Below are 58,539 nucleotides of genomic sequence, written 5' to 3'. Positions count from 1 at the left end.
TTCTAGTGAAACAGTCCAAAGTGCTTTTAATAGCAATACCTTGAATTCATGTCCCTAACATGCAATCTATAAAAGCTCTGGACACTGCAGATTGATAACGTATTCGTTGCTTTGGAGCCTTTAGAAGAAGGGACCGTGAAAGGAATACACATATATTTCATTTAAAGGGTTTAAAAGCCTTTGGCCATGGCTGGGGAGGGGGGGTAGGAACGGAGCGGAGGCGGAACGGTCGGGGCGGCGCGGCAGTTTCCGGGAAGCGCTGGGGTGCGCGGCGCCGCCCGGAGTGAAGCCGCGTTGCACACAGGCGGGAGAGCATGGAGCCGGCGGCCGGGCCGGGCCGGGGGAACATTTACCCGGCCCCGGGCGGTGAGCGGGGCACCGACCCGGGCCAGGGCTCCTCCGCGGCCGGGCGGGCCCCGGGGGCACAGGACAGCTGGTCGGGGGTGGCTGGCGGCAACTGGATCACGACTCACCCCACGGTAGGCCGGGCCAGGGGTCTCTTGGTCTCTCGGGGGTCCCGCTCTCCCGCCAGGACCCCGCAGGATTCCCCCCTCGCGGCTCTTGAGGTGCATGTGGGGTCCCCCCAGGAGGGTTCTGGGGGAAGATGCCAATATAATCTATTATATTGGGTGTATCGAGGGGGACTCCGGCCCGTGGGGTAGTTGGGGAATGCCACTGCTGGCAGGGATGGAGGTTATAAATCATGGAATCCCGGCTGGGAAATGTAAATGCTTTAAACTTCGACTCCATCTTAATTTTTACCACACCGAAAATATGGAGGTGTTTAATTTGGCCATCGTCTTATATTCATGTGCTGCAGCAAAAATAGGTAAAATTATTTACCCCAAAATAGGTAAAATTCCACAAAGCTAGAGCTGTTCCAGAAATAGTTGTGATTCCTCTTGTATTTGTTTGTTTTGCTTGCTTTTTTAAAGTGCTAAAATATGGGAAATGCGGAAAAAAGAGCTTTTGAGATACTGTCAGAAAACAAGTCCTGCTTTTTGATTGCCTTAAAGCTGGTGTGAGATTCCAGTGTCTCTGCTGGCTGTAGAGATGGTGTGTGCATTCTTAGTATAACCTGTGCTTTCCTTCACTGACGTTCCTCTTTGGGTCTCAGTTCACAGAAATGATGTCACTTGATGTATCTGACAGCACTCAAGTCTATGCTGCCTTTCTGGTGTACCTGGACCTCTTAGAAGGTAAATCAAGGAAGCAACTGTGTCCCAACAAATGTTTTTGCCCTTAGGACCTGTTAAATTAATTGCACTGAGACAGGACCTTTCCTACAAAGTCCTTGGTGCCCATTTTGAGACTTTTTGTGCTGAAAGTTTCTATCCTCTGCCTCCCTGGAGCCTGTGCAAAGATGAGGACCCATTTCATCCAGCAGTTCCAGGTGCAGGTGTTCCAGGGCAAAGGCAGTCAGCATGGAAAAAAGAGCAAAAGAGGAGTAGGGGAAGGAAAAGGAATGTAGGAAGGTGAAGTGACAAGTTCAGTGATTGAGCTTGTGATAATCTTCACTTGTAGATTAGTGTGAAGTTACTCACATAACAGTGTTTCACCAAAGTCACCATTTAGCAAATGGCTGCTGTGTGCTGGCCTGTTTTCTGGAAAGGGGGGTGATTCCTCTAGCAAAGAAGATAATTTTCAAGTGTGGTAGCAGTAATTCATAACCATTGTAGTAATATAATATAACAATATAGTAATTTATAACAAACCGTAGGTGGTGTGCTTAGGGCCATGGCTTGGTGGAGGACCTGGCAGTGTCAGGTCAGTGGTGGGACTCAATGATCTTAGAGGGCTTTTCCAGCCAAAACAATCCTGTGAAATCTAGTATAGTCTTGTGGTATCTGCTCACAGTGAGGCAGAGCTATGTGATATATAAACTTCTGCCTGGATTCTTCTAGGTTGGCCTTATTGAAAAGGGATGGTGAGTAGGCAGGCAGCCAGCCAGCGAAAAATATTTCAGGTTTGCTTGGAGCCTGGTGCTTCTCAAGGTCAGGGAAGGGAGGGATTTTACAGTCCAGAAATTACTGTATCTGTTGCTGTTACACCTCTGAAGAAAATTCCTTAATAGTCTTTAAAAGAAGATTTCTCTAGTTCTGTGGCAAAAAACTTCAGCAGGAGGTTAGAACTTTGTGTTATCATTAACCATGCTTTTAGCACCTGTTCTTCACAGTTCAGGGTGCTGATGAAGTCCACATTTGGGTTACAGTGCTACAGATGGCTAAAGCTGCATGGTTTTGTCTTCTTTTTGCCTTTCGAAGAGGAGCTTTGTCAGACAGATCCCTGCTTACCATCTATCAGTGCAGCTCTGGAGCAAGCAGTCTGGTCCTGCTCTGTGGGTTTCTTTAGCAGGATTGCTTCTCAGGAGGGGAATTTGGCAGATGAGTGGAGTTTTCCTGTGGGGAGGGAAAACAAAACCTTAGATGTTAACTTAAATACTGCATTTGTTATTTGACTGATTAAAACTTCTGTTTTGTGTTCTGCCCCTCTTATCCCCGACGAACGTTTCTAGGGAGGAACTGGCATGAGGTGCAGCCCGTGGGAGTGGCAGAGCTGCAGCTGGTGTGTTTGCATGCCCGTGCCAGGGAGCAGGAGGGGCTCCAGGTGATGGTGCCGGTGCCTGCACACATCCTGATCAGCCACGAGAGGTGAGGGTGTGCTCACTGCTTGTCTCGGGTTTCCACTGAAAGAAAATGGAGCACAGATACATTTTACAGGCTGGTGATGGCTTGGTCAAGAGGGAAAGGAGGAAATAGAGGAACATCGGAGGAAAGCAGAGTTATTTTGGGTGCTGCAGACATACAGGCAGCTTGGAACATTAAGGAAATCTCAACTTTGCATCAGTCTCTGTCTCTCCCTGTCTGGAAGTGGTTCTCGGGGGTCAGCTTCCCGCAGCAACCGATGCCCACTGATAAACACTTCCTGTTGTCTGGAGTTGTGTATGTGCTAGGAGAAAACAGTGGACGCCAAAGTATGTGTTTGAGAGACAAGGTTAGACACAGCTTATGTTTTGAACATTCTTTTGCTGATTTTGTAGTCTGGGAAATGTAGCAATGCTTCATTGCTGGACTTGAAAGGACCTAAGAGGAAAGAAATCTTCTCAGAGCTGCCTAAGAATCAGCTTTTTTTATTGTCAAATTTGTGGATAAGCCTTGTGTGGTTTGGTTTGCTTTTGCTTTGAAACTATAATTTGGCTACTTTGAACAGGAAACTCCTTTTACTTTAGATGTAGAGTCTCACATGCCTGTGATTTTCAACTTAATTTCCTCACACATACAAGAGCAATTCTTCAAGCAGAAGACAGCACAGCCATGAATTTGTTACATTACAGATATTTGCGGCCTAGAAAATTTCCACTACAGTAGTTTTACAGTCTATTTTAACTGGCCTCTAGAGCGGCCTCAGACACACAGTATGATTTACTCTCTGATAAAGACTGCCTTCTCTGACTGGTATTTGCCATGATGACTCTGAAGACCTGGACTATTTCAGCTGCATCATATGGTTGTACATTTTTCAGTTTCTTCTGTTCCCACTCCTGCTAGGAGCTGCCTCAGAGCTGACTTTACAAATCTTACTGGTTTTTGCTGCTTCCTCTTGCTCTGTGGGCAGCAGCCTGACACAGTGGTAGGTAGCTAGTTAATTGCACTTATTAGATGTGCGTGTGCACTTTACGAGTGATGTTTTTGCATTTTATTTTGGGTTTTAGAAGTGACAAATCAATGTCTTGCTGACAGACTTTTATCATCATTTTGCTGTTTGTTGGGTGAGGGGGAAGAAAATGATTTACTAGGTATTGATGTGGTTTAGTACTGTTTATGTGCTGAAAAAAGTATTATATTTGCAAGTGTTGGTCAACCACTCTTGTGGGCTTGGTGCTGCAGAGAAATGTGATGTGATCTCCACAGCAAGTGGGAGGGGGGTGTGGGTGTGTGTGTGTGAAAGGGACACGCTGCAACTCTCAGCTTTTAGGATTTTAGGTGGTAATAAGAAGGCAGCCAGTGAGGATGTGGGATCTTTGAGGAATTCCACCTACGTGCTGAGCTGTTGTGCTTGGTTAATTTAGTGTATTTCCACCTGGGCTGAAAACTTGGATTCCTGGCATTGGGTCAAGGCCAGGAGTATGTTCTGATTGACTTTTGATGACAGATATTCCACTGTATGCATGTCCTATCTTTTACTGTGTCATTGGAGCTTTTCATGGGGAGCCTCTGCACTTGTTTGTTCTGTGGTGATGCTGTTTGCTCTGCCTCTGGCACTGGAGTGTCTGGAATCCAGTACTGGAAGGATGGGTGGTGGAGAGGCAAAGAGTGAATGCATCACATTGATTAAAAGTACAGTTTGTGACTAGGGTTTGCTGCAGAGCAACTACATAGGGTGTGCTGTCACTAAAATGAGCTGAATCCCAGGCTGCAGTGCCAGGTCCGTCCATAAAAGCCTGTATGTGCTCAGTATCCATGGATGTTGTCAGGCTGGGAGGTTGTATTTGTGTACAACACTTGTATTTGTGGTATTGAACGTGCATCTGCATTTTGTTCAAAGCAGCACTTTGGGGTTTTGTGTTACTTGCTAAAAGCAGGGGAGGAGGTATGAGTACAAGTGAATGCAGCTCACTTAGTGTTGAAAATAAGCCCTTGGAGGGATTTGGGAAGGTGAAAATGTTCTGTCTCTATTTCTGGACCTGGAATTGTGCTAACTGCAAAAGAAGCCAGTAACACCAGCAGCACTTCCTTGTTTAACCAGTAAGGCCTGGGTGGGGTTTGGAAGTGACATCTTGAAATCAGACTTCCATCTTCATTCCACTCTGTGTTTTTCTTACTGGTGGAAGGAAGAAAGTGATTCACAGAAAGTAATGGATTTTAGTACTATGGATGTGCTAAAAAAGATCTCATATTTGCAAATACTAGTCAGTCACTCTTGTGGGCTTGGTCTTCCAGAGAAATATAGGGATGGTTCTCTTCTTCAAATCCACATCAGCCAAGCTTTGCCTTCCAGGTGTCTCATGAAGTTCCCTACTTGGCTGCCACTGAGAAGTGTGTCCTTAAAAGGCCACAGGAAAGTTGCTGTGGAAATTACCAGCAGGACACCTAGGCAAATGACAAATATGAGTGCCCTACAAAAAGTCTATTCAATGTTTTTTAGCCTATTACAAGATTTCATCAAGTCCAGTTTGAGCATGACAATTAACTGCTGAAGGCAAAAGCTGTTCTGCTTCCTAAGCTCACTGTCCGCTTCTGCAGAGCTGGGTGGAAGCTGCTCATCCAGCCCTGGCAGGGTAGGGCTGCACAGGAACCCACCGAACTACAGAATTATGGGCTCTGAAGCAAAGAGTAAATGATCTTACACAGTCTTGAGAAGTGGCTTTGTGCTCTGTGTGTTCTTCAGATGAAGATTGCTGAATCTTCTGTGAGCGAAGCCCTGGGGAGTACGATGCAATTTCTGTCTGTCTTGGCCTGCTCTGATTCTCACACAGCTGGCTGAGGCTTGGAGAGCCTCTGAATTCAGCAGGGACTCATGCTTGCAGGAGTTTGTAGATGCATTGGCTGGGATGTGTTTGCTGCTCACTACAACACCTTAGTGCACACCAAGTACCTCGTCGGTACATCCCAGAAATGTGGCTCCCCAGAGTGGAGGAAGCAGTCGAATCCTGGGAATGCTGCTTCAGAGCTGGCAGAAATGACTTGCATAAACCAAGCTCAGCAAGTTAGGAGAGCTCAGAGTGTTGACAGCTGGATTTTTTAGATAGCCTGGAAAGCCTTGATCCTTCAAGGACCAGGGAGTTAGGTCCCAGATCTAATAGAATTGGGCACTGTCTGTCCTAGACAAATAACCTTGTCTAAGCAAAATGTTTCAGAATAGATGTCAGATTAAATGACACGTCACTGCTCTGTTTGTATTTTGCATGCATGTGTTGGAAATGAGGGATGAAGTTGCCTGAGGTAATGGAGACCTGCGAAGTTTGGGAAAGGCTTATTCCGTTAAAATGCTAACTTACTTTACAAAAAAGCAATACGTGAATGTTTTGTTTTAAAGCTGATAAGTGTCCTGAGAAGGAAATCTGAGGACTGGAATTTACTGTCTTCAAAGTCTGTAGATGGTGAAATAAATCTTACTATAAACTGAAAAATCCTGTTATTTCAAAGCACTGGAAGTATGATGTGCGTCTTGCATCCTCTTCACAATTTTGTCAGTAACTCCCTTGCGATAGGCATAATTTACTCATTCAGTAAATTACACATTGAAAATGTAGTTAGTGGCTCCTAAATGCAAGCTCTTTATTAGTATTTTTCATTTAATTAATTTAATATTTTAAATGAGACTGATGCAGCTCCCACAGCAGACTTGGTTATGCAGTACTGTGACTGAACATCCAGTAGTAAGTGTGTCCTGTAGAACTTTGCTGAACTTTGATACCTCCCTTTTGCATGGTTTGTCTTGTTTTCTTCTTGAACTTCCATGGAAAAGGATATTTATGTTCCTCGGGGTTTCAATTCCTTCTCCTGACCAGTGTGGCACATGGTGTTTTATTTGCATTTATTTTTTCTTTCCATTACAAAAACTGAGTTTCTTCTAGCATTCCCTGTCCATGTGTTTTGGGAACAAGTCCCAAGGACTAGTGGTGTGCATTTACACATTCTCCCAGCTCCACATGCTCCTTCCCACATATTTCAAGGCACTGGGTTAATGCTGCTGCCTGCCCTGCAGCAGGGTCTGGAGCAGCATTCCTGATTGTGAACTGTGCTAAAGTTTGCACTGCTGGCTAAATCCAAGGAACTGTGCTCTCTGGGAGGTTCCTGTGCCATGGTGCTGACCCAGGCTGGGACAATGGCATGCTCCAGTACCCGGGGTAATGATCTCTGAAGTGGCACAGAGACCAACTTGTGTGCACTCTGCAGCCCTGCCTGGCGAGCAGGGGAGGGAGCTGTTTGGGCTGGCCAAGCCTGCAAGGAATTATTCATCCAAGTATAAAGGGCAGATTGAAAGCCTTTGGCTTTTATGGGATGGAAGGCAGTAGTTCCATTTCAGCTCAGTGGAGCTCTATGCAACCTCCATAAAACTGCTCTGAGCTTGCAGAGTGATGCTGCTTCTCATAGGCACTGCATGGGATGTGTCTCTGAAATGCTCTTTTGTTTATCACAGAACTTGCTGCTTGAATTCTTTCCTATATGATTCTGCCCTTTGTTGGTTTCTGCAGAGTCAATTGAAACCTCAGGGTCACCAGCTGTACACCTGGTTCTTTCTTCCAGAGAAAAGAGCAGTGTTATTTTCTTGGGAGCAGATATTGGTAAACACAGCACAGATTTCTGATGGGTGTTGAGGGCCTACTTAGTGCAAAATTAAGATGGGAGAAGGATGCAACATTCCCCTCTGCTCTCTCGGTGGATTTGTATGGATTTTCTTGTTTTGGGATTTATTTTATTTTAAAGATATTAATTGCCACAGTAATAGAGGACCAGGTCAATTCACTGCCATCATTAGGTTAGAATGCAGCAGTAAGGACAGATGCAGGATGACATTGCTAGTGCTGTTCCCTTAGCTGCAGTGCTCCTTGCACAATGTTAAGGAAGCTAAACCTGCTCCTATGACTAATTCTTTGGTAGAAAAAAGCAATCCATACTGACTCTAGTCTGTAGATAACTAGAAAGCCTTTTCTAAGCTGTTTTTCTAATGCAAAGTGTTTTAGAAATGCCAGCTCTTTGGATAACAGAGTGTTTGAGGTGAAGTCCTTTGCATCTCCTAGAGCATGAGGTGAATGTGAGTTTGCTTCCTGGGTGGAAAATGAGGGCTTTGTCCTGCTTGCATTTGGCCTGGTGGGAGCAGATCTGGGTTTGAGTGAACAGGCAGGCACCACCAGGTTTTAGAGCTGGGCTTTCAAATTACACTGGAACCTTTGCACTGCATGATCTCCAACAAAGGAGAATTCTTACAAAAATACTTAGTCTTATTCTACTTGTGTACGTTCTATAAAACTTTAGAGTGTTTCTTGTGGTGTCTGTATTCCCCTAACCAGTTATTTTTCTTTCACAATGCCTTTGTTCAAGAGGTACCTTTTTTGTGTGGGACGCCTAAAGCTTCTGTGCTGCCTGTTTTAACATTCCCTGGCTTTTCATCCTGTGGAGAGGGAGAGGATTGGAAGGAGTAGTTGCAGGGTATTTTAGCTTTGATTTCTCACTGTGCATGCAGCAGCACATTTGATTGTTCTGTGCACCCTCCTGGGGCTGTGGATTTTTTTTTTTTTTACCAGGCAGTCATTGGCATAAATCCCAAGTAGGTGGCATGGGTAGGGTTGTCTGCCTCCGATGTCCATTGCCAGGCTGAGCCTATGGGTGAACATGTGCTCAGGTGATGGAGTGTTTTGTCTGCTGTCCTTGAGGAGGTGACAAAGTGACACAGTGCATTCTTCCAGCACAGGCTTTACTTGAGACTGTAGTGAAAACGTGCTGAGCTTGTACTCAGACCCTGAAGAACAGCAGGAACTATTGCACAGCTGTACCTTTTCTCGTGTCAAGTCTCTCCATTCTGCTGAAAACTGGGTGTGTGTACAGTGGAGTGGGCATGCTGGAATTCCTGTGGAAAAGGAGGAACCAGAGAGAGCCAGTCCATGCCAAAGGCTTAACCCCACAGTTTCTGTGGGGCTCACACTGTTGGAGCACAGCTGGGGAACCAAGCCCAGAGTGGTCGTGGGCCCCTTGGTGTCAGCGTTCCATCAGTTATCAGTGGTTCCAGAGTGTGTCCTGACACACACCTGTGACCCAGGGGGAAAGGCTGCTCAGGGTGCGGGGGAATGAAAGTAGTCAAGGCTGTTGGCATCTGCCAGGCTACTGGATGCACTGAATTCCTCTGTTCCACTGATGTTTGACACTTTCAGAAACATTAAATCCACTTTTTTAAAAGCAAATTCATCTTTTATAGTTGTCATCCTCTGTATGGTGTAGCAGATTGTACTGGTCATTAAGGAGCTTATTGGTAGCCATTAACTGGGTACTTTGAATCAGATGGATCTGTTGGGGGGGTGTTACCACATGGACTTCATTTCCATCATTGACTTGAGCTGTTGTGTGGGATGGGCAGGCTTAAGGGCTGTTTCCCTTGAAATAAAGGCTTCTTGCCTTGTTTACGATGTCAAACATGCATTCTTTGAATTTGAGAAGGCCAACAACACTTCATGCTTTCTTTATTTTTCTATAGACAGCGTTAGAGGCATTAAAAGGATTACAAAAGCTATATGTTTCCTGCAGTATTTCTTCCTGCTCATGGCAGGCAGCAAGTGCAGTGAAATCAGAGGTTCTGAGGCTCCTTTGCAATGTCTGCTGGTGCAGAGGGATATTGTGAGCAGGCTGGACACAGAGGCTGCTGGGGATGCCTTCAGGGGAGGAGGGCAAGGGATTGGCATCTGACACAGACTTCCTGAATTCCAAAGCTTATCCTTCTAAAAGATAGCCTCTCACCACTTTGCAGATGTGCTGCAGTGCACTGTGGCTCCTGTGGTATGCATGAATGAGAGCCCTTGTCTTGGGGCTGCCTGTGTGGAGGGAAGGGGGAAGAGGAAAAGGGTGCATTTGCAGTTGTCATTCTTCATCTGTGGACAACAGAGTTAGCAGATCATCCTGATGCAATGGTATGTCTTTGTGCTCCTTACATAAATCCTGGAACTCTTGTCTCCTGAAAAGGAAGAAGAAATGCGAAGAAATGTCATTAATCTGTTGTCAGGACCTGGCTGCTTTTGGGGTCATGGGGCATCTTTGAAGTCCTAGTTGCTAAATGGGGGGAAATAAAGTTTCAGGTGTCTGTGCTTGGCAGTATAAGAAGAAAACAAGAGTACCAGAAATGCAGATCTAAGGCCTCAGTGTTCCATCCCTGCTCCTAATAGACTATGAGGAAAACCAGAAAATAGGAAGGAGCTTCTGCCCTGGCTGGCAGGTGAATCCAGGCCTCTGCCTGACTCTAGTCCCAGATACAGCAATGTCCACACTCAACACAAGTTTGGTTTCTTTGGCTCCCAAAATATCTCTTCTGGGTAGCTGTGCCCTTTAATTTGGCACTTTATCATTGATTCTATATTGCATTCCCAGGAGAAAGAGAGATTAATGTCCACTGCTTCATGGATTGTTCTTTCCTCGGGGGTCTCTGCCAGCAGTCTGGCCTCACCAATTAGAGCTTTCTCCAGACACTTGGCTGCTGAGGGTGGTGAGGCCCTGGCACAGGCTGCCCAGAGAAGCTGTGGCTATCCCTGGAAATGTCCAAGGCCAGCTTGGACAGGGCTTGGAGCAACCTGAGATACTGGAAATATCCCTGCCCATGGATGGAACTGGATGAGCTTTAAGGTCCCCTCCAACACTGATCATTTCATGATTCTGCATGTGATAATTGGATTCTTGTTCTCTGCGTGTGTCAGGAAGGACATCTGTAGTCTTTTCCCAAGCTCTTGTTCCCTGCCAGGGCTTTGGCAGGACACTGTGGTGCTGGGGGTACCCCTGCAGAGGGGCTGGAAGTGACAGGAGCTGGAGGTGCCAAGCACAGAGTAAGTTACCTGCAGACAGAGCCTATTGAGATGGTGATGAGCACAGGAGTAGGTGTCCCATTGCCTGAAGGAGTCTCTTGCAATGTTTCTCCTCTGCCAGTGGCCAGCACAGTCTCTCTCACCTTATTTGTTGTGTTGTTAGGAAATGTGCTGATGTGGAAGGGCTAGGATGGGGCTTTTCCCAGCCGTGGTGTCTCTGTTGCATGAAGTGACTGCTGTGTTGCCTTGCTGTGTGTCTGGGCCAGTGGTGCAGGCAGGAGGAAAGGCCCTCCTGAATTTACCAGGCTAGATTATGCACGGCTCAGAACACAGATGGATCCTTAAGAAGGTCATGGGCTTAACAGCGAGGCTTTCCAGGATGCTGCTCATTCTCTGCTGCATTCCATTTGGCTTTTATTAGAGGATCAAAGGGGTTCTGAGGGAAGATGATGATTGAAGTCTGAAAGCTGCTGCCTTTAGAGAGAGCCCTGTTTTCAGCTGCAGTGCCTGGCCTCAGAGCTGCCTGTGCTCTGCTGGGTGAGCATCTTCATGAGGGTGCATGAAGCCAGGACTGGTTTATCCTGGTGCACAGCTGAACTCCCCCTGGAATGTAACCTGTCCCAGCAATCTCAGAGGAGCCCTCTTGCACCTGACCTGTGGGGGAAGGAGGAAGCTCCCTATGGTAATGTTCTGTGGGAAGTGTTACTGTTCTGTCCCTGGGCACCACACTCCTTCAGGACTTGCTCCCCAGTCGGACCAGGAATCCAGGGACTCCAGGGATCAGTGTTGTCCTGAGCTCTGAACAGAAAGTAACTGGCATGTTACTCTTAAAATAAGCTAAACAGGAAAAATTGCATAACTTTGTCTTGAGCTTTTAAGGAAGACGTTATTTGTGCTGACTGTCCTGAAGAAGAACATTAGTTTTGTGGCTTCTAGTCTAGACAGGGAGGTAGAGAAACCTGGCTTGAGCTCCTGGGCCTTCCACAGTCTGGCAGAGACCTGTGGCACAGGGACTGGAAGACTTACCTCTAAATAGAACAAGTCTTAATTATTCAGTTCGCCAATTGAACACCGGGTGTTATTTAATTAGATGTCTTATTTAAGTCTACGGAAAACAGGGCCAGTAGAGATTGCCGTGCTAAGATTGTGGTGGATGAGGGATGGCTGAGGCACATGCACACGAGTACACATAAGCAAAGCTTAGAAGCATGTGTTGGGCCATTTCCAGCAGAGATGTGTATAACTGATTCTGTTATTTTCTTTTGTTGCTTGATTACATGACTTTGGATTTTTATCAGAACAGATATTATGCTCACTTTAGTGAAGACAAGTTTGCAGAGTGAAAACAGGCTGAATAAAAATAGGAATGATGCCATTCTACCTTTGTGCCATTGTAGGTGGTTGTGGACTCCTTTCTAAGTGATTTTTTTTTCCTCTCCTAGGTTAAGGGAAATACTGAAGAAAGCCTCTCTCCCTCCAGAGGATCCCAACACCCTGCTGTCAGTTACCTTGGCCGTAGTTGAGACAGACTCCACAATAGTCTACTATAAAATGACTGATGGCTTTGTAATGCCAGATCCTCCTGATGATGCTGAAGATGTAGATAATAAACAGTGGAGGAAGAAAAGAAAGAAACTTTTCAAATTATTAGGACAGAGAAAAAAAACCCATTTCTTAGACACCTGTGCTCAAACCCAAACAAATGCAGGAACTGATGCATGTGAATAAGTGGTGTGCTAAAGTCTGTCTTGGCATATCAAGGATGTGTTCAGGGGGAACAGAGGCTTGTGCAGCTGCTCTGTGTTGAAATGGCATTTGAGGTATGAAGTAGGTCATACTTTGAGACAGATCAGTCCTGACTAATAAATACGCTTGGGAAGTGTTTGCAAAGCCTGTGTTTTCTCTCTATCTGGTCAGGTGCATAACAGAATAAACACATCCTTACCCCTACTGTAAATATTGGTTAGAGGTAAGTCTGAAGGGCTTCTGGCAGAACTGAAGGGTTCTGTGGTTTCCAGAGTGTCTTTGTCTTAGCCCTGTCAGAAGCACTCATGCTGCCCCCCAGGTTACATTTCTGAATGTTGCTTTCTTTCCTCTGCTTTTGGAGAAAAGGCTTTTCCACAGAAATACAATATTTTATTTTTTTCCCTGCAGAGGAAAAATGATTATAGCAGCACCAGAGGCAACTAAAACACCAAAGTATGTCACCACCTATGCTGTAAGTGCTCACTAGTTATCTGCTTCAGGCACCAGCTAGGTTTCTAAAGCTGTTGTCATTCCTAGGATTTCTTTTATTATGTCTTTGGGCATAGCTTCTGCATATTGAAAGTGATTGCCCAGGAAGTGCTTCAGCTTAGAGTTAAGAGGAAAAAACCTGACTTGTAGTTTCTTCTGCAGGAATTTTCCATGCCTTTTGCATGGAGATTTTCTCCATGTTAGAGTTCCTTGGTAGTCAAATAACATCCCAGAGCAGCTTCTTGAGCACAGGATTGTCCGTGTGACAGCTGTGTGGCCAAGGATCACACGTTCAGAAGGTGAAGCACAAGAGCTCTTTTTTTGCATGGGTAGAAGAATGGGAGAGAATCCAAGAAACCAAGCTGGAAATGAAAGACCATTTAAGCTTCGCTATCCCTGGGACTAGAGTGGGTGTTTCTATGACTCTGGAGCTTGATGCTAGTTTGGCCAAATGTGCTGGGAGGCAGAATGATCCCACAGGGAGTCTCACCCACCCTTAGAGGTGTGTCACTGTCACCCGGAGCTCTGCAGGACACCTTTGTTCCATACAGCCAGGGGAGACTCGGCATCTGTGGGCTTCAGTTATGGAGAAAGAGTTTTTCTTTGCCCTTCTCAGCATTGCTCCCTTCGTGGAGGAAACCATCATTTTACTTTGGTCCGATGCTGTCCTGCCTTGAAGGGGTCCCTGTCTGCTGACTCCTGCCATGCTGCGTGTGACTTTGACGTTGATATTTCATGGGATCCATGGCTTATTCCAGAAGGCAAGTGTTACACCTGGCTAGGCTGCCTACCACCACGTAAATTGTCCTTGTAACAAGCTGGGAAGTACTTTAGCCCCTCCGGAAAAGAGCTGGTGGTTTGTGTGAAGGAGGCTGTAACAGATGCAGCATGTGGCAGATTTGTTATTTAAGTGACACATGCTTAACCCCAAAAGCAAATTCCTTTGCATTTGCTTTAGTTTCTGGGAAATACTGCCAGTTTGCCCTTTGCTGCATGACCGATGCATGGCTTTACCCTTCATTTTATCATTTCTGTGCACAGAAAGAGGAGCATAACTTGAGCCTCCTTTTCTGTACACTGAAAACTGCTGACCCAGGCTTCACAAGTCAAGTTGGAGAAACTGTGTCCGAAGGCTTTGATTTCTGTTTCTTCTTGTGTCCCACTGAGAAATGATTATATGGGCCTTTTTCCAGCCTCCTTAGATTGTGGTGGTTCTTTATTTTGGAGGGGAAAAAACCACAGAAGAATAAAAAATATCACAGCACTCTTGGTCCCATAGGTATTACAGTGTAAACACAGGGATGTTAAATAAGCTTGGAGCCAGCTGTGCTGTTCCTTTACATTCCACTGAAGTATTTCTCTTTGCGTGAACAACACACAGACTGAAGCCTCTGGTCTTCCAGGCACTGAATAAAGATGGGAAGAGACTTCCCATAGAAGTATATCAGTTCAGAGCAGTAGCGCATTAACATTCCTGAATCCATAGCATCCTGGTGCTGTGCCCAAAGTGTTTCAAGTATAACTCTGCTTCAAGTGTTGGTGAGACATCCATGGAAGCGTGAGCCATGACACTGCTGCCAATCCAGCACTTACTTCAGCCCAGAAGATTTTGCAGGCTCCATACTGCTATCTTTTAGAGTTTTTTTAGGTTTTATTTGCCAAGCACAGCTTGATACATTTTACTGAATGGCCCTGACCAACAGAAGGTGTTTTAAAATCTGGAGAGTATCATTTTGCAGTAGATTATTGTTCCAAGCCTTTCCTCTCTGCAGAGGGATGTTTGCATTGATGCTTCCCCACCGAGTCAAGAATGATAGAAAAGCAAAGGGCTGTTCTGGCCTGGCTTTGACAGTGAGACTTGGTGCCTGCTTACGTAAAGGAGCCTTTGCTTATGCAAACTGTGTCTCGTTGAGGCACTGCTGGCACCATCACCCACTTCTTCTGGATGCAGCCTGTCTGCAGTGCACACAGAACATTTTATGTGAAGAAATGCTGGTGGAGAGGCAGAAGAGCCTTGTCAGGTCCATGAGGAGGAGCTGTGGTTGCCAGCTGTGGCCAAGAGAGCTCCCACAGTCCTCCCTGAGCCCACACTGAGCACAGGGGGCTGTTTGGGCAGCGGCTCCTCCTGTGGGAGTCTCCCAGGCCTCTGTGGCTGTGTGTGCTCCGTGGCAGCACAGGGATCTCTGGCTCAGCATCTGTCTCTGCTTCCTGGGCACGCCAGCAGAGGCCAGGTAAAGGGGTGTTGCTTCCACATCCTAAGCACAGTCCTACCCCCTACAAAGTGGCCCTCAGCATCTCTACAAAACACTTCTGCTTCTTAGAAATCACTGGAAGAAAGATGTGGGCTCTTTTAACCCATGCTTGAGCTATGCAGGGTTTTCCACAGGTTTTCCTGCTGGGACACAATAGTGAGATATCAGTAATATTGCTAAAGCTAAGCCATCTTAATCTTCCTCTTTTCTGTCAGCAAAAGTTTTTTTGTTTAATTTAAAGCATTTTTTTCCTAATAAAGAATCCATATGAATTTATTAATTGTCCTACTAGTATTGCAGATCTATAGGAATTAGATATTTAATAGCTTGTCCAAGTAGTTTTTAGGAATGTAAATGCTATCAACTAGCCTGCAAGCCCTGTTCTATGTAAATGGGCTACTTGTTAACCTCCTCTAGTCCTTCAGGGACGGGACCTGAGGGAAGGCTGGAGATCAAGGAAAAGGTTCTTCCCCCAGAGGATGCTGGGGCTCTGCCCAGGCTCTCCAGGGAATGGGCACGGCCCCGAGGCTGCCAGAGCTCCAGGAGCGTTTGGACACCGCTCCCAGGGATGCCCAGGGTGGGATTGTTAGGATGTCCTGAGGCAGGAGTTGGACTGGGTGATTGATCCCTGTGAATCCCTTCCCACTCAGGATATTTCATGCTTCTAAAAATAGCTGCAGCTGCACCTCATATTTCAGAGTATCCAGGGAGCTGATGGCTTTTCCATTTCATTCCCTCATTTCTCAGATACTCCCACTGAGACCCCGGATCCCCACCTGCAGCAGACCTGACTGAATTAATGATGCTCTGACTCCTGCTCAGCTCCATGCTGGATGTTGTGTTTGCAGCACCTGACAGACAGAATTCATTGCCTGATGCCTCATTAGTCATTCTTTGCACCCCTACCTGGCTACAAGTTTCTCCTCATGTATCTCAACTGGCCATCAAGCTCTCAATGCCAAACTAGAATGGCTCTGCTCATCTTTTTCATTGCTTTTTTTTCATTGCTCTTTCTCACTGCTCTAGTCATCTCAGCAAATTTCTTACTATTGTTCACTGCCCTCTTGACCCACATTTCATACCCTTAGTTCCCCTCAAATTTATCTTTCCATGCTATCTGGAAACTCCTCTTTCTTTCTAAGCTTCCCATCTTCTGGTGGGGTGCCCGGATGATCTGTGAAGAGCCATCTATGCCTTTCTCTGCTGTAATCCAGGTACTAACTGATCCTCTCAATTCCAATAGACCAATCCCATTTACCACTAATAATTTGGGTAAGTTCTGAAGCAAAGTTTTGTGAGCCCTGTGCCAATGTCCAGCCAGCATAGAATAATGGACTCACAGAATATCCTGAGTGGGAAGGGACCCACAAGGATCGTCAATCCCTCCCCTGGCTCTGCACAGACACCCCAACAATCCCACCCTGTGCATCCCTGGGAGCGGTGTCCAAATGCTCCTGGAGCTCTGGCAGCCCTGGGGTCGTGCCCATTCTCTGGAGAGCCTGGGCAGTGCCCAGCACCCTCTGGGAGAAGAACCTTTTTCCCTGATACCCATCCCAACCCCCCTGACACAGCTCCAGCCGTTCCGTGGGTCCTGTCCTTTGTCACAGGGAGCAGAGATCAAAACGCTCTTTCTCCTGGAGAGTGCTGCCTTCACGGGGCAGGGTGGCTGTCACCCCACTTTCCATAATCCCAAACTCTCCCATTAACATCCAGCGTCGATGTTCACTGGATAAATCCGCCGGCAGAGCTGGCTGGAGATGCCGCTTGTGTCTGCACCAGGGGGCGCTTCAAGACTGCCAATCCGGAGTCTTCCTCCTCTGGGAATGCTGGAGCTTTGCAGAACTCCCCTTACATGCCTCTCCTCCTTCTCCTAAACAAAAGGAGGGGAGAAACCCTGTCAGCAGAAACACCTGCGATGGCAATTCTTCCTGCCTGAAGGAAATGGTATTACTTAAACCTTCCTGGAGAGGGGCTTTGGACAAGGGAATGTAGTGACAGGACAAGGGGAATGGCGTCAAGCTGACAGAGGGCAGGATTAGAAGGGATATTGGGAAGGAATTGTTCCCTGGGAGGGTGGGGAGGCCCTGGCACAGGGTGCCCAGAGAAGCTGTGGCTGCCCCATCCCTGGCAGTGTCCAAAGCCAGGTTGGACAGGGCTTGGGGCAGCCTGGGATAGTGAAAGGCATCCCTACCTATGGTGGGGGGTGACACTGGATGAACCTTAATGTCCCTTCCAGCCGAAACCATGCCATGATTCTGTGAGGATGGTTCAATGAGGCAGCAGCCTGTGTGGAGGCTGTAGGAATGCAGATAATACAGGGGTACAGGTAGACCAATTGTTGCCCACTTCTCCATCTATTAGCAGAGACCCAAGATTTTGGGGTGTTTCAATCCCTCCTGACCATCTGGATCCTCCTCAGCAGATTTTTTCACCCCAGAGCTTGAGGCAGGGTGTGAGGCAAAGACAGCCTTGCCAAAAATTACAGCAAAACACCACAAAAGAGTCTATTAGCCATCCAGCACTTCTCCTCTGCTGCCTGCATGTCTTAGACATTGCAGTAGCCTCCAAGTGAACAGTCAGCTTGGCAGGCTTCTTGTGACCTACCCCACTCCTCACCCATTCCCAATTAATTCCCCCTCATACAATTTAAAATTATATCCTCTGTGTTAGGAGTTGACCCCAGCACGATGGTAATGGCAGCTGCCCACACACCTCCTGCCCAGAGCCTTGCAGTTCTCTTAGATTCAGACATGCACATTTTGAAAGCCTAGAGTAAATATCCAGAGGGAAAATTACAGCTTGAAACTAGCCATAAAAGATCATGTTCACTATAAAAGAACATAAGATGACATAAATAATACAGCGTTGTACAAAAGAAGTGGACAAGAGAGATGAGAAATACTCGCTGTGCTTAAAAATATGTTACATTCTGCAGGAAATTGCAGAGCAAAAAAGAAATTGGTCATTCTCCCAGGAAAATCTGATTTACTGAAAAAAATCAAAATTGAAAGTAGAAGAAGAGTATTAAATCACTTGGAGTCCAGCACTTAAAATACATTGCTTATTTTCCTGAGAGGCAGGTTGGTGCTAGTCAGGAATTTATAATAATCCCTAGGAAGGGATGGGCTGAGCTGGTGCCCTGACCAAGGTATTGCTAAATTTAAATTATCCAAACAGTGATTCTAATTCTGGGCAAAATGGGTTTAGAAATGAGAGGGTGTGATAGATGAGAAAGTGCTTAGGAGAGAAATAATGAGTTGTAGATATCAAGGGAAGCATCAGAGCAGCAGGAGGTTACTTACGGACTTGTTCAAGGGTTGATCTTGGGTCTGGTATGGTTCATGTTCTAATTGATGGCGTTGGACTAAACCTAAGCACAAAGTCAATGAAGTGGCAAGGCAGCAAAAAATATGGAAAAATATGGAATGTCTGTGTTGTAAACTTTGGGTTCCAGATTAGCACAAATGGAAACCAGGCTTTGAACATATTGGCCACGCTCAGCAAAGGGCCACCACATAACAAGGCTGTGAGAGGACAATTCTAGGACCTCTCAGGCAAAACATTCCCAGCAGAGCTGGGAATAGCCCAGCAGCTCACAGCACTGAACAAGGCACCTGCCAGCCTTGTGCACCCAGGGTCCATCAGCCGGGCTGGGACACAGCAGGTCCCCCCAGAAGAGAGGTGTGCAGGACCTGCTGTGGGGTCAGAGAGCATGGCCAGGACTTTACACAGGCATCTGCTCATGCTCAAAGGTTTCTTCCCCTCCTGGTTAAACTCAGTTCTCATGGAAGTGGAGGCACAGGCGTGGGATAACACCATGGTGAGGAGCACCATTTCAGCCGAGGCTCAGCCGGTCCCTCGGCCGTCAGAGGGTTACACACACGCAGACCCTTTTCACCACGCTGGGAGTGAGGGAGAACCATAGCAGGCTGCCTCACACAGTGTGGAGGTTGTGTTGGGGTTATGGGGTAGTTCTCCCAGGAAGGGGAATGTCTGGCTTAGATGAATAATCAGGTGAGTGATTTCCCGTTGTCTTGTATGTCCTGTTGAAGCTCTACATGAATGGCAAAAGTTTGCTGGGAGAGCTGAGAAAAAGGGTCAGGAGAGTATCTGCATCCAGGAATTTGGTTTCAAGGCTACCATGAGAAATACAGGCTGGGATCAGAGCTGGCTGGAAACAGTTTTAAAGTGTGTCTTTTTAAACTCAGCTATTAAAATGTGTTGTCCAAGTAATGCATTGCTGAACTCTTCTAACTGTAGAAGAGTTTTAGCAGAACAAAGGGAATTTACATAGCCGCAAAAAAAAGTCAAAAACCTCTGGGTGGTAATTTCCCCAACCCAGACTAATTCCCATCTATCTTGTTCCCCAGCAGCATCTTTAATTGCTGGAGCCTCACAAAAAGCCTGTGTGAGGAAAGGAAGATAATTAGCTGAGCTTTTTTCTTGCTGTTGTTGTGAGCCTGCAGGGACTGGTGTCTCTAACATTTGTTATTTGGTTGAATCATTTTGTTGTAGTGGGCTGACAGAAGGGAGAGCTGGAATGGAGGAAGGGAGTTGTGCTGTGCCAGGTATCTCTAGGGTATTTCAGGGATGTGAATTTTGCAGGCACGTGTCAAAGAAATTCCACAAAATCAAAGCTTTTTATAACTATGAAAGGAAAATCCTGATGTTAGTGTAGGGTAGCTTGGGCTTTAAATGGAAAAATGGTTTTAAAGTGAAGGAGAGCACATTTAGATGCAATGTTAGGAAGGAATTTTTCCCTGTGAGGATGCTGAGGCCCTGGCACAGGTTGCCCAGAGGAGCTGTGGTTGCCCCATCCCTGGAAGGCTGAACAGGGCTTGGAGCAAGCTGGGCTAGTGGAAGGTGTCCTTGCCCATGACAGGGGTGGAATGAGGTGAGCTTTAAGGTCCCTTCCAACCCAAACCATTCTGAGATTGTGTTATTCTAGGAAAAATGCTGAGAAGACCTGAAACTGAACAAATCCAGCAGGAAAGCAGAGTGGAGCAGTAGGTGGAGTCCTTCTCTGTTGCTGCCCCTCTCCACCTGCAGCACCCAGGGAGGGTTTGGTACAGCCTGAGCAGCCAAGCAGCTTTGAAGTGCTGGTTTTCATCCTTGGAATCCTGCCAGAGACACAGACTTCCCATAGCAGAACCATGGAATCATTTACATTGGAATATCCCTCTAAGGTCACTGAAATCAACCATCCCCCACCACTGGCAAGGCCAGCACTAACCCACATCCCCAGGTGCCACATCTACAAGGCTTTTAGATCCCTCCAGGGATGGGGACTCCACCCCTGCCCTGGGCAGTTGTGCCAGGCTGGACAACCATTTGGATGAAGACATTTTTCCTAATATCCAATGTAAACCTTGCCTGGTACAACTGTGGTGCCTGTGAGAGCAGGGATGTCTCCCCAAGCAAAGTCCTCCTTGGGTTTGGTATCACAGTACAAGAGGGAATTTGGGTCTGTCATGGGAAGTTTCAGGGTTGCAAAGCCTGGCACTAGGAGATCCCAGAATTCAGGCTGCTTGTGCATCCTGAACTTGGTCTTCTTGCCATCCTGGACTTGATCTTCTTGTGGATAAGTGTTAAAAAGTCTTTTGTTATAGTTTTCAATACTTATTTTTCCATTTGTAAATGGGGAGTCACACCAAAGTGTTTCTTCTCCTTCTCATCAGCATGTTACTTTATAAGTTATTAATCAAAGGGTGTCTGGACATGGCACTGAATACAGAAGTCCTGCCTTTGGGATGTTTCACCGGAATCTCAAACAAAGCACAAATATTAGTGAGCTGCCAGCTCTGTAATCCTGTGTAATTAGATGAGGAAATTAGAGAGGGGTGATGCTGCTTCCTTTTGCAGGCAGAGATGTGAGAATCAGAGATTAAGACTGTAAGTGTCTACTAATTTCTAGTGTTCAGTTTCAGATAATGAGAGCTTAACTTTTTAATTTGACTTAATTTAATTGCTCATGCCTCGCAATTCTACTGCCCTTCACTGGTTCAACCTGCTGTGGAAGCAATAGCTAAACCATAAAGTCTTCACACTTCGAAGAAAACTTCGCTTTAGGAGGCTGAACTGGCATCTAAGGAGGAGAAGGGACCATGTCAGGGATACGGCATGGTCCTGAGGGTCCTCAAGTCCACCTGGAAATAAACTCATCACAGCGATAAAGCCCTGCACCTCCTTATTTGTTTTAATTTCATCTCAGAGATAAATCTTGTGCATTAAGCAATGCAAAGACAGCTACAAGTCCCAGTCTCCTGGCTGGGGCTCAGCATAGCTCCCAACACTTGGTGTTCCCAGGATGGGGATTTGGGCTCTGGCTGAATGTTGCCTCTCTCAGCACTTGGCCCCTGAGCCCAGCAAACTGGCAAAAACATGTATTTTTTTCCCCTTGTGTGGATGCTAGCAAGGGCTGGCAGAGGAATTTTCCTGTGAAACTTTTCTTTCTCATGAAAGGGCAGTTAGAGAAATCCAGCTTCTCACAGCTTCTCACAGCTTCTCTGTGAAAGCTTTCATTCTCATGCGAACTGGATGGACAACAGTTTGAGAGAATGTAAACCATTTTTACACCTGCAGGTTGTTGTGAGAACTGTGAAAATTATTTTCTTTAAGAATAATATTTAGAAATGGGTGTCTTACTGCTCAACCTATCACCTTGAGAGGTCGTAGGTGAATAGGCCAATCATGTAATTTCTTTATTGCGAACCACACTATAAAAGATGAGCTTTCCATTAAATGTGGTCTTAGCTCTGCTTTGGCCATATCATCTGACCTGGACTTACGTCGTGATTTTTGCCGTCTCTCTGGGGATAACAGCGACACCCTTGGATTGTTTTTCTACCAATATATATTCAAATCTTAGTGGGTTTTCTGTTGGATTTCCCAGAGAGTGGCTGCTCTGGGATTGGTGTGCGGTTTTAGAATCACAGAATCACAGAATGGTTTGGGTGGGAAGGGACCTTTAAAGGTCACCCAGCCCAACCCCTGCCATGGGCAGGGACGTCTTCCACTGTAACTTCATACATCGCTGATTAGATTTGAGTTCTGAGCCCCGGGCTTCCCCCTGTTGGTGATGGGCACTGCTGCGATACGCATCTAGACCCACATAAACCCTGCTCTTCAATACCTCCCATACCAGCAAGCTGCTCCTCTTTGCTCAGTCTCCAGATGGTGCTGAAATCCTCAGAGCTTTGGGGCTTTATTTGTTTGTTTATTTTTAGATAACTTCCCACACTTGGGCCCTCATCAGGATGCTTCAGCCTTTCCATTCACCAAACAATGTCACTTTTAGGTCCTTTTGTCCTCACTGCCAGCCCCCTTCCCAAGCAGGTCTGCGGTGAATTGTGGTTTATTATTAGTGTTGGTGCTGAAGTTCAGTTTCTGAGTCTCTTGTTGTTTTTTCCCCTTCCCAAAATAAATTTGCAATTATCCTTGTGTTGTGATGTCAGTGATTTGCTTACCTTCACACTGGATCCAGGCCAACTTTTCCAAGGAGGCCTGGCTATTAAAAAGCAAAACAGAGACCCACTGCTCTCACGTGCTGAGCCCCAGCCCTACTGCCGGTGTCTTTGTGGGGTAGCACCACGTCCACCCTCACTGCTTCTGTGCCTTTGAGGAATCAGCCCCCAAAACCAGCATTTGGCAAACATACAACTTTAACCAAGGGTTTTTCATGGGAGGGATAGGTTGAGTACCTCCAAGGATGGCAAAATTAGCAGCCCCATAGAAGAGCAGTTCAATTGTGCACTCTGCAGTTCCTCCTGAGGGGCAGCTCCTCCAGAGGGGCAGCTTCGATCTCTGCTCCCTGTGACCAGGGATGGGACCCAGGGAATGGCTGGAGCTCGGCCAGGGGAGAGTCAGGCTGGCTGTCAGGAAAAGCTTCTTCCCCTAGAGGGTGGTGGGGCACTGAACAGGCAGCCTCTACCATGGCCAGCAGCTCCCTCCATCCCACCTCATCCTGGCAGGGAGCCAGGAGTTCTCTTTCCCTACCTTTGGTTTTGGAGTGAGTGCTGTGGCTTCTCAGTCGGTCAGGCTATATTTAGCTGTTGTGTACTGGCATTTCCAGCTTTCTATTGTTGTAAATCCTCATTTCCCAGGAAAGAGGCTGAGCCCCGGTGGGCAGGAGCTGTATGTCTGCTGTGTGCCTGCACCTGTGCCAGTGCCAGAGCTGGTCCAGGCAATGTCTACAGCTCTGCCAGTGGGATCTGATGCACAGCCCACTCCCCTTCCCTAGAGCACATCTCATAGCCATTCCTCCTTCCCTTAGAGTGTCTGCAAAGGTTTTCCCACTCCTTGCCTACATCTCCCCATTGCAATCATCTGTGGAACAGTTTTCTTTCTCCTTGGCATCCTCCCTGCTGCATCCCTGCTCCAGCCAGGGCACTTTAGGGCTTCAGGCTGGGTCACACTGCGTTGCTTTCTGCCCACATGGGGTTGCACAGAGGTAGATGCATAAATATAGTATATAAATAGCATGATAGATGGTATATAAGAAGCACAGCAAGGCGACAGGAAAATGACAGCAAATAAATCCAGCGTGGCAACGTCTGTACAAAAAGCTCTTTGAGTTCTTTTCTTGGTAGACCAAGAGTTTTAGGCTGTACAGGGTTATTCCTTAGACACCTTAAAAACCATCTGCTGGCAGCAGTGTCCCCTGGAAATACCATGACTGGTCATGGTGGCCCTGGGACCATGGGTGTGAGGTCCAGAGGGATTGGGATGACTTCCCCAGGGAAGCATGGAGGCACCAGTTGCCTTCCCAGCTCTCCATGCTAGCAGTTTTGCAGCTTCCTCCCCAGGCAGTGACTCCAGCAGCAGACATTTACTGGGTTTTCTTTAGTGTGAAGAGCCCTTTCATGACCAGGTGATGTGTCAGCCCAATACAGCCCTGAAATACATCACAACATGCTTGGCTGGTCCTTCAGGCTGGGAAAGGGACCTAAATCTCCCATTTCTTCCCACATCTTTCAAGCAAAGCTTTTCAAAGGCTTCGCTGTGAGAGGTATCAGAGTGGACCCAGACCCTGCGGGGCTCCCACAAAGCTAAGAGAGGAAAGGGAGAAAAGTGATGTTCAAAACACAAACACTCTTTCTGGGGTCCAACGGGGTCCTTGTGGGGTTTCTTTCTAGTGCAGCATCTCCTTGGCCTGAGAATAACTTCATATGTCTTTGAACTTGTGGTCAATGGGCTCTGGCCAGATATGCAGAGTACCCAGGAGAGCCTCTCATTAGTGCTGAAGGTAAACCTGGGTTTCCCTTTCTCAGCGCTCAACAGGCAGCAGCTTCCTGAAAGAGCATCTCAGGCTAAACCGTTCTTCCAGGCTGGGCCAGCATTCCCCTGCAGTCAGAGGTATTCCTAAATATTCCTAAATATTAGATGTAGAGGGATTCCTTGTGGAACAGGGACATATGATACCCCAGGACAGTCTGGGCAGTCTGGGCAACCCCAGGTTGCTAGGGAAGAACCCCTGAAGGGGCTTCAGGCTGCAGACAGGCTTGAAAGACACCTGGCAGCAGGCAGCCTTGAAAATCCTTGGCAAAGTTACACACTGGTCGGCTCCCCCGCTGCTTAGAGGCTGTCCCGTGGGAATAAGGCGTGAAACTTTGTAAAGTAGATATAAGTTGGTGTAAGTAAACAATAAAGGGGAGCATGATGCTTAAATCGTATCGGTATTGGTATCGTGACTCTGGCTGGTTCCCCTGTGCTCGGAACCCCCACCTCCCGCTAAACCTGGCGACCGGAGCAGGGACCTGAGTGATTTTTGCGCTTAAACGCAGGTTCGCTTAAATGTGGTAAGACTCCGAATCATCGTATTGGTGCTGGAGCCTGTGGGAACTGGATGCGGGAAGGGTCTCAAAGTGGAGTGACACCGGAGACGGGAGCTCGCGTGGCCGAGCGAGCCCCTGCATGTAAGAAGCTATGGAGTACGAGGCTGGAACTCGCCTCCTAGCCAGTGTTCTCTCTAAGAGAGGCGAGACTATAAAAGATCAAGATCTTAATGCCCTCATTACGAGGGCCTGGGAACATGGATTTTTGAAATACACTTCGCTTTTGTTTTCGACCGAAGCGCGGCGGGAAGTTGGGAACAAACTGTGGCTGTCCACAATTGAGGTGGAAAAGAAGGTAAAGAAGCTAAAGCTCTCAGCTTAACCTGGAGAGCCATAACTAACACTCTCGCAGAGATGAAAGCAGAGAGGAAGTGGCTGCGGCGGCCATGGAAGCTTTAGGGGGTGGCGGCTCCGGGAAGGAAGGTAACGGGGGTCTTACAGAGTGGCGGGCGGAGACCAGGGCAGAGTCCAGGGTTGCACGATTCTTCGGGCTGACCGCGGGCAGACCGATTAAGGGCACAGCAGCACCCATACGCTCCCTGCGGGAGTTGCTGGACGCGGCGGGGAAGGAAGTTACCCCTCCGAAGTCTGAGGGAGAAATGGCTGCAAAGGCGGAAGCGCAGGCTCCCGACCCCGGGGGTGGGGCGCAGGCGAGCAGAGGAGAAACGAGCAGTCCTAGCTCCCGGCCGAAAGAGCAGCGCGCCACCCCCCCTCTGCCAGACAGCGGATCAACGTCCAACGGCGAAGCAGCCTCTACGGCTTTGTCGCCCGCAGAAACAGAGCCGGCCAGTGCTGCCACGGGTCAGCCCCAAGAGGAGGAGAACCACAGAGAGATGATGCATGAAGTAATCAAGAAGCTTGCTGAATTGTCTACACAGCAGGACGCACTGGAATCTAAGGCTTGCGAAACCACACCATCAGCACAGTGGCATCTCATGGACACACCGGTCAAGAGAGCCACCAGAACTCCTACGTTCCCGTCGGGAGAATTGGGCACAGTGCCTACAGCCCTTCCCTTCCCACGAGGGGAGGTGCAGCCATCGCCTCCATCAGCCCTGACGGTGAGGACTCATCCATTGCCAGATGTCCTGTGTCCTAATGATTGCATCAGCATCACACAATTGTTGTTAACCCCTTCACAGTTCCTGCTCTGGGAGCTAACATTAGAAAGTGGGTGGTATATGTGCCTGCCTTGTACGGACTGTGATCAAAGGAGGAATCAAGAAAGGGAGTTGCGTAAATTCTTGCGTATAGCACCAGACACAGAGGTAGAGTGGGGAATTGTTTTTTGACTGTCTTGAGACAAGGGCATTGGCGGACCTCTTTGATCGGCTGTCCCCCCCATTTAGATCGAGTGAAGGCAGTACAGAGTGTGGCAGTGTTAGGGTGAGAGTGTAGCACACAGGTTCATGTCCCGTGGCAGCATGTGGTGGCCCCCGAGCACTGGGAAGCGACAAAGCAGCGCTGGGCCTGCAAACATTCTGAGAGGTTTGCGTCTTGTAAGCATCCTAACCGGGTCCCATGCAATGGTGACAGCAATCCAAAAGAGACAAAACATGTGGGTCACCCTAGCTGAATTAACGGGGCAAGACTCCATGTGTCTGAGCCTGGCCACACTAGGGGACCCATTTTGCAGCTGTTTAATCAGGGTCCCATATTTTAACCTGCAAGACTTCCGAGGGATGCCAGACAACAGCTCCCTGATAGGGAACACCACAAACAATGGCAAGTGTTCAGGGCTGATCGGACTCAAGCCTGCACAGCAGCGTGCCTGCTGGCAAGGTGCATTCTTGAAAAGCATCAATGTCACCATGGGAACACCAGAAGAGTTAGATCTACTGGGTTCCACAAACCAAACTGGGGATGGTTACATGAGATTCAAGCCTCCCACTACCAGTCAATTAAATGTTAATAAGCACCTTTGGGCCACTGTTGACCCTCTTGCAGACTGGTTTCTGAGAAACTACAAGTCCGAAGCAATGTACCACCGAATCAACCTCACGGGTCAAGCCCCGAAACGCCTCCCCAGTGGTATGTTCTTAATATGCGGGGACCGCACGTGGAATGGGGCTCCCGCCAGCCCACATGGGGGACCATGCTACTTAGGGAAACTCACCCTGTTCCATCCAGGCCTGCATCAACTCTTAAATATCACCCACCGCACCAAAACCAGGGTGCGGCATTCAATCCATGAGCTCCAATGTAAAAGAAATGAAGAGCCTGTCTTCTGGAGTCATGGTATAATTTGGCTAGCATCTATGTTGTTACCTGGTGCTTCAACAGCCAGGGCTCACGCGATTTTGCGTAAACTTGCTTGCTGGGCGAGGGATGAACTAAACATAACTTCGCAGATGCTTGACGAGCTAAGCGCAGATGTTACTAGTGTTAGGCATGCAGTATTACAAAATTGGGCAGCCATTGATTTTCTACTACTAGCTCACGGCCACGGCTGTGAAGAGTTCCAGGGTATGTGCTGTATGAATCTTTCTGACCACTCTGTCTCAGTTCACAAGCACCTCTCTGATCTCCAGAGGGGTCTGCACAACCTTCGGGAGACAGACGACCCTATTGGAGATTGGCTTAAGGGTCTGGGTATCACCCGATGGCTGTGTACCTTGGTAGTAGCAGGCTGCCAATTGCTATTTGTAGTTATATTAAGCTTAATAGTACTTGGGTGTATTTTTTCTTGCCTTAAAGCGGGGCTGCGAAAGATCATCAACCAGGCCTGGGTTGCCCAAAAAGAAAACGGGGGATGTGTAGAGGGATTCCTTGTGGAACAGGGACATATGATACCCCAGGACAGTCTGGGCAGTCTGGGCAACCCCAGGTTGCTAGGGAAGAACCCCTGAAGGGGCTTCAGGCTGCAGACAGGCTTGAAAGACACCTGGCAGCAGGCAGCCTTGAAAATCCTTGGCAAAGTTACACACTGGTCGGCTCCCCCACTGCTTAGAGGCTGTCCCGTGGGAATAAGGCGTGAAACTTTGTAAAGTAGATATAAGTTGGTGTAAGTAAACAATAAAGGGGAGCATGATGCTTAAATCATATCGGTATTGGTATCATGACTCTGGCTGGCTCCAGTGCGCTCGGAACCCCCCCTGCTAAAATCAGATATGCCAGTGTAAGCCATGGAATTGAAGAAAGAGGGGGAGACTTTGGGTTGTTGACTTGAGTTGGTCATCCAAGACCTGCAATTGCACAAAAAGAGGCCAACCACCCACTTTGGACCACCCAAAGCCCGTTGTCACCCAAACACTTTGAGCCATCCAAAGCCCCTCATCACCCAACATTTTGGTTTTTTCTGAATACCTGAAGAGGCTGTACCTCAGACTGTGATTGAAAAGGCTATCTCAGCTTATCAGCATGGGGACAGAGTTTGGAGGGGGGTTATTGCCACAAGGAAAGAAAATTGAATGCAGGGCAGGTTTTTCTCACTGCCTGTGGGGGTTTTTTTCAGCCAGAGTGCTGGGTCTCAGCATGGCAGGGTAATTCAGCCCTACAATGAGTAACTCACCCAAAGTCTGGAATGCAGAGGTGCTGTTGGACTGGGGCTTGAGAACTGGAGGAACCTGATGCTAAAAATACAGTTCAGTGACTACTCCAAGCCCTCTTGGGCTGATGGGGACAGCACACAATGACAAGCCGCCACCTGATGCTCATTATCACCCAGACAAACCAGAGGGCAGAAGCCACCCAGCTGGATCGGGGCACACAGGTCTGTTTTCAAAAGCTCATTCATTCTTTGTACCTGGCAGTGTCAGTTCTTCCACACAGACAGCACACAGGAGATGAGCCATTTAACCCAGCTCTCTCCTGAGGCTGTGTTTAGTTTTTATGCTGTTTTCGCATGAGGAGGTGCTCAGGAGGCCCAGAAGTTTGCTTGAGTTTACAGACATTTCAGAAGCTGCACATTCCCTCTTGTAATCTGATTTACCTGCAGGGAAAAATGGAGGTGGGGAGGAGCAAGCAAATTCTGCCCTGGATTTTTCCTTCTTCTTTGCAATAAACTGTACGTTCCCGTTCCAAACGGATGTGTTATGATATCCTTTTCAATTGTACTCTGAGGTCAGTGCTCCATTGTGTACACGTGCTTAAAGTATTCCTGAATTCAATCTCTCATTTGCTTTGATGCTTTTTTCCTTCCTAAATTGTACTCTGGGTTTATGACACAGTGGGCTCATGATGGTTCCAATATGGGGATAGAGCAGATACAAGTGTAGTTACCTTATTCTATGCTTGCAATAGAAAACTGAGCCCATAAATGATAATATTTATTATATAAACTGACCCAATAAATTATTGTTGTTTCCTGGCTCCATCACAAACTCTACTTGTCCACCTCTCCATCACTCACAAGCATCTGAGCTGGGAGAAGTTGTTCTTTGTCGAGCCCAGTGAGCAAAACATGGAAAAGTCAGAAACCACCTCTGTTTTTAAAACTGGAGAGTCCATTGTACCTTCCTCCGCCCAGATAAATTTCTTTCAGCCCCTCTGCTTCTCCTCAGACAACATTCCTTCTGATGTTATTCCAGGACTGATACCAGGCTCCTTTGATGCGCTGAAATTCCCCAAAGAACAATACCCAACACTTATCTGTATGTATATATTCCTTCTCTCTGCCTCCAAGGAATACTTTTCTATGATCTTCCAATGTTTATTTACGTCATTTTTGTCTCGATCCAATTTTCTCTTTGGAGAAGAAAGCCTCCATATGTTTCTTCAGATGTCACTCTCACTCTGTACAGTCACCATAAATATGCAACTATGAAGTCTTTCCTCTGTGTAAACATTGAAATATAGAGACAGTATCCCAGTTATCTCCAAGATTTACCCTTGGGATACCCCTTCCCCTTGAAGTTTGTATTAGCTTTAGTGCTCACTTCAATTAGAAGCATTAACCCAACACCAAGGCAATTTCCTAAGCCTCCACCCAAGTTTCTACTACCAGGGTTTGCTTCTCCCAAAGCTCCCAAGACATATTCTGCACATTTCATGCTAATGCAGCAATTCACTGTGTCCATAGGAACTTAAAAGACACTTTTTACAGATCTGATTTCAGCTGATTTCTGGATATGAAACTGTTTGAGAGCGGGAGTGGCCCCAGTTGGGAGGCAGCCCTGTCCTGCCTCTCCCTGGGTAAGGTGTCCTTGCCTTGGTGACCAGCTGTCCTGCTACAACCAGCCACCACGAGACTGCAAAAGAGGAAAACAAGGCTGGTTTTGTGTCTAGTTATCAGACAGTGAAATATATTTCAAGGCTGCCAAGCCAGCATTAGAGGGATTTGCTGAATTTCTGCTGGTTTCTGCAATTCGCCATGGCCCAGGTATCACTGGCACACACAGAACCAGTTTGTTCTGCAGTAAAACAGCCTCCAGCAACACCCAGCTCAGCAGGAGCAGGGCTTGCTCATTGTCTTTCCAGCTCCTGAGGCCAGAGGGACTGGAGCAGAATCGGGCTTGAGCCAGCTTTTCCCATGTGGGACAAAGAGGACAAATGAGCATCTGCACCATTTGGCTCCGAGTCTTTGGGAGATGCTAAATGTCTGCCCAGGGCTGCTGGTCTTTTGTAGGCACTAATCTGATGACATGACAACTGGATCCACTCGGGTGGATCCTGGGATACCACAAATTTCCATAGCAGGAGACTGTGTGGGCAAAGAACAAAAGCCCCTTCGTGCCAGCGGAGCCAGGTGCCAAATTCTGCTCGCTGTAATCTCGGTGAAACCACTTATCTGAAAAGGCAGGAGGAAGCTGGCTCCAGTCCTCTGCATAATTAAAGGCCTGGTGCTCTGGTACCTTTGGAGTAGAAATCTTATTCTCCCACTTCTCAGCTCCCAAGGAAACATGGTTTAGCTAGAGTGACTTGGAGATGTATAGGATCAGGATCTATATCCCTCGCTTGCCATCTGATGGGTCCAGAGCCAGCTCCAAGCCAGGTGGGAGCACACCTGACATTTCAGCCATGGGTATGAGCCTGTGAGATGAGTATTTACATCTCATCACATGATTTAAGAGCTGCTTTAAGTTTTGGGAATAAATAATTCTGTATTCATATATACATATCTGTGCATAAAACCACACAGGTGTAGGTGAGAGAGGGGGCTATTTATATCAAAAGCAGATTTGATAATGAAAAAAGTATTTTTGAGTGTCTGGGGATGTGTAACTATGGCCTCTCAATGCCTTGTTCACTGGAAGTTTTTTCTGACAGATTTTACTAAGAAGTTCATTTTTTCACTCAGAGAAAAGCCTTTATTTAACCAAGCTCCTGGCAAAGAATAAAGGTTGGACTGTCCTACTTACCTCAAATAATTTGGGTTTAAAGGTTTTTTTTATTTCTCTGGTGGACACGAGTGGCCAAGTTTAATAATCTTTTTAACCTCCATTTGTAACTTGTCACAGCAAGGTGAGCAAAGGTCTTTTTGCTCCTGTGGAGAGCAAGGCAAACTCTTTAAGGAAAAATATCCCATTGCTCTGTTACGGCTCTGCTTTCTGCTCCAGCAGCTGCACGACACGGGCTCCTGGCTTGTTCCTCACCATTAGTTTTACTACTCATGGTCCCTGTTTGTTGCATGGCTGTTCCCTCTGTGAGGGACATTCCTGCACTTTTCACCCACTTTCCTTAGTTTTTTGCCTGGAAGCTTTGCCAAGAGTAGCTCCTTACAACACCTGCCTAGGAGCAGGGAGCATTCCCATAAGTCTGGGATGGGAAAGGCAGAAGCTATAATCAAATATAATGCTAAATTTTGGAGGGGAGCTTTGAAAAGACAGAATCACAGGATCCCAGGAGGGTTTAGGCAGGAAGGGACCATAAAGATCATCCAGTTCCACCTGCCCTGCCATGGGCAGGGATGCTGCCTACTAGACTTCCAGCACAGAGCTTTTCCACAAGAGATGGAATTCCACCCACTGAGATGAGGACCAGCACCTTCATGGCTCACACGTGTGGTCCTGCCCCTACGAGTGCTAAAACTCATGCTATTTTAAAGTCCTTAAAATGCCAGACCAGCTGTAAATCTGATGGATGACCTTATCCAAAGCAGCAAATCCGGATGTGTTCTGTCTCTGTCTGGAGCAGGGTGAGGGTCTGACCCATCTGAGCCAGTGCTGCTGATGGGACATGGGCCAACACTTGGGCTCCTTCACATGGATATGAGCTCCACAAGGAGCTCCCTGGGAGGTGGATTTGGAGGTCTCTGGAAAGGCAGATGTTCCTGAGCTGCTTCCCAGCTGCTGGTGGTAAAAGGCTCACACTGCTGAGGAGCAGCCCTTGCACACTCACTCAGGCAGACAAGCTATTTTTGCATGAGTAACCCTGAAACTCTGGATGGGATTGAAAGTCTGGCAATAAGAAGGTTGTGTTCTGCATCCAAATGCAGTTATAATTTTGCTGCTGGGTAGTTTATATTCAGGCACTGCTGCTTAAGGACATAGCTGTAGATTCAATAATGTTAAGAAAGCAGCAAATTAACCAACAACTCATTTATAATGTCAACTCTGTCTGGAAAAGTGACTATTACTGTTGGTGCTGGAACTAGCCTGATTGTTCAAGTGGATTGAAATGCATCTCCTGTGTCCTTTGCTGGCACAAAGGTGGCACTTCAACTGACAATTGATTTCATTTTAGACAAGCTTGTCTTATAACTGGGGCTCATCTTTGGACTCTGTAGGTGGATTTGGGTCTTCATCTGCATTTAAAATTATGTTCATGAATGGAGATTGCTTTGCAATAAACTGATTTAAGGTCCAGCATTGCTGATGTAGTCAGTACACCAGCTTGGGGTGGGGTGAACCCTTGACAGATGTGGGTGGTGCTGGTCCTTCCCTTGGTCACTCACTGCTCTGTTGTGCTGATATTTTGCAGGCAATAAACACAAATACTTGCAGGGTTACTGTTTCCACTGACATGTACCTCTCAGGTGCTCAACCAAAGTCCTAATCCCAAATCCCTGTTAGAGCAGAAGAAATCTTCTCCTCAGTATTCTCCTCCTTAAACCTGGCTGCATCTGTGGTGCCTTGTAATGTTTTGCCCCCCAGGTCTGGGAGACACCTCTGACACATGCAGTGGATCTGCTCTGATCTCACAATAAATCCACTGCCTTTGAGCAGGACTGTTTTCCAAGATGGGGTTTTCACATGTCAATATTGATGCTCTCAGCATGGATTTCTAAAACCAATTTTTTTAGAGTTCATCCAAGATAAATAGAAGAAAAAGGTAATAGTATAACAAGCCAGCTCCTACTGACTTCAGAAGGAGCCTGGATGCAATCCAACAGTGTTTCAGGCCCATAGAGCACCTTCTCTCTGACTCCAACAGCCTGTGCATGCTTTGCTGATCAATGCACTGTGGTGCATTAATGCACTGGAGCTGCTCATCTCCAGCTGCACAATTTGTGAGCTCCAAGGTCCTGAGCAGAAACCCAGCCCTGGTGACAATCTCGGGATGAGAGCTCCCCCTGGCACATGCCTGTCTCAGCTCTGGGATGCCATTGCTGGGTGCTGGTCCTTCAGCAGCAGGAAGCAGCAGGAAGCACATGGCTCCTGACAGCCTCTGTCAGCCATCGGGATGGGAACAGCTCAAGAGAGAATACTTAGCAGATGAAAAATGTTTGTTTCCAACGTCACCTAGCTCGGATAAGCTAATCCTTTTTGTCATCCCTCAGACTTGGAAGTGACTGTGTGATAAGGCCTGACAGGGAAACTGTCAGAGCAACAGGGAAAGCAGACCACTGCTGTCAAACACTTGACTCCTCAGTCCCCCTAGGTCTCTATTAATTCATTATTATGCACTTGGGCCATCAGTCTTTTGATCCAAAGAGCGGGTGACAGGAGTGTCCAGCATGTGAGCAGGTTTGAGTGAAGTTTGTCCCAGGCATTCTCTGTCAGCTCAACAATCCCACATGGAATATATATCTTCTTGCAGACGTCTGTCCACAGTCCTGGCCATGCGTCGGCAGCCGACATGAGCCGCTGTGCATGGGGGCACAACTCCCCAGAGGCAGAAGGACATAACTGGGTTTGCTCCAAGAAAATGGAACAGGGACCTGTCCGTACCAACCAGGTAGCAGGTTTCCAGGTCACAACTCCTCCTTTTACTGGTACTGAATTACAGAAAAGTCCACAAACTAAATGCAGGGCTATTTCACCACCACTTGACCACTGGAGCACAAGTCTGATGAGGGAGCTGGGGGGGCTCAGCCTGGAGAAGAGGAGGCTCAGGGGGGACCTTGTGGTTCTGCACAACTCCCTGACAGGAAAGGGCAGCCAGGCGGGGTCGGGCTCTGCTCCCAGGGAACAGGGACAGGATGAGAGGAAACGGCCTCAAGCTGTGCCAGGGCAGGTTCAGAGGTTGATGTGACACCCATTCCCAGCCAAGAGACATCAGCTTGGACCAAATTGAATCAACTTCTGTAGCCTAAGAAATTAATGGGTGAAGGTAGGAGCTGATGCAGAATGAGCCATCTCACTGCCCCTTGCAGAAAGGATGTAACTTAAAGATTTTTGTTATTGCATTCCCTTATTGTGTCAGGGCAGTGGAGCACAAGCACCACTCATCCTTTCTTTGTTCTACTGGATATTCCAGTAGGAACTCTGACACTCTGGAACAAGCCACAGTGAAAAATTAAAGGATGTATTACATCTGACAGCAAAGATATTTATTCCATGCTCTAGTGTTAGACAAAGCAGTCCCTGCTGGTTCACCCTCCCCTCAGGACGCCCTGGCTGAAGCCTGTATTTCAGAGGTGGGAAGACATTCTCTCCACAAGTTTCAAGCACAACAGAGAAGTAGGTCCAGTCTAACGAGCCCTGTAAAAGCTCTGTTGCACCACTGAGGGCTTCTTCCTGCTCTACACCAGCTGTGTAGAAACATCTTCCTAAGAGGTGCATTTTTACTTTGATTTTGTTTTCATTTGAATAGCCTTTGAGGCCTCAGTTTGCCTCCTGTAAAGTCTGAGCCAATTACTCCTGCAGGCTCAGTAACCCAACCTACAAAGAAAGAAATGTCCTAAACAGCTTCTGTATAGGATGTGAGAGATTCCCAATTCATGAACAAACAAGGAGAAGTAAAACAAGCTTACAAAAACCCACTGCTTATATTGAAGCAAAATGTTTCTGTGACTTAAAACCTATTTTTATGGCCTTGAATGGCCTAATGGGGGATTATCTTATTAGCTCTGGTGATGGGGGATGCACAAGATACCTTACAGGTGACTTTATTTTCAGCTTTTTTCGGATGCAGATGTTGGCAACACAGGAATTGGAGGCCAACTTGGCTTTCAAAGAAATCCTGTGTTCTTCGTCTCAGCACTTTATCACTACAAAAGATACATTTGGAGAGCCTTGTAAATTTGGAAAGCCAGACTTTGCCCCACAGAAGCCACGCAAGGTCAGAATCAATGCTGGAGAAATCAAAGGTGCTGATGTGTGCAATTTTCGTCATAAGGATGGACACATCCCAGGGCACATGGCATCCAGGTGCAAGGGATCATCTTCATTTCCTTGTTCACACAAGCTTCTTTCAGCTCCAAAAAGCTCATCAAAGCCCATGAGATCACGGCTGGAACCTAAACACTAAAAAGCTTTCAGCGTGATAACACTTATAGAATGAGCTTCCAAAGAGCAGGTGGGGAGAATGGAAATGAGACAAGATTTCCTTCTAACCCCTGATGTGATGGACAGCATTACCCTGCGAAGTGTCTCTTTTCTACATCCTCCAAAGCAGAGCTTGTGGAAGAACAGGGCTGGAAACCATTTATCTGAATTCTCAGCAGCTGCTCCGTTAAGCCATGCTCGAACCTCTCACTTATTCTTTGCAAGTCATCTGTAAACAGCCAGGGAAAGGGCTTTTTTGTTCTCACAAAACATTTGGGAAGTGCCTCTCTGTGCTAAATATCCAGAATTGTGCACGTACAAAAATCTATTTGTTCTTCCATTGACAGAACCTCCCAAACATCATTCATAAATAGCAGCTGGCATGACTGTGTGCTTTGAGACCTGCTGAAAATCGTTTTTAATAGTTCCTATCTTCATACTTACAGAAAGAAACATTTCAAAAACGAAGAGGAAACCTGTGAAATAAGGGAGTTTTTTGGTCCGTTGTACAGCTGCCAGATACTAGATGCAAAAGAAACCCCCATTGTTTGAGGTTCCCTGTCAGGGTAATTTAAAGTTCATCTGCTTGTGGGGGAAATCTAACAAATTCCTCAGCTAATGTCCAGATCCAACAGGTTCCCCCATGGCTACACCTTTGTCCACACCTGCCAGCATTCCTGCTGAACCCGATTTAGCAGCCTGACACAGCAGCCATGGTGTCCATTCAGAAACCCCTGCCTGTTTTTGGAATCCAGTCATGTAGGACGTCCCCTCTGCCTCTCCTGCATGCATTGCTGAGGCAATTGCCTGCTGCAATCCCCCTGAGAATGCCAGTGGTGCTCCCAGCCCACCATTGCCATGGATCAGCTGAGCGGAGTGGTTTGAGAGATGAAAATGGGGTGTAAAAACCCAGAAATGCTGCAGAACAACAAAAAAAAATCAGCTTATCCACGTTTGTGCCTCATTACTCCCTGCCTACGAGCATAGATTCCCTTCTTCCCAGACTTTAGGGAGTGCTGCTCCACAGCCTCATCTCTTCTCATGCAAATAAGAGCTCCCTGTGCATGAATAAGCAAAGAAGGTTGTGTTTTCCTCCTGCTTTAGAGAATTCAGCCCATCTGGAAGCAGAAATGATGTTACTGAGGTGATGGCACAGGGCAGGAGGAAGTAATAGCAATGGTGATAGAGACGTGTGTGAAAGCTGAAGGAATACATCCAAACTATTTCACAAGCACTTAAAATACTAATTAGCAAGTCAAGATGCATCGAGGACAGCAGTTATAATTAAACAAATAATTTGGCTGCTGATGCTGCTGGGCTTGCTGTAGTACAAGCAGTGCCTTTACATGGCACCAGACAAGAAATCTACATTCATGTCCACCCTCACTCTCCTTCCAGTTTCCTCTAAGCCATGGGAGCAACTGTTCCCTTCCAGTATTTTCCACCTTTTTATGCAAGAAGGAGAAGGGAGGGAAGCTGCAGGAGGGCTTGGGCTGGCATCCAGCTGGGCTCTGTGCCCAGAGCTTGTGTACCCTGAGGTGGCATCAGGATGTGGGGTCACTGGAAACGGGGCAGATGCACTTGAGACACAAATCCTACCTGGCCCCACTGCTGCTGTGTTTCCTCCGAGGTGCCAATCACTGCCCTTCTGCATTTGCCTCTTTCTTATAGAGGAGGTCAGCAAGAATAGCACTTTGCCTTATTTCCATGCAGAGAGCCTCATTTGGTGTCTCCTTCTTCCAATTTCCTTATCCTTGGGCCAGGGATACCCACGGTGCACATCCCCAGTTGCTTTTCTTTACAGGACACCATTTGTTTGGTAATAAAATCCAGCTATTTGGCACCTCTTGTTGATGGGGTGAATCCCTCCTGTCTCCTTTAGTGTGGTGCCACCAATCCAGTTCCTTCTCCCTGGTTTCCCTCTAAATGCTTCATACAACCTGGTGTCTGCCTCATCAGGTCTTATAAACATTTGAACAGCGAACAGGCAGTTTCCAAGAGCTGGTCCTTCCTTCTCCTCACAAAGGTGAGGAAATGTACAGGACACACACTGCCCCAGAGCCATCCCTGGCACCTGCACGAGGGAACAAATCCAGAGTTTGTCAAATTGAGTGAATTTGTGGGGATTTGAGGGTGGCATTTTGATAACTGAACTTGCAGTAGCCACCCGGTTCCAGGAGATGTTGCTGTGCTTTCAGCTGAAGGCCTGGAGGCGAAGCACACAGAGCGTGGGGATTGCAAAGAGTTAGGGAAAACATTCTAAGTGCTCTTGGAGCAAGTAGAGTTGGGACTGTGACAACATGGGTAAAAGCTGTGTTTGGGGAAGTTCTGCACTTCCTAGGCTGAATGGAGATGAACGAGGCATCTAGCAAAAAGCAGATGGGTGTTAGCACCCAGGGTTGGGTCCCTGTTTCTGGGCTTCTCTCACACGGTGCTGCTTTTCTGTACTTGCCGGTCTGATGCCACCCAGGAGGCAGGTCCCTGCCTTAATAAAAATCCACTTCTTCCCGATTGTCTTTTGACCTACAGCAGGAAAAACGTCCCACTGCATTGCCAGTTAAGCACAACTGTCTAGAGAACAAGACAACAAAAGATGTAAACACTTCATCTAAGCGTTTAGACAAGAGTCTGCATCTTATGATAGCACCAAGGCTGTGAGCAAAGTTGCCAGGAGTGCCGGAGAAGGGCCAGGGCTCAACTCAGAAAGGATCTGACTGGAGGAAACACTGATGTGCTATTAATAAAAATGAATGCCCTAGGGTATATCACCATGTCCCGCAGTCGTAGGGAGGAGGAGAGAAGATCCAGCAGGCAGGAATTGTGCAGCAAGATTGATTTATTTAATTATTTTACAAACTCTTTTATAGACTTTTTTCTTCATAGTCTAATTGGACATGGATCAGTCACCCCTTGGGGTGATTGGCTAAAATTCTAAAACATCCACTGTCAAAATATTTTTTCTACTGTACCATAAACAAGACTTTTCAAGGCTGCAGGTGTTTGGTTGTTTACATAACTCTGCTACCTCTTCTGTGAGAGAGAAAAGTCTCTCACGGGCTTAGAAAATAGCAAGAAAATCCTTGCTAGCAGCATTTTTGTATCCACAATGTGCCCAGAAGTCCTGGTTTAACTGGGTCTGTCCCAGAATGCCAGCAGGATCAGTCAGTGTGGTGCCTTGGGGTTTGCTCAGGGCAGAGGCTTTGCACTGTCTCCTGTTGCCCCCTCCCAGGATGCAGCCCTGGGCACGTGTTGCTGCCTGCTCTGAGCTTCCCCTCCCCCTCCCAAAGACACGTGCTCCTGCCCATGTACTCCGAGCTCCTTTGTTCTAAGCACGGGCAAAACCAAATGTAACTCAAGACTCTTCAGCAGTGTCTGATTGGCCGCTCACCCCGGGTCCGCCCTCTGTCCTCCCCTTTCCCCTTCTCCTAATAAAAGATGGTCGAGGGGAGGCTCCGCCCTCTCACTCAGCTCAGCTACTTTGCTGTGAACATCTCTGGTTGTCTGTCTCATTTGAAAGCTTCTAACTGCAGGGAATTGAGCGGGCAGGGAGCTATATTTCTCCCTCTTTGCTTCTGCTGATGGTATTTGCTCTGCAGCTGATTCAGGTACCGATTTTAGAGCTACTAAAGTGCTAGATCACCCGTGCTACCTCTCAAGGCTGCTCAAGGCTTTCTAAGGCATTGAAATACAAGCGCTAGCCGGTATAAAGCTGAAAAGATACCTTCCACAGGCACAAGCTCGTTCCCAGTGCCCGTAGCAGCCAGGAGAGATGTCTCTTCGCAGGGTAACTGGTGCTCATGGTCACTCTGTGTGACCCAGCCTGGGGGACCTGTGGCCTGTGTTTGTTTGCAAAGAGTGGCCACCCTACGAGTAGAAATAAGGAAAGCCAGGAAGAACAGGAGCACTAAGGTTGTGTTTGTTCCCCATGTGCACAGAAGGAGCTGCAACATGGCATTGTCAATACTCAACACAGACCTGATGGCCAAGGTGAGCTGACAGCCCACCTCAGCTCTGCTGGCAGCCAGGAGCACTGTGGCAGCTTGTTTGCTGTTGGCTCATCTGGCTGTATCCTCCCCATCCACCATCCACTCCTTCTTCCAAGAGGGTGCAGGATATTCCTGCAGGTCTCTCACCAGTGAGGAGAACCTTGGAGCTTGGCACTGCTGGAAGCACTGTCTCCAACCCAGGCACAGGGTGTCTGTTGGTAGAGCCTTTTCCCTGAGCCATGGCTTCATCCAACAGGAGCCGTGGAAGCCAAAATCCCTGTGAGAGCAATGAAAAGGATGTTTGGGGTAATTAAACTCCTCTGGGTGAGTTGTGCTCCCTGCCCCAAGGAAATTGCCATTTCACTGGGGACAAACACAGATGATACAGCAAAAAGGAAGGGGTGATGATAACAGGCAGTGACACAAGGGCTGCTCAGAGGATGGAGTCAGCATCCATTGGCCCGCAGCACAGGGGATGAGAATGCTGACATAGTTCTTTGTGAGGCCAGCAGCATTCCAGTGCCTAATCCCTGTTAAACTCCACCTCATCTTCTCTGCGCCCCAGGTGAGTGCATCCATGCAGGGTTTTCCCAGGTGGAGAGGGATCCAGGCTGTGCAGGTCCTATTCATCCACCCACTTGTGTGAGGAGTTATGCACATGTCCAGGGACATCCATACGCAGCTAAGTACCTGAGGCACACATCGAGTGCTGTTATTCTTCGAGAGGATCTGAGTGTACAACGACTAATGACGAGAAGCCAATAGTGTCTAGACACAAGTCTGGTAACAGCAGTTCTTTGTCATGCTCAAAACGGCTGTGGAGGGGAAGCGATGTGTCAGGAGCACAGCATGCTGCTTCGTGCCCAATGTAATTCCTTACTGCAGATGGGAGACAGTGCCTACAAAATTCAGGGCACCTCCATGCTTTGCCCAGGGCTTTGATCCCCAAATGGGAAGCACTCCTTGAAACAGAGCCTTGCTGCTGCCACCTCCCTGTCCAGCCTTTAACCTTCTAGGTTTTAGTAACAACGTGTCAAAAATAGACTAGAAATACAACTAGGATATGCCAAAAATAATGGAGAGCAGGGAGAAAATGGGCTGGTTTTTAAGTATTCTGTTTTTCTGACTGAAGGCAGCTGTGGGCACAAGGGATTGGATGCTGAGCAATACGGGGACTTGAAATCTCCATTTGCTGCCACTTCTGCCCATCCTAAAGTCTGCACCCTAGGACATGGACTGGTGCAGGAGGAGCAGCTGGCTCCGGAAGTGTGGCATGAGAAGAACGAATGGAAATATGTCCTTTTTGGTGACCTCTGTGTTGGCAAGCTCTGAAATATCAGCTAGAAAAGCACAATATGGAGGTAGTGGTGGGCGAACACTGGGTCAGCCATGACTGCCAGCCTTGAGCAGGTGGGTATCTGGATTGGGGAATTCATTTGAAAAGTATTTGCATTCACTGAAGTGTCTCAGAGTTCATAACAGCCTCAAGGATGCTGCAGAATTGCAGCTGGGGCTCCAGAGGCTCCTGGTCTGTCCTTGACCAATTAGCTCTACTGAAGTAGCTCTGAGCAACCTGGTCTAGTGGAAAGTGTCCCTGCCCATGGCAAGGGGTTGGAATTAAATGATCTTTAAGCCAAGCCATTGCAGGATTGTATGAAATAGGGCCATGGCAGGGACTGTTTAGTCTTTAGTGATGCTGAGGTCTCAGCTTGCACCAAATATTGCTTTTCCAAGCAGCATATGAGAGAGCAGGAGCCCCAGGTTCAACCCAGAAGGTATCTTTTTCCTTTGTCCCTGAACAAATGAAGCTGATCCATGCAAAAGCATGCAAGGGTTTTCAGCTGTGGCTAACCTTGCACTACTGACAGGCAGTGAAGGTCTGAGGCGGGGCTGAGTTTACATCATGACATTTAACATGCGTGGCAAAACCAGAAGTTGAGCATCAGCTGTTAAGATTAGATCCCAACGTCAAAGAGTTTAGAATTAGAATCACGGGCAAAAGAGAAAGCAGCTCTACCTCACAGCAAACTCCTGTTTCATTCTTGAGAAGCTCTAATTGCTACTATTTTTAATTGCATATTTATACCACAGCCTATTTCTTTCCCTTTAACAAGACAGGAGTGAAATCAGCTTATAATATTTCTACATCTTTTCATGAAGGTGTTGAAGTAACTGCCTGCTCATTTTTACTTTTTTAGGGCTGCAAAAAAAGGAATTGATAAATGCCAAATGAATGAAAAGTCAGAGTTTCTTCCCAGTTGGGAAGGGGAAGGGAAGGAACCAAGGATAAGGGGGGGAGGGGGCCCGGGTCTGATGCATGTGAGCCCATGGCCACTTCTCCAAAATAGGCTCCACCTGGCAGGAGAGTTCAGTGGGGAAGTGTGGCCTTTGACAGAGTTGATGAAACAGCTTCAGAGCAACTTGGGTTTAAAAAATCCCGGTGCTCCCAGGTCAGGGGGTTGGTGAGAAGGCTGGGACCAGTTTTCCTGCACTTGGAAGTTCAAGGAGGAAGACATGGCAAGAGAGGTGGTATTGCATCTTTCAGGCTTGCAAGAGCCCTCCTCTGTTGCTAGTCCAGATCTTCACCTCCCACATGTTCACCTACGAACCTTCAGAGTGGATAAGGTGAGGGGAAGAAAGCAAGACAGGAGGAAGCACCCTCCATCTCATAACTCTTAGTGAATGGAAGAGTTATGAAAAGGAATAAGGAAAAACCCCAACCTAATATTTTAGCTTCCAAATTTTAATTTTGTTCAACTGAAAATACAGAAAATTCAAGTTTTCACCACTTGTGCAAACAGTTGTAAATTTTGTTGAACTTTTTAAAGTTGACCTTTTACACTGGAGATGCCCAATTACATTCAGAAGGGCAAGTGGAGAGACAAGGAAGAAACCTATTTGAAGGGATGCTTTAGGGATAAAACACATTCTGGGGGTGGCCTTTTTTGGGAAATGGCTAAGGCAGGTGGATAAAATACCTAGTGTGACCTGTAGAACAGTAAAGCAAATGAATAAATGTGTTTGGGATTATGTGAGGGGGAGGGTTGTGTGTTTGGGGTTTTTGTGCCTGTGGTTTTTTGGGTTTTTTGGGTTTCATGTGTGTGTGGTTTTGTTTGTTTGTTTGTGGTTTTGGGGGAGGGGGTGTTTGGTTTGGGTTTTTTTAATGCCTTGTAGGATCAGCACTTGAGGAAATAAACCTCAGAGGGACTATTTGGGTACCATGGAGCAATGCAAAAATGTATCTAAGCCTGAAAATCAAGGAATAGCTCCAATGGAAGTCCTGGATGACCTTGCAGTGGGCTCACTTGCTCATCCTTCCCAAACCACTTTCTTCAAAGTCAGATGCCTCCAGTCACCCTCCTTCCCAAAGCAGGAGCAGGACAGGGCCTGGGAGGATCCCTGAGTAACCGCCCGTGTAAGATGCTCCAGACAGAGCATGAACCATTGACCACTGCTCTGACCCAACAATCCCAGCAGTTTTCTTACACTTTTAGTTGTCCACCCATCCAGGCAATAACACCCCAAACTGGGTACAAGAAAATTGAGGGACACTGCCTCAGAGCTTGACTAAAGACAAGGCAAATGGCATCCACGGCTTTCCCTTATCCACAGATTCAGTCACAGAATATCCAGAGTTGGAAGGGACCCACGAGGATCATCGAAGTCCAGCTCCCAGCCCTGCACTCTCCCTGAGCAGTGGGCAGCCTGGGAGCGAAGGGAAAAGCACTTTTAGGTTGTAAATCAGACTGTCATGAAAGGGCTACAAAAGCTCCCAGCCACAGGAGCCCCTTGGAAGTTACGAAGAGCAAGCTGAACTTCAGGGTAACAAAAGCTGAACAACAACACAAAGTGCCCCAAGATATAACAAACCCTACAAGCAAACAGCAAAACCCAAAGAAAACCTCACCCCCAGGAAAGCCTGCCTGTATAAATAATTCACAAATGGTCAAAAAAAAAAACAAAACAGGGAACCACCCACTTCCCCAGACTGCCAGAAATGGAGGGGAAAGACAACAACAACAAAGTCAACAGCCATCCAAACAAACTGCCCAAACCCAGGAACAATAACCCCCTTCCTCCCCAACCTGCTGAAGAGACCCACAGCAGTAATGTTCCCTGCTGAAAAGCCATCCAGAATTTTTTTTTTAAAAAAAGAAAAAACCCAACAAAATAAAGACAGAAGCCAAACAATAGTTTGTTGGTTTCTTAGAAATATTTATGAACAATATTCAGAGGAAATGTTCTCAAGGGGAAGTCACGTAACCAAGTACAGAACCCAGGCAGAGATTGGGAAAACAGATGGATCTTGCTCTCCAGAGGGGATTTCTGATGCCTAACAAGTCCAAAGCCATCCGCTCATTCCTACCACACACATACATCAAGGCTCTGACAAAGAACAGCCTCATACCTTACTTACTGGCACTCCTGATGAGACATTTTATCTGGCGAAGCTTTGATTTATCAACTCAAGAGCTGACTGATGCCAGTAGAGTCATCCAGTTTTAAGAGGGCTTTCCAATCCATTTCCTTTTTTCAGCTGAAAATTTAAAATGTTCTTTAACTAAATACCCATAGGATGATCTGCTGTTAATGATCCTTGCAAGAGAGAATTTTGCACCAGAGGAGACCATTTTTGCACAGAAAGTAACAGACCACAAGACAGGTATCAATAAGTTTGAATAAAATAAGGCAGTAGTGAATTCTGGTGCATGAAAAGATACCTTTGTCATTTAGCATCCATTTGAAGAAAATGTAGTTAAGCACTGGGTTCACATGAAGATTTTAGTATTGTGTTGCTTTAATGTTTTTTTTTGACCACAGGTAGGAAATAATTATTCAGAGGATATCATATTAGAACACCTCTTCATAAAATCCACCTTCCATGTCCCTAATCAATACTGACATTAAAAACCTCACTGGGAGCTTCTGAACAAGCAGGGACCTTACTCCAAATGTCTACTGGGGAAATAAACAAATTCCACCTGGAATAAAATGTCAGCCTCAAAGGACTGCTTGAAGTCTCTGTAGACACCCACACAGCTTCCCATGTTTTGGTAATTAGTGGTGCTGCTCCCAGACACAGAAGACAATTTATTTGGAGGTCTAATTGGCATCTTCAGCACTTGTAATTGTCTCTTCCCCCTGAATTTTGGCAGCTGAGGTGACAAGTGGCCACCCCCTATTTTGCATCCTCCTGGGGCTGTGCAGGTGGGACCCCCAGTGTGGTTTCACATCCAACTGGGGCAGGACAGCATTCCTCTGCACAAACACGGGCTGAGCTCTTCCTGCAGTGATCTGTGCCCAGCAGGTAGAAATAAAGCCAAGGTTGCTCCTGGGTGTCTCCAATTGCTATGCCAGCAAAGCCCCAGTAATGAATATCCAGCATCTGAGGGTGTCCTCCTGCCTCCACTCACAGCAAACATGGGAAACAACTCTTTTTGCAACTGCATCTGAAAACCCTTTGCTGGTTTTCCTTAGAATTTGGCTTCAGACAGGCCTCATTAGGACTGGGGTCCTCGTCCCTTCAGTGTCCCCCTGCGAGCAGAGCTGTGTTACTGTGGGTCCTGGGACACGTTCCATTTCCCAGAGTGAGAGATCTGCTTACAGGACACCCAAGCTCACATGACATGGGTTTGGAGACTTGTTTACAGTGAACAAACCCAGCAGCCTAGACAGACCTGTTGGGACATTTATAATTGTGTAATTTATAATGGCTATGCGAGCCCTGTGCAAGAGCAGGACAGGCTGTCCTCTGCCCTTCCCAGCCTCTTACACGTCCTTAATTGGAGGGTGATATCACTGCTTTGACCTACTCTTCTTTAGCATGCTTGCATCTGTCACAAATGCACCAAGGCAAATGTGCTGATTGTCATGAGAGATATTTGATTCGGCCTCAAGAAATATTTGGCCTCAAGAAAGTCACATGATCTCCAAGGAAATTTAAATAAATTCCAGGCAAGTCTCCATGCACCCCCATATGCAGCCAGCCAGTACTCATCAATCTTAGGAGCCATTTAAAAGCTTTGCAAGAATAAAAATCTGGTTTTATGAACATTTTAAATATACTGTACGTTTGATATCCTGCGTTAAGATTCCAGGAGACATTCCCACTATGTTAATAACCTTTTATCTCTAAGTAATTCACATTTTTCACCCACAGGTTACAGTACTATTGAGTCTCCTACAGCACATTTTTCTTAAGTTCCCCAAGTGTTTAAGCCAGGGAAGAAGGGAAGGTCAAAAGAAACTAAGCAACTTGCTGAAGGTCCCTAAAAAAAAGAAGAGGTAAGAAAACCCAGGTGTCTCCACATTGGCTCAGCACTCTTATAAACAGATTCATTTTACCATTCTTCAAAGGTCAAAGCCAAAAAGAGGTTGCAAGGAGAAAATAAAAATATATGTACACAGAAAACTTTGCACACCAAACCAAGAGTTATGTAGATATTTAAAAAGCCTGAATAAAAGCACTCTCACTTGTTGACCATCAGAGCTCAGAGCTCCTGTGTTTTAGGAAACACAGATCCCTTCTAGGTGTCCCCACAAGATTTGGTGTTGTACAAGTGTTGAGAGAAAAAACCCCATCCACCTCTTGAGTAGTACCAAAATTATTCTTTTTGGCAAGTTGCATGAAAACCGGTCCTGTTGATGCTCGAGCAGAGAGTCTCAGACACCAGAGTCAAACCTTGGCCAGATGGGCCATCAGAAGTGAGCATGGAACCTCAGCACCTCTGAAGCCTTCCAAAGGATTGCCATCTTCTTGAAGAGTTTGTTTTCCTTAAGAAAAAAGAAGTTTGACTCCTTTGCTAAGGTAAAACAAATAAAAACTCCCCCAAACCACAAAACAAAAGCCAAACCTCACCTTCGAGTCAGAAATCTCCTGTAACTCTGTGCTGGAAAGAGCCCAAGGGTCTAAACATCCCGGCTCACCCTGAAGGCCAGTACCTGAGGGCACAGGAGCAGAGGGCATGAGGAAAAGCAGAGCACTTTTAAGACTCTACAGCCAATGACTCAGCCTGCTGTGACATGGCAGCAGCCAAATTCTCTGATATCCAGCAGTCCAACCTCCACAGCACCAAATGAGAGCTGGGAGAGCTCTCATCCCAGATGGTGCACTCAGATGTGCCCTCCACAATTTCCTGAGTTCTCAAAAAGCTCAAGCAATTTTCTTCTAAGCTTTTTCACACTTTAGGACAGGCTAACAGAGCATCCATTATTTTACCTCCCTTCCATGTCCTTTCTCTGTCTCCCATGACAGGATGGGAACACCTCCCATGCCAGGGAGCATTTCCAGCCATGTTGAACACCCACACTCGGCAGCAATGCAAGGTCACTGCACAAAGTCAGTACGGCTGCTTGAATCAGAGCTTGGCTTTCCAGATGAAAGCTTCCCGCAGGCTCTAATTCCACTCTCTTTGGCCCAGCTCCTTAGAATCTCACAGCCCAGCAAGGCTCAATCCTCCCCAAAAGCTTCAGGAATTTGTGAGAGGAGGAACCTGCTGCCACCATGAGTTTTTACAAGCCCTGGGTTGCAACACTCAGGGCAGCTCTGAATGAGGTGGCACAGCTGATCCTCACACCCTGATCCTCTTCCTAAAGCACTGAGGAACATCACAGCTGAATGCTGGGAAGCTTTCCCTCTGGGAGAAGGTAAAGGCAGCTCCTGGTCTTTGACGACATGACAGTGGCACTGGGTGTTTCGGGTCTCTTGGTGCAGAGCTTTAGCTGTAACTCAGTTTATCAGAGTCAGCTGCCTCCATCCCGCCAGGTTCTCCTGGCAGGGACATGCTCCAGGAAGGGACATTCGGTTTGGATAGATAAACAGTAACAGTTGCCAGCAGGAGAGATTAACTGCTGAGGTGAAAAGGTTGTCAGCAAAGCTGAATGTTTGCAGTGCAACCTGAGCCTCAGTCAGTGCCCTACAAGCCCAGGTGAGCACAGGAGGAAGCACAGCCCAGGTTGGTTTGGAGATGCACCATTTCCTCACAAATAGGGACTTGGTTTCAAGAGATCAGCTTTGAAATGAAATGCTCAACACCAAGTGAGATTCATGTTAAAACATGGTTAAATTCAGCTGTGGCAGCTGATGAACTTGATATAACATCACATCTAGACAAGTGCTACATACCTTCTTCAGAAGCCACTTTGCAACCCCAAATTTCCACAACTAAGGACATATAAGGGCAGAATTCCACAGAAATGGATGAGTTTTGAAAGACTTATTTTGCTTATATTGTCGCCCAAGGAGGAAGGACACACACTGGGTAGCTGTTGGTTTCTGTTATGAAACTTTACTACTGAAGTTTTGAGTCCTCTGTGTGTGCTGGCTTTTCCCTACTGCAGCTGATCCAGCACCTCAACATCCCAACAAAACACTGCCCCTGGGTGCTTGCTGTTCTTGCCACCACTCTCCTGGCAGAGCAATGGGATCAGTCCGAGGAGTCAGATTTGGGAACTGAGGAGGGAAGAGTGAATGGAAACAGATGCAGCATTATTCACATGGCTAAAATGTACCCAGAAGTTTCCCATGCTTGCCTTCCTTTATATATATATATATATATATATATATATATATAATAAATCTTGGCAGCAGTTCAGACCTAAGATTAAAATAATCTCTTTCTGTCATCCCAAAGCAAGAGCAGAGGGCATTTCTGTGCTTTGCCAGCTTCTCTGCCCCTGCTGCCAGCATGGACTGTGCAGGCTCCAGCTCCTCCAGGACAAGAAGGAGCCAAGAAAGTTCCTTTTTCATAGCCATTATTTGGAGACATTCATAGAATCAGAGAATTCAGAATGGTTTGGGTTGGAAGGAACCTTAAAGCTCCTTCAGTTCCACCCCAACATGGGCTGAGACACTTTCCACTATCCCAGGTTGCTCCAAGCCCCTTCCAGCCCAGCCTTGAACACTTCATGAAGTCCACAGCTTCAAGCTCTTCCCTCAGACATGCTTTGCTTGGTTGGGAAGGCTTGGTTTGGGAGATTTTTAAAACCAGCTACTAGTTCCTAAGCTCAGGGGTGATAGCCTGCACTACACACAAGTCTAGATGGAGAAGATCCACCTCAGGTGGTAGCAATAACCTGCAGGAGTGTTCAGTTCACCCCAGAAGAGTTGTGAAGCATGCAGTCAGCTTCTCTAGAGTTGCAATTGCAAGAGAATCTGGCTTTTCATTTAGAAATAGATTTATTTTCACAACTATGAGGGCCTGAGTGTTTGAGAACAAGAACTCAATGTTCACAAGCCAATAAGCAAATAAAGACCCTGAGGTTTCTTTGTATTTAGAAGCAAAAAAAAAAAAATTATGACAGGCCTGACTCGTAATTTTCAAATTCCTGGAGGCAGCGAGCTCAGTATTCAGTAGTCTCTTGTGGATTGGGACGTTCACGGGTTTCTCTGCACATAGCTGACAGAAGTTTCACATGAGCCTTTCCACCCCATTGCCATGCTCCATGGAAATCTGTTCCATTGAATGGAGTCCAGGAAAACTGGTCTGTGACTTCCAAAGGAGATGCTCATGAATAATACATTTAGCTGTTTTCAGCAAATCCAAACCTCTAATGAAAAGCAAAGGCATATTCCCAGTTTGAGCTCTGCTGAGCACCAGATCAGACCCTGGTGATGCAAATCCACGGCCAGGGGCAAAATGCAGACCTTCAGCCTGCCTTAACCTGGAGCACAAAGCCAAAGGCTTCACTTAAATGTGCTGCTGCACCTTTCAGAACAGGGATTTATAGATATTGGCTGATACTATTGGATGTTCTCTTCAGCACAATCAGCGCAGAAGGTTTTTTTGTATGCACTGCTGCATGAAGATTTTTTAAGCAAGATTTTTTTAATGCGCTTTTATGCATATAATTATAGGATCACAGACTGGTTTGGGTCACAAGGGACCTTAAAGATCATCTTGTTCCACTCCCTGCCATGGGCAGGGACACCTTCCACTATCGGGTTGCTCCAAGGTCCATCCAGCCTGGCCTTTTAACACTTCCAGGGATGGGATGTAAATTTTTTTTTTATACATATACAAAATATTTTTCATCTCTACTGCTGCCCCATGTCAAATACCCAAGGCCATTCAGTGCTTTAACAACAGGAGTCTAGAGGAGCTTCAGACTTACATAGGCACTGGGTGGGAGTGGCTGAGCCCCCAGGAAGTCCCCTACCCCCTACCCAAAGCCTTGTCCACACATGATGGTCAGCAGGGCAGAGCAGCCTCTCAGCATGTTCCCAGGAGCACCCCTGTCCCACGTGGTGGAATAGGATGGGTTTAGGTGTCTCTGTCTGGGGAGAGAGGGCCAGAATCAGGGCTGATAGGTTTGCTTTGCCCCAGGTATCTCTGCTCCTTGCCCAGCCATTACTCCAGGTCCTGCTGGGGGCCATCTCCACCCCAACTGCCCAGCACTGTCCACAGCCTGCAAATTGATAAGGCTTCATGATCTATGGCTTCTGGTTTTAATTAAAGCTGCCTCCTCTGCATAGCTCCCAGCCTTGTGCAGACAGCAGCACAAATTATTTCAACCTCTCTGATCCACCAGATGCCAAGCTCACAGTTACGAGCTGACATTATTCAGGAAAATTCTCACCCTCCTCCCGCTGGCTCAAGTGAAGTTGGAAGCAGAGAACTGAGGAGAAGATACATAATGTCAGCAAACTAACCCTCCACTCATGACCCTGACTAAGCAGAAAGCTGGTTAATCATGTCACCTTCAAACCTCCCCATCTCAGGAGCTCCTGGAGGGCAGCAGCAGAGGGGATGAGGAGTCAGCCCAAGTGATCCCCTCACTCACAGCCTCCTTCAGGGCAGCAGGCAGCTCCTGGTCCCTTGAACTAACAAGACAGGTCCCAGTCAGGAGAGCACAGTGTTTCCTATTTGTGAGAATCCATTCTTGATACCTACTGACACATTCTGGGAGTGGGGTGCAGGTTAGGGCTCTGTTTACACCTGGAGTCACTTCTGGAGTTATCATTACATCACTCCTCTGCAGGTGGGACTGGGGACATTAATGGGCTGTGACTGCCCTGGCCTCTCTTCATGGGGCCCCACAACTCTCTGCCCTGCACAAAGCCAGGCCCAGAAAGCTTTTCACGGGCACCATGTGTTGTCCTCACTTTCATGCTGCTTTTAGAGCACATGAGGTTCAAGCAACCCATTTTATCTTCCAAGCATGCTGGTGGAGGGGGAAAAAGAAAAACACCCAGACTCCTGACCCTGCATTCCAGGTGAGGATGTCCAGCACTTTGACGTTGCTTTTAGGACCACCCTTGGTAGAGATAGTACTTAAATTCTGAAGTACCAGACCATTGACATACAATCTTGTTTGCAGAGTGGGAGGTTGTCTTCTTCCCTGTATTATCAGAGCAGAAGACATGGCTGCCACCAGCTCATTCCTCCCAGGCTCCCTTCACCTCAGGGCTCCTGAAGTTTGAATCAGGCACCACAGCTACAGTCAGCTGAAGACTTGCTGTTGAGGGTCTTGGAGGGAGATGTCAGATTCAGGTGCTCTGCACCAAGACACCTGTGTCATGCAAACATGCAAATAAGCACAAATATTAATTGATGAGAGGGCTTTATGGTCACTGCAGGATTGCAGGCAGCTTCAGCTCTTCCATGTGTGGGATGTGCAGTGTCTTATTCCTCTCATGTCTCCAGTGTTGTCATAGAAGCAAGCAACATATTTTCTGGTACAGATCTACTCTGGTACATCCCAACTGGTACATTTCGTGCTTTGTTTCTGTCTCCAGAGGACAAGAACAACCATCTCGAACCTATGTGAACTTTGAGGATGTTGCAGCATGCAACATGGGTGTTTTCAAAGGACCTGTGGTATCCATCTCCAGGAAACAGATTGAAATGGCAGGGGGTGAGCGCAAAAGGTAAACAATTAATTTATGTGAAAATACCAAATATTTTTAGAAATTATTTGTACATTCAGCCTTTAATAGAGATGGAGGGGAAAGATTTTTCAAGATTACAATTGACGTGGAATTTGACTCAAATGAAGAAGCTGAACAAGCCCAAATTTACACTTAAGAGTTTATTTCTTCATATAAGGTTTGAAAGCTACATAAAAATGGGTACAGCTCTGAAATCGTTTCCCATCATGGAAATCAAAGTGATTCAAATCCCCTTAATTCCCGGGTTCTTGTGCCACACTTGTGGCACTCATTCCTCCCTGTCTCGGTTTTGAAAGACAGGTGTCTGCTAAGGAAGGCAGAAGCCCCCCTTGAAGTGGCAGATATAACCCCTTTTCCCTCCAAGTTATTATATTTTGAAATCAAGGGCCTTTAGGCAAAGATGTGGGAAATAGGAATAACAGTTCTTTACTATATATATATATATATGTATATGTATATAACCAGTCAAACCAAACAACAACAACTATGGCAGTAACAGCACACACAAACCCAGTCCCAGCCTTCTCGGCTGTCAGGCCCTTTCCCCTCGGGTGCAGTTCCGCTCGCAGCCGGCAGGGGCGCTGGCGGCTCCCGGTGAGCAGGGCAGGTGCGATGGTTCCCCCGCGGCTGCAGGGGGCGCTCCGGAGCGAGCTCGGGGAGCACGCGGCACCGGTGCCCTGGGATCCCGGGGAGGGATGGAACAAAAAAGCTTCACAAACCCCTGGGCAGCCGACCCTGGACTCTCAGGAACAGCAGGCTGGAACGGCAGGCGGGAGCAGCAGGCTAGAGCGGCAGGCTAGAGCGGCAGGCTAGAGCGTCAGGGACGAACGCAAATCCCGGGTGGCAGGCGCGATGTATCCAGATGGGAGAACCCCACGGATGCCCAGGCAGGCAGGGCGAGCAGGGCTACAGCGTAGCGAAAACTCGAAGCAGCAGCAGTGGGGCAGGGCAGCCACAGTTCGGCCTCCAGCAGGGCAGGGAAAGCGGCTCTTGGGGTCTCGGCGCCGTCTCCAGCAGGAAGAGAAGAACGGCCAAAAAGAAAGAAACAGCAGCTCCTTTCTCTGCAGCTTCTCTCTCCGGACGCTCAGAGCGAACTGAACTCACACCCAGGTGTAGACAAAAGGAGTAGCCAGGCCCGCCCCACTCCTTTTTTTTGTCTTTCTTAAGTACAGCTATTTGTCCCCTAGCAACATGCATATGGGAGAAAATTCCTTTAACAGAAAAAAACCCCTAAGACTAAACTAAAACCCCAACATTATCCACCCCGAATTTTTTCCCATACTAACATGTTACATGAAACTTAACTTTTTTCTTAACCTTATAAATCTATGCATTACCCAAATTATATACAAATATACATGCTGATAGTGATACAAATACAGAGCCATGGGTAGTTCACCCTAAAACAAGGTCCCCTTGAGGTAAACATCGGGTCTCTCCATCCTTTTGCATCACCCACCAGGTGCAACCTGGTCCCTGAGCAAAAACGACCCCACGGATGGGTTTGTCTTTGCTCAAGGCAGACTTTACCCAAACAGTTTTTCCAAGCATACCTCTCATGTGCACCACTGGAACCTTATCTCCGTCTGTTGTTTGTAGGGGTTCGGATTGGGCAGGGCCTGCTCGGCTGGTGGAGCCTCAGGTGTTAACTAACCAGGTGGCTCTTGCTAAATGCATCTCCCAGTTTTTGAAAGTCCCCCCACCCAGTGCCTTCAAGGTGGTTTTAAGCAGTCCATTACACCGCTCAACCTTCCCAGCTGCTGGTGCATGGTAGGGAATGTGGTACACCCACTCTATGCCATGTTCTCTAGCCCAGGTGTTTATAAGGCTGTTCTTGAAATGAGTCCCATTGTCAGACTCGATTCTCTCAGGGGTACCATGCCTCCAAAGGACTTGCTTTTCCAGGCCCAGGATGGTGTTCCGGGCAGTAGCGTGAGGCACAGGATAGGTCTCCAGCCATCCAGTGGTGGCTTCTACCATTGTGAGCACATAGCACTTGCCTTGGCGGGTTTGAGGCAGTGTGATGTAATCAATCTGCCAGGCCTCCCCATACTTGTATTTGGACCATCGCCCACCATACCACAGAGGCTTCACCCGCTTGGCCTGCTTGATCACAGCGCATGTCTCACAGTCATGGATCACCTGGGAGATACTGTCCATGGTTAGATCCACCCCTCGGTCTCGTGCCCACTTATAGGTGGCATCTCTGCCCTGATGACCTGAGGCATCATGGGCCCATCGAGCTAGGAACAGTTCTCCTTTATGTTGCCAATCTAAGTCTATCTGGGACACCTCTATTTTCGCAGCCTGATCTACCTGTTTGTTGTTACGATGTTCTTCATTAGCCCAGCTCTTGGGGATGTGAGCATCTACATGACGGACCTTCACGGATAGCTTCTCTACCCGAGTGACAATGTCTTTCCACTCTTCAGCAGCCCAGATTGGTTTTCCTCTCCGCTGCCAGTTTGCCTTATTCCACCTTTCCAGCCAACCCCACAGAGCATTGGCTACCATCCATGAATCAGTGTAGAGGTAGAGCTTTGGCCACTTCTCTCTTTCAGCTATGTCCAGAGCTAATTGGACAGCTTTGAGCTCAGCAAATTGGCTCGATCCACCTTCTCCTTCAGTAGCCTGTGCAACTTGTCGCGTGGGGCTCCATACAGCGGCTTTCCATTTCCGGCTAGCGCCTACAATTCGGCAGGAACCATCAGTGAAGAGGGCGTATTGTCTTTCACTCTCTGGTAGCTCGTTATATGGTGGGGCTTCTTCAACACGTGTCACCTGCTCCTCTTCTTCTTCAGAAGATAACCCAAAAGTCTCACCTTCCGGCCAGTTCGTAATTATTTCCAAGATCCCAGGGCGACTTGGGTTTCCAATTTGGGCGCACTGCGTGATGAGGGCAATCCATTTGCTCCAAGTAGCGTCGGTGGCGTGATGCGTGGAGGGAACCTTTCCTTTGAACATCCACCCCAGCACCGGTAGTCAGGGTGCCAGGAGGAGTTGTGCCTCTGTGCCGATTACTTCTGAGGCAGCCTGGACTCCTTCATAAGCTGCCAGGATTTCCTTCTCTGTGGGAGTGTAGTTGGCTTCAGACCCTCTATAGCTTCGGCTCCAGAATCCCAGTGGTCGGCCCCGAGTCTCACCAGGCACCTTCTGCCAGAGGCTCCAGGACAGACCATTGTTCCCGGCTGCAGAGTAGAGCACGTTCCTCACCTCTGGTCCTGTCCTGACTGGGCCAAGGGCTACGGCGTGAACAATTTCCTGTTTGATCTGGGCGAAGGCTTGCTGCTGTTCAGGGCCCCAGTGGAAATCATTCTTCTTGCGGGTAACCAGGTAGAGAGGACTCACGATCTGGCTGTACTCGGGAATGTGCATCCTCCAGAAACCTATAGCGCCTAGGAAAGCTTGTGTTTCCTTCTTGTTGGTCGGTGGAGACATTGCTGTGATCTTATTGATGACCTCAGTGGGAATCTGACGCTGTCCATCTTGCCACTTTACTCCCAGGAACTGGATCTCTCGGGCAGGTCCCTTGACCTTGCTCTTCTTGATGGCAAAACCAGCTCGCAGGAGAATTTGAATTATTCTCTCTCCTTTCTCAAACACTTCGGTCGCGGTGTTCCCCCACACAATGATGTCATCGATGTACTGCAGATGTTCTGGAGCCTCACCCTTTTCTAGTGCAGTCTGGATCAGTCCATGACAGATGGTGGGACTGTGCTTCCACCCCTGGGGCAGTCAGTTCCAGGTGTACTGCACGCCCCTCCAGGTGAAGGCAAACTGAGGCCTGCACTCTGCTGCCAGAGGAATAGAGAAGAATGCATTGGCAATGTCAATAGTGGCGTACCACTTCGCTGCTTTGGACTCCAGCTCGTACTGGAGCTCCAACATGTCCGGCACGGCAGCGCTCAGCGGTGGAGTCACTTCATTCAGGGCACGATAGTCCACAGTCAGTCTCCATTCCCCATCAGACTTGCGCACAGGCCAGATGGGGCTGTTGAAGGGTGAGTGGGTCTTGCTGACCACCCCTTGGCTCTCCAGCTCGCGGATCATCTTGTGGATGGGGATCACAGCATCTTGATTTGTCCGATACTGCCGGCGGTGCACTGTCGAGGTGGCAATTGGCACTCGTTGCTCTTCCACTTTCAGGAGCCCAACTGCAGAAGGATTCTCAGATAGTCCAGACAGGGTGTTCAATTGCCTAATGCCCTCTGCCTCCACAGCAGCAATACCAAATGCCCACCTGAGTCCTTTTGGGTCTTTGTAATAGCCATTCCGGAGGAAGTCTATGCCCAGAATACACGGGGCCTCTGGGCCGGTCACAATCGGATGCTTTTGCCCCTCCTTCCCAGTCAGGCTCACCTCAGCTTCCAAAAGGGTCAACTGCTGTGATCCCCCGGTCACCCCAGCGATGGATACAGGTTCTGCCCCCACATGTCCCGATGGCATTAAAGTACACTGTGCCCCAGTATCAACCAATGCATCATATTTTTGTGGCTCTGATGTGCCAGGCCATCGGATCCACACCGTCCAAAAAACTCAGTTCTCCCGTGCCTCTTCCTGGCTAGAGGCAGGGCCCCTCTAGCCCTGGTTATCATTCTTTCCCTGGGTGTACATGCTCGAGGTACCTTCAAGGGGATCCGACATATCATCCTCCCTTCTGTAATACCTGGCAGCTCGGTCACGGGAGGCTGAGGCTACCTTCACCTTAGCGGAACCCCCTCGGTTAGTGCCTCCCTCCTTGAGTTCACGCACCCGCGCTGCCAGGACAGAGGTGGGTTTCCCATCCCACCTTCTCATGTCTTCCCCATGCTCACACAGGAAAAACCACAGCTCAGCTCGTGGGGTGTACCCTCTCTCTCTAGCAGGGGGAGGATGGGCTCTGACTTGGGGGCCTGTGACTCGCACTGGTGCCACACTGACCCTTCTCATCTCCTCCCTCATCTCCTCCCTCATTTCCTTCCTCATCTCCTTCATCTCCTCTTTGAGGTCCTGGACCACAGCAGAGACATGAGCTTTCAGCGGGCCATTGATCATGCTGTCATAATGCCTGAGCTTGCTGGCAACAGAGCCCACGGTTTCTCGGGTATTGTCAGCATCAATTGTTGCAATGAAGGTGGTGTATTGCGATGGCCCTAGCCTTGCCAGGTTCCACATCATCTGTCCTGTGCACCTGACCTTATCGGGGTCATTATCATGCTGTCCATCCCTCCCAAAGAGTACCTCTAATATTGCCACCTCTCTTAGCTGTTGGATCCCTTGCTCGAGTGTCTTCCACTGCATTCTATGATGATACTCCTGCATTCTTTCTTTGTGAATGAACCTTTCTCTCACACTAGTTAAGAGCCGCTCCCAGAGAGAAAGGGGCCCTGGCTCCCTCACAAATATCTGGTCCACACCTGGGTCCTGGGTCAATGATCCCAGATACCTTGCCTCACCACTATCCAGTTGCACACTTGTGCCCATAAGATCCCAAACCCGAAGCAGCCAGGTGGTATAAGGCTCACGCCCCCTTCGCACAATGTCGTTTCGCATAGCACGGAGACTGTCGTGCGACAGGGACTCAGTGATGATTTCTGGCTCTGGCTCTCCTGCTGGTTGTGAGGGCCCTGGTTGCCCATCATCATTAACTGGTCGTACTGATTTGGTCTTACACTTCCTCCTTTGCACAGGGGCGACTGCTGCTGGCTGTGGTTGTCCTTGTGGTTCAGCTGAAGCCTGGACGGTTGTAACATCTGTGGGTTCTACTGCTGCACCATCGGACTCACCCTCTTTGGGGCAGGGAGAGGGTTTTTCACTAGCTGAGGAGGTGTATTCCCTTAGCAATTGGCATATCTCCTGGCGCACCTGGCCCATCTCCTGGCACATCTCCTTGCGCACCTGGCCCATCTCCTGGCACATCTCCTGGCGCACCTGGCCCATCTCCTGGCATATCCCCTGGCGCACCTGACCCATCTCTTGGCACATCTCTTGCATCCCTTTTGCCAGTACCCCCACCCAGTTTGGGTAGTCCATTTCTGAGGTGGACTGTTGGGTGGTATCAGTCTGTGGGGCGGGGTCTCTAGTGTCTGGGGCTGCGTCAGGCTCTGGGGTAGGATCTCTAGTGTCTGGGGCCGTGCCAGGTTCTGGGGCAGGATCAGGCTCTGGGGTAGGAACTCTACTCTCTGGGGCCATGTCAGGTTCTGGGGCAGGATCTCTAGTCTCTGGGGCTGGTGTCTGGGTAGATATCCAAGCCAATCTCAACTTATCCTTGAGTGCTAAATAGAGTAGGCCTATCAGCAGCAGATGGTTAATATTCAGAGGGAATTTAAACCCTTCGAAAATTGATGGGGTGGGCCCGAAGAACTGGTTGAGGGGTTGGGGGAAAACTTCCCCTGGTGTCATTTCCTCACAGAAGGTACCATTGTTAACATAACCCCAAAAACATGTGCTCAGTGTGTGATAGCCGTTTATCCATGTGCCCACATTCCGGAGGAAGCTAAAAACCCATGAATTCCTCACCTTCTCGACCCATAACACAAGCTGGATAACAGCAATGGTAGCCTTAGTCAGAGGACCCATATTCAAGTAAGGAGCTGCAAAGGGGAAGAATATAGCCACGGCCACATGCCACCCGAACCAGGGTAAACTAGACCACATAGTGCAGCCTAACAAGGTTCCTATATCTGGCAGACAAAATAAAGTTATCCAAGAACTGTTATTCCTTTTTTTTTTTCTCACCTCTCTCTCTTAATGCCCTCAGGCCCCACATTGGGCGCCAAGATCTGTCTCGGTTTTGAAAGACAGGTGTCTGCTAAGGAAGGCAGAAGCCCCCCTTGAAGTGGCAGATATAACCCCTTTTCCCTCCAAGTTATTATATTTTGAAATCAAGGGCCTTTAGGCAAAGATGTGGGAAATAGGAATAACAGTTCTTTACTATATATATATATATATATATATATATATATGTATATAACCAGTCAAACCAAACAACAACAACTATGGCAGTAACAGCACACACAAACCCAGTCCCAGCCTTCTCGGCTGTCAGGCTATTTCCCCTCGGGTGCAGTTCCGCTCGCAGCCGGCAGGGGCGCTGGCGGCTCCCGGTGAGCAGGGCAGGTGCGATGGTTCCCCCGCGGCTGCAGGGGGCGCTCCGGAGCGAGCTCGGGGAGCACGCGGCACCGGTGCCCTGGGATACCGGGGAGGGAAGGAACAAAAAAGCTTCACAAACCCCTGGGCAGCTGATCCCGGACTCTCAGGAACAGCAGGCT

At 47.7% G+C, this 58,539-nt stretch overlaps 1 protein-coding gene and 1 long non-coding RNA gene across 2 annotated transcripts; one reads left to right on the top strand and one right to left on the bottom strand.

Moving 5' to 3' along the window:
* The first annotated feature begins 284 nt into the window (after positions 1-284).
* TSEN15 (tRNA splicing endonuclease subunit 15) lies at positions 285-12,394 on the top strand. Its single transcript, XM_082286943.1, has 4 exons — positions 285-479; positions 1,118-1,199; positions 2,516-2,651; positions 11,947-12,394. Exons 1-4 carry the CDS (start codon positions 315-317, stop codon positions 12,230-12,232), a joined length of 669 nt encoding a protein of 222 aa, XP_082143069.1. The 5' UTR covers positions 285-314; the 3' UTR covers positions 12,233-12,394.
* A 31,633-nt stretch (positions 12,395-44,027) lies between these two features.
* Positions 44,028-46,832, bottom strand: LOC309576328. The gene is made up of 3 exons (XR_014226669.1): positions 46,619-46,832; positions 46,259-46,341; positions 44,028-46,173 (listed from the first exon to the last, which is right to left on the bottom strand). It is a non-coding gene; the product is annotated as an uncharacterized lncRNA (long non-coding RNA).
* Between the last annotated feature and the right edge of the window lie 11,707 nt (positions 46,833-58,539).

Source organism: Coloeus monedula (genome assembly GCF_965178545.1).
Source record: "Coloeus monedula genome assembly, chromosome: 9".
Classification (NCBI taxonomy): Eukaryota; Metazoa; Chordata; class Aves; order Passeriformes; family Corvidae; genus Coloeus; species Coloeus monedula.
The sequence above is the reverse complement of the archived record's forward strand: the minus strand, read 5'-3'. Positions and strand labels throughout refer to the sequence as shown.

What these genes read in the sequence shown, in the direction of transcription:
- TSEN15 (XM_082286943.1), top strand. Translation starts at nt 315, where the DNA reads ATGGAGCCGGCGGCCGGGCCGGGCCGGGGGAACATTTACCCGGCCCCG. An exon ending in GGATCACGACTCACCCCACG is followed by an intron (nt 480 to 1,117) that starts GTAGGCCGGGCC and finishes TTTGGGTCTCAG; the next exon opens with TTCACAGAAATGATGTCACT. An exon ending in GTACCTGGACCTCTTAGAAG is followed by an intron (nt 1,200 to 2,515) that starts GTAAATCAAGGA and finishes GAACGTTTCTAG; the next exon opens with GGAGGAACTGGCATGAGGTG.